The sequence below is a fragment of the Colossoma macropomum genome, unplaced genomic scaffold (assembly GCF_904425465.1).
Source record: "Colossoma macropomum unplaced genomic scaffold, Colossoma_macropomum, whole genome shotgun sequence".
Lineage (NCBI taxonomy): Eukaryota > Metazoa > Chordata > Actinopteri > Characiformes > Serrasalmidae > Colossoma > Colossoma macropomum.
This window is the reverse complement of record NW_023494809.1, coordinates 31,358,519-31,430,607: the sequence shown is the minus strand read 5'-3', so window position 1 is coordinate 31,430,607 and position 72,089 is coordinate 31,358,519. Positions and strand designations below refer to the sequence as shown.

Sequence of the window (72,089 nt, the reverse complement as noted above, 5' to 3'; positions counted from 1 at the left end):
ATCATTACTTGGAATCAGCAGATCGTTGAGGATAAGATATTTAGGGGTGGGTAATATGGCTAACAGCAGAGAATGCCAGACGACCCTGTCCCCCGCAACTTCCTCCAGGTCATTGTGGGGGACCCCCAGCTTCTCCCAGGCCAACTTGGAGATGTAATCTGTCCAGCAGGTCCTAGGACGACCCCGGGGTCTCATCCCAGTAGGCCGTGCCTGGTAAACCCCACAGGGAGGCGTCCAGGGGGCATCCGGATCAGATGCCCGAACAACCTTAACCAGCTCCTCTCAGTGCAGTGGAGTAGTATCTGTACTCCGAGCTCCTCCCAGATGTCTGAGCTCCTCACTCTATCATGTAGAGTGTAGCCACCACCCTGTGAAGAGGCTCATTTCTGCCATTTGTATCCTCGATATCATTCTTTCGGTCATTACCCACAGCTCATGACCACAGGTGAGGGTGGGTATGTAGACTGACCAGTAAACAGAGAGCTCTGCCTTACGGCTCAGCTCCCTCTTCACCACTACAGTCTGGTACTGTGACCGCATTACTGCTGCCACTTGTCCCAGCCTGGGGCTGATCTCACCATCCCTCTTCCCGTCACTCGTCAACAAGACCCCCAAGATACTTAAACTCCTCCACCTGGGGCAGGTCCTGTCACCTTACCTGGAGTGGGCATGCCATCCTTTTCTGGGCTAAGACCTTGGACTCAGGTGCTGAAGGTGCTGATCCATATACCAACTGCTTGCTGCAAACTGCCCCGGTGAGCGCTGGAGGCATCCCTGCGATGGAGCCAAAAGGCCAACATCATCCGCAAACAGAAGAGACGCCACCCCCAGGGATCCACACATAATGCCCTCCTGACCTCGGCTACGCCTTGACACCCTGTCCACGAATATCACGAACAGAAGTGGAGACAAGGCACAACCTTGGCGGAGTCCAACACTCACACTGAACAATCCAGACCTCCGTGACCCAATCTGGATTAAGCAGTTTAAGATGACGATTATGATGATGATTATGGCTAAAATATAATATCATGATACATAGAGACATTTTCACAATACATGATATGCATCACAATATTTCTTTTTTTTCTGAGTTTTCATAAGTTGGAACAGACAAAAATGGACTAGAAGGGCCACATTTAAAATTATTATCAAAAACTATCAATGATTTTTATTTTACATTTCACACTGTGCTGCACTAAATACAGTTAAACAGGACTGTTTTCTATTTGTAATAAAATATGCAGTTCAGTGCTCTTTAAGTACTGCTCAGAAAAGCGTATTCTGGCATAATTTATCACAATACCCATACAGTATGGTCATATTGCCCACCCCTAAATGTACAGTTATCAGGTGGGAATAAGTGCTATCAGTACATATTTAACCACTATGTGTGGGTGCACAAAGCAGCATTGTTTGCACTTTCGTCTGCTTAGATGTTGTCAATCTGGAAGCTTAAAAGCTTTGTTCAGTAGTGGGCAGATTAGAGCTGGAACATCCCTGACCGGCAGGGGATCACCTGCCTGGACTACTAATTCTGATTATGCATAATTAACGTGACAACAGCTGAGAAAATGACAGAACCAGATGGAAATCGTCACGGTTTGTTCAGTCCGCTGCTGATATCACATCGTAGCGTACTGCAGTTATCTCAAGGACGGATCACGTTCATTTATGAACAAGGAGGCAGTCATTTTATACAAACGTGTGTCTGTGCTAACATACCGGCAGAGTTCCTCCTACCTGTTTACTTTCTTTCTTTTAGGTTCTTATAGGCGCTGACTCCAGATATTCCAGAAAAGCTCCCAGAACCAGAGCAGGGCTGAGTGTAACACAAGGCTGACAGAGAGTCATTGTGCTCTTGCCTGTTGCTGTGACAGCTCATTTCCTCAGACCAGGGAACACTTCAGTCCAGGAGCAGACCGGCGTTCAGGGCCATTAAGAGAGTGGAAGAAGAGTTAAACCATCAGGAAACTCTAGCTAAAGCGCCAAAAGCTCACTCCTCGATGTGCTACGACCACACATGTCCAGGAAATCCTCATGAGGTTCTAGAAAGCAAAGGATTAATAGACGTTTGATGTCATCATTATTTTGCAAATGTAAATATGACACAGTAGTCTAGTCTGAGTAGTGAGTAAACTGTGACTCGCTACTGGCAAGATTAGCCTAGTTAGCAGTAGGGCTGCTCAGACTAGTTTACTGGCTGATTTTACTACTTTACTGATGCTTTAATCTTGAGCTGCGTTCCAAAGCTGAGGCTGCAGCCGAGGTAGTGATGGTCCTCGGTAGGGCTGTCCTATGAAGACTCCTCCTTAGTAGCCTATTGGTCACACAGATGGATCAGTTCTAACAAGGCTGTGTGGTGACGACACCAGAGCGGCGCAAAACTCGTGAGGGAACTGGAGAGAGAAAATGGAGCCTGATTGAGTTTGTTGCTTTGGAAATGGAGGAGACGTTCTTATCTAATATGATAAACTACATACATACACAAATACTTCTAAATAAAATACGATACACGGACGATATACGGACGATATACGTTACACGGACGATATACGATAAACGGACGATATACGATATACGGACGATATACGTCACACGGACAATATACGATAAACGGACGATATATACGATATACGGACGATATACGTCACACGGACAATATACGATAAACGGACGATATATACGATATACGGACGATATACGATATACGGACGATATACGTCACACGGACAATATACGATAAACGGACGATATATACGATATACGGACGATATACGATATACGGACGATATACGACACACGGACGATATACGATACATGGACGATATACGATAAACGGACGATATACGATATACGGACGATATACGATACATGGACGATATACGATAAACGGACGATATACGGACGATATACGGACGATATACGATATACGGACGATATACGGACGATATACGATATACGGACGATATACGACACACGGACGATATACGATACACGGACGATATACGATACACGGACGATATACGATATACGGACGATATACGGACGATATACGATACACAGACGATATACGACACACGGACGATATACGGACGATATACGATACATGGACGATATACGATACGGACAATATACGATACACAGACAATATACGATATAAGGACGATATACGATACACGGACGATATACGACACACTCTATACTCTATATAGAACCTTTTGAACCCTTGAAGAACCATCTTTTGTAAGAGTGTACATAGAACCAGTTCCAAAAAAATTCTATATACAACCATATGCAACATAATGATGTTCAACATCTGATATTTGAAGCACTGTAGATCAGAGAAATGTTAGAACAAACACAGGTCAGTGGAGCGTGACGCGTCCTTCCTGATGCGCCCTGGATCGCATCGCTAGCCTTCAGGGAACCGGAGATACCAGAGATAGACCCTGAAATCTCCAGGCTCCTCACCTGCCGTCTTCTCGGAGGCGTCCGTGTCATAATCACATGAGCTGTGTTCCAAAGTCTGGGCTGCATTTCTCGGCCACTACGTCATAGAAAGCCACTCCAGAGTGAAGGACCCTTCATATACAGCCTGGAAGTGCAGCCTACGTTCTGAGTGATTTCGAGGACACAGATGTATCATTCCAGGCCTTCGGTTACCCACAGTTCTCTGCGCATGAATGAATAACCCTGTTATAAAACTCTCTGAATACATATTGAATATTTTGCCAAGGACAGATGGAGACGCAAGCAAACCAGACACTGACTGTCATGTGTTCTGTTTAATAAATACATTCATTTGACCTTTTTTTCACACGGTACAGGAACAACAATAGCAACTTGGCAGAAGACAAGACAGCCACACAAGCCCTGCTATATATGTAACCTCACATATCAGAAAGGGTTATGCAATATTTGACTGTTCCTTAATAAAGCTTACTGCAATAGTTCACCCAGACTTATGGCCTTCGTTAGTGCTACACTGGAGCTGTGAGGCCAGTATAAAATGGACAAAAGTGGAAAAATTAGGCAAAATGATTTTCACATCGTCGGAAACGTTTGTTGCATTCTAAGCCTTCGTTCAGACTGCAGGCAAATCGGATTTGTTTCTCAAATCAGATCTTTTGAGGCCACTGATCGCTCTGTTATTTCACAAGTGATCAGACTCGTGTCTCCAGACATCACCTGCATGGGTTGTCGTGGTAACGACATAGGCGTCAGTAACTACGTAGCTGCGCTGGTGACGCGGATTTCAAACACGGATGCAGGAGAGGTGGAGGAGCATCATCTCGCCCTCCAAACTCTTCAGGATTCTCTTCATCATCATGAATCTTTGGCTGCATGCAGAAACTTTTGCTACTGCTCCTGTCCTCCTCCTCCATTCCTCCTCCTCTTCTCCTACCCTGGAAGACCATAGGGGAACTGAGGAGAAGAGAGGAGCAGGAGGAACAGAGAGAACTAGCAGAAACTGGAGAAATGGGACAGCTGACGCTTTTCGTCCTTGCAGTCCCATATATATATATATATATATATATATATATATATATATATATATATATATATATATATATATATATATTTACAACATTTCCAAAAAAGTTGTGATGCTGTGGAAAATGTAAATAAAAACAAAATGCAATGATGTGCAAACATAGAAAATAGTACAAAAACAACATATCAAATATTGAAACTGAGAAATTTTAGTGTTTTTTGAAAAATATTTGCCCATTTTGAATTTGATGCCAACAACACGTTCCAGAAATGTTGGGACGGGGAAACAAAAGGCTGGTAAAGTTGTGTAATGCTAAAAAACACCTGGTGGTTAATTGGCAACAGGTCAGTAACATGATTGAGTATAAAGAGCATCTCTGAGAGGTGGAGTCTTTCAGAAGTAAAGATGAGGAGGGGTTCACCACTCTGTGAAAGACTGCACCATCAAATAGTGCAACAATTCAAGAAGAACGTTTGTCAACATAAAATAGCAAAGAACTTCTGCTTTTCATCATCTACAGTACAAAATAACATTAAAAGATTCAGAGAATCTGGAGAAACCTCTGTATGTGAGGAACAAGGCCAAAAACCAGTATTTACTGGCCGTGATCTTTGGGCCCTCAGACAGCACTGCATTAAAAACAGACATGATTCTGTAGAGGAAATCACTGCATGGGCTCAGAAACACTTCTGAAAACCACTGTCTGTGAAAACAATTCATCAATGCATCCACAAATGAAAGTTAAGACTCTAAAATGCAAAGAAGAAACCAGATATAAACAGGATCCAGAAACACTGCCACCTTCTCTGGGCCTGAGCTCATTTAAAATGGACCGAGGGGAAGTGGAAAAGTGTCCTGTGGTCCGACGAATCAACATTTGAATTTCTTTTTGTAAATCATGAACACTGTGTTGTTATCAGTGCACAGTTCAAAAGCCAGTATTAATGATGGTATAGGGGGGCATTAGTGCACATGGCATGGGTGACGTGCACATCTGTGAAGGCACCATTAATGCTGAACGATATATACATGTTTTGTCATATGCTGCCATCCAGACGACGTCTTTTTCAGGGAAGGCCTTGATTATTTCAGCAAGACAATGTAAAACCACATTCTGCATGTATTACAGCAGCATTGCTCTGTATTAAAAGAGTCCGGGTGCTAAACTGACCTGCCTGCAGTCCAGACCTGTCACCACTGACAACATTTAGAGGGTTGTGAAATGAAAAGTATGACAAATGAGCCCCAGAACTGTTGAGCAGCTGAAATCCTGTATCAAACAAGAATGAGGAAACATTTCACTTTCAGAACTACAGCAGCGTCTCCTCAGTTCCCAAACGCTTACAGAGTGTTGATAAAAGAAGAGGTGATGAAACACAGTGGTTGTTGTTGGCATCAAATTCAAAATGGGCTTTTTTTTTTTTTAACAATAAAATTTCTCAGTTTTAACATTTGATTTGTTGTCTTTGTAGTATTTTCCTTTAAAAAAATATGGTTTACATGATTTGCACATCATTACATCCTATTTTTATTTACATTCTGCACAGCATCCCAACATTTTCTTTACTAAAGAACACTTGAGGAACCATCTTTTTTAAACCAGCAGTAGCCTGAAATAGCCTAAAGACAGATTTTTGGATTTGACCAATATTTCAGTCCAATATTTGAAGTCTTTAGAAAGTTCTCCTCTATTCTCATTGGTTCATTTGGCTTGTCACTTATTTGTTTTGAAGCTGACCGCCAGCACGAGATCGCCACTGTGTTTTTTGGTGAACGCTGTGACCGTGCGCTCTAGGCCTAATAGATTTATCCCTCTCAGACTCACAAACAGCATCACCACATCCAGGATCAAATAAACACCAAAATAAAACAAAGTAGGATTCTTCAGGCTTTTTACTGCTGTTTCAAGAAGAGCAAAAATATTTGACTTCTCATCAAATAAACACAGCTGTGCTCTCAGACAGGAACGAGAAGTCGGGCAGTAAGTGAAGCGTCCACTATACTTACAGAGAGAGAGAGGTCAGCGTGGAGAGTGTGCTGACCGCTCAGAGACGGGCGAAGTATTTACACTCATTCCCAGCGCCAAAACCACTCAATAACAAACCCTCAACAGCTGCCCGCTACTCTCCACTGCACCCAGACATACAGAACCAGGACAGAGGGAAGGAAAATAAGCCTCACACTGAAGCCTAAGAAAGTGGTAAAGGCCCTATAAACGGCTCTGAAGAGACAAACTACATCTTTGGGTTTAGGGATGTAAAAGCGTTGGACGAAAACAAGACTTGTTTGGTTTCGCAAGTTTTCTTCTTTAGTTAAGCACTGGCGCCATGAGGCTAATGTAGCTAACAAATAATGCTTATGCAGACCGCTAAATTAGACTTTAGAACCATTGACCAACTGTGCTTAAACACAGAGGAACTAGACCTCCGCATTTCACCCACCCGCGCAGGGAAACACCCACATACATGCACACACACTAGGGGGCAGTGAGCAGCCCTATCCACAGTGCCCGGGGTGAAGGGCACTTCAGTCACATGCTGTCGGCTCAGGGGATTGAACCGGCGATCTTCCGGTCACAAGGCTGGTTCCCTAACCTCCAGCCCACGACTGCCCCCAAACCATCACACACTGGTTTATAACACTATATGACACACTGTTAACTACAATCTTAAAAAAGATGGTTCTTCAAGGGTTCTTTAGTAAGAACAATGGTTCTAAATAGAACCATGAACACTCAAAGAATCATTTGCAAGCATAAAGGGTTTCTTGCACAGTGAAACAGTTCTTCAGTGTGATGGAGAACGTGTACACTCTTAAAAAAGACGGTTCTTCCAGGGTTCTTTAGTAAAGACAGTGGTTCTATATAGAATCATGAACGCTCAGAGAACCCTTTGCACGATTAAAGCGTTCTTTGCATTGTGAAAGCATTCGTCAAATTGACGAAGACTGTGCTGTATATGGTTCTATACATATTCTTGACATCATAAAAACAAAAGAATTCTTTTAAAAAAAGGTTACAGCAAATTTTCAATCAATCTGAGGAACCCTATCATGATGCAAAGAACCCTTCAATCATGTAAAAGGTCCTTTGAGTGTTCATGGTTCTGTTTAGAACCATTTTTATTACTAAAGACCCTCGGAGAGCCATCTTTTTAAGCGTGTGTTGTTCTGTAGAACCCTTTTGAAAAGGGCTGTATATATCTCCAAAAGGGTTCTTCTATTGTTACAAGCATGACATTGTAATAATAGAAGAACCATTTTTGGTGCTATATAGAAACCTTTTCAAAGCAGTTCTATATAGAACCATACACAGCACATTTTCTGACAATCTGAAGAACCCTTTTACAATGCAAAGAACCCTTTAATCATGCAAATGGTTCTTTGGGTGTCCATGGTTCTATACAGGACCATTTTCATTACTAAAGAACCCTTGGAGAACCATCTTTTTTTAGATTGTTATATATAGAACCTTTTTGAAAAGGGTTCTGCTATTGTTATAAGCTTAACATCGTAATAATAGCAGAACTCTTTTTGGTGCTATACTGAACCATATACAACACATTCTCCATCAGTCTGAAGAACCATTTCACCATGTAAAGAACAATTTAAGTATGCAAACGGTTCTTTGAGTGTTCATGGTTCTATATAGAACCATTGTCTTTACTAAAGAACCATTCGTTATTCTGTGCCGGGTTTGGGGGTGAGTTTCTCTTGTTAAAGAGAGAGAACAGGGCTGGAGGTGACCTGCCTCTGTTTTCAGTGGCCTTTCTGTCCTGTTCATTCAATAAAGAGCATTTTCAGGGCTCAGACTGTGGCCTCGCCTCACTCCCCTTCTGATCGACACCACCATATTATTTCCCCCACCTGTTAGTGCATGATGACATCATCAAAAACCTAAAGATGTTGCAGAGGGGGCAAAAGTCATTCCATTTCAATAAAAAGGTTGTGGAAAAAATAAGAATTTTGTTGTTTAAATGATAAAATGAATCCTTCTTAATATGACAGGGACATGTTACAAGGAGCAAAGGTCAGTTTTGATGTCAGATTGACTGAAGCTTGGCTCTGAACTGCTGCGCCCAGTGCAAAACAGCCACTAGGCACACAGAATGGATTTTTATGGCCGATTCAAATTTCTTTACTGCCAAATTGGCCAATGGCTGCTTTGTTGTGGCTGATTTTTATCAGCCTTTGTTTTTGAGGAATATTTTTAGTACTTCTAAGCTGCAACATAAATAACACTCCCTCCTTAACAGGCCAAACTGGCATTTAAAAAGCCAAAAAGTGCCTAATTGAATAACACAAATATCTAAAGCAGGGTTATTTAATTACAATTCAATAAGTTCGAGGAAATTTCCTCAAGCAAAGGTCCGGAACATCATAATGTCTGACTTGCATCATGATTCAGTGCCATAGACTGTTTACTGAAGTAGCCTAGTAGGTATATCAACATCTTATACAGTCAACAACTGAATATCAAACCAAATAAAGTACAATTCAGTCATATTTCAACAACATCTATGGTCTGATTTCTCTTTTTAGAGCACAACATGTAAAATAGTCCGGCTCACTTTCTTTTCTGACTGCTGTGTCTTGCATCGCGTAATGCACAGATCTGATTGGCTGAGTCGCGTCACGTGTGATATCTACAACGCGTGCGATTAGTCCGTGAGTCTCCCGGCCGCTAAACCGGTATGGTAATGACTAGAAATGATACGCTGATTTAAACAGGACCACCCCATCCAAATTAAATAATTCTCCATAGTTTATCGGTTATAGGTCCAGGTCCGCATAGGACAGCGTCTGGGTCCAGACTCAGACCGCGGTCCACCTATTAGTGACCTCTGATCTAAAGTGAGAGGCAACTGCCTATTTAGCACAATGAATCATACACAGATATGCAACCACATTTTGGTGCAGGTGTAGCAGCAGCATTCAAATACAGCACGAGTGGACTTACCTGGCTCATGACTTCATAGAACTGCAACACAAATCAGCCACCTGACCAAAAATCTGTCAATACCGATCTTAGCTGATTCTTATCGTCCATCCCGAACAGCCACGGCACATGGTGGCCATCTAAGGCTGTCTGAGTAAAGGTCTTGCCGTTCTATTGCTGGACATATCGCTATGGCTTTACTCGTCTGAGCTGCCAAACATCTCCATCATTTTCTTAATTTTGTTGCTCCATCCTAAGTGGCACTGCTGTCATGGCAACGGAAGGCAGGAGGAGGATGAACAGGGAAAAATGTCTCTGCAAAGGTATGCGGCTGTCTGCCTCTCTCTCTCTCTCTCTCTCACACACACACACACACACACACACACACACACACACACACACACATACATACATACATACACACACATGCCTAATTGAACCAGTTGTGTCTCGTTTTTGACCGCTATGCCAAAGCTGCAGAGAACAGATCAATGGTATTTCGGTTTGCTATGAATCATGGAGAGCTCTAGACGGGCCTCAGAGACAGGAGAGAAGCTGAGAGCCTGAGATTGCCTGCAGCAGCAAAAGGCCTTCCTGCTGATTCACTGTCTGACCTTCTCTCATCTCTCTCTCTGTCTGTCTCTCTCTCTCTCCACAGCAGCCATCTGTTCCTGTATCTTGCTCATTCCTCAGACATTTAAACTCTCCCTTGCTTCCGTCTCCCACACTCGCAAAAGCTCTTTCCCCACCAAACTTTCTCATTCTTACTTTTATTCATGTGTTTCTGGACTAGACCTACTGAAAACCCTCTCTCCTCAAAACATTCTCGCCAGCAAATATTGATAGAGGGTCTAGAGCTGGTTTAAGATGGTCTACGCTGGTATTTGATGGGTATTAGCTAAAGTCTTGCTGGTCAAAGCTGTACATCTGGCTAGACTAGGCTGATAAGCCAACATAGTCAAGCTGGTGGAGCAGCTAAACTGTAAAACTGCTGATAAAAAAAGAATTAAAAAGTCTAAATAACTCTGGAACTCTGAGGACAGCAAAACGTCTTTTCTTTGGTTGCTCTGAAAACTGAATTCCACAGTGTAGTGGACATTTGGCCTTTACGCCACAATATCTTTGCGTTTCAAGATGTTTTCTTCAAATTCAAAACTCAGAGTGGGGTTGCCGAGTGCCGAAGCGCACAGAGCCTATCATCTGTTAAATCTCTCACTAAAGTGTTCCAAATTACCTCTAGAGGCAACATCAGCAAAGGAACTGCACATTAGGAGCTTCATGAAATGGCTTCCCATGGCTGAGCAGCTGCACACAGGCCTAAGATCAGAATGCACAATCAGAGTGTCGGATGGAGTGGAGTAAAGCGCCGCTGTGGACTCTGGATCAGTGGAAACGTATTCTGTGGAGTGACCAATCACGCTTCTCTATCTGTCAGTCTGATGGACGAGTCTGGGTTTGGCGAATGCGAGGAGAACGTTACCTGCCTGACTGCACTGTGCCAGCTGTAGAGTTTGGTGGAGGAGGGATGATGATATGGGGCTGTTTTTCAGGGGTTGGTCTAGAACCCTTAGTTCCAGTGAAGGGAAATCTTAATGACTCAGCACCAAGACATTCTGGACAATTGTACACTTCCAACTTTGTGGAACAGTTTGGGGAAGAACCTTTCCTGTTCCAGCATGACTGAGCCCCAGAGCACAAAGCAGCTCCATAAAGGCCTGACTGGGTGAGTTTGGTGTGGAAGAACTTGACTGGCCCTCACAGAGCCCTGACCTCAACCCCATCCAACACCTTTGGGATGAACTAGAATGGAGATTGTGAGCCAGACCCTCTCGTCCAGCATCAGTGTCTGACCTCACAAATGCTCTTCTGGATGAATGGACAGAAATTCCCACAGACTCTCCAACATCCTGTAGAAGCTTCCCAGAAGAGTGGAAGCTGTTAGAGCTGCAAAGGGGTCCAACTCCATATTAATGCCTATGGATTTAGAATGGGAGTCCTGTGGGAGTCCAAGCTCCTGTGGGTGTAATGTGCCCCAATACTTTTGCCCATATAGTGTGTGTGTAGTTTTACATACAAAAGACCAAAATACAAAGTTTAGGAACAGAAATTTGCATTTATTTATTTACTTATGTACTTTTTCCATTGACAGTGTTCATAACCGACGTAGTGATAATACAGAGCACTGATTTGATAGTACAAACATGCATATTGCCCATACTGCCCAAGGCAAATGGGCAGTCTGTCAACAGCTTGGCATCATAATCGACAATCTATAGGTAAACCAGTCATGGGCTATTTATTTAAAAACCCCAAAACTACGGTGGAGCTCTTATTGCCTATGAGCAAAACAAAAGCTGGCCACTGCATGCAGGCAACAGCGGGTCAATGTGGTGGACCGACAACAGCCCAGTAACGTGTTGTTATTGTGGGCAACATCAGCATTGAAAAAGTGTTTGATTTTGATAATGACTGCAATTGTTTTATTGGACTTAAAGCTGGTCCCCACAATGTAAATCATTACATTTTAAGGTGAGAGTAAGGTTAAGTGTAGCTTTAGGGTTGGGTTAGGGGTAGGCTAGTAGAAGTTCAGCTTAAAGTTTGAGTAGATCTCCAGGAAATGAATGGAAGTCTATGTAATGGCCCAACGATTCACAGAAACAAGATTGTGTGTGTGTGTGTGTGTGTGTGTGTGTGTGTGTGTGTGTGTGTGTGTGTGTGTGTGGGGGTGTGTGTGTGTGTGTGTGTGTATGAGGCAGTGGGGAGGAAACAAGATCAGGCCAGTGGATCATTTCTTAATCATCCAACTCAACCAAAAGGAAACACAGAGTGGAATTGCCTAACTTATGGTCTGTACAGTGATCAGTGTGATTGTGAAACACTGACATGAGCTCCTCGGCGGTTTTGCTGTTTTAACATGAACAAATCAGCTAAGCTTTGTGTTCTGCTCCCCTTATTTAGACGAGTTATCCTTTATTTAGACGAGTCATGATGAGATAATTACACGTATTGATTTTAATCAAGATTCTATTTTCAGTCCAAAGATCTCTTTACACTATTTCATTATAATTTCCATGAAATTATAATTAGCCCCATGTTGGATTTGAAGGATTTGAAAGCATGTCTGATTGTTTAGCCTCAAATATTTCTGTTCTATCCTGCAACCCTCTGTAGAAAAGTGCACTCTAATTATAAATTAAAGGTGTTTTTACAGTGTAGATGATTACAGTCTCTGAGTTTACACACACTTTCTACAGGACAGGTCGCCAGTCCATCACAGGTCAGACAGACAAACGTATACAACCACACACATTCACACCTAGGGGCAATTTAGCATGTCCTGCATGTCTTTGGACTGTGGGAGGAAACCCACACAGACACAGGGAGAACATGCAAACTCCACACAGAGAGGACCCTGGTCAGCTGGCCTGGGACTCGAACCCAGGCCCTTCTTGCTGTGAGGCGACAGCGCTAAGCACTGTGCCGGGCATACTATACTATACTATATATATATATATATAGAAGTGATGTAATCATGCTTGTGTACAATATAAGCATCCAGAAAAGGCTGAGTGCTTTATGGGCAAGGATGGGTCAAGACTCGCCACATTGCCAAAAATATCTCACAAATAATCCAACAATTTCCAACATTCCTCAGTGAATGAATGGAAGGATTTTAGGTATTTCACTGAATTGTTATTATCATGCACTCTACGCTGCATAATAGCATCAAAAGATGAATTAAATCCAGACAATCTCTGTGCGTAAAGGACAAGGCTGAAAGTCACAACGGAACGTCTGTGACCTTCAATCCCTGACATGGCATTGCATTAAAAATCAGCATGGGTCCAGGAATGATTTGACAAACTGTTGGGAATAAGCACAGTTTGGTCCTGCATCCACAAATGCAGGTTAAGTCTGTACTATGCAGAGTTTAAGTCATATATCAACAACATCCAGAAACACCACCGACTTCTCTGGGCTTACATACACCTTCTAGACCTTCTAGACACCATCTTTTTAGGGACGCCCATGCTTATTTCAACATGACAACACCAGACCACATTCGGGACATTTTCTGTGCATGTGCATAGGTTAGCCTGCCTGCAGTCTCAAACTGTCTCGCTTTGAAAATGCGAGGCACGTAATAAATTGCAAAGTACACCAGTGAAGGCCCCATACAGCTGCGCAGCGAAAGACTTGTATAGTGGAGGAAAAAACCCTGCTTTCAAAACTTTAGCGGTTTGTGTCTTCAGTCCCCAAATGATTACTCGGCGCCGTTAAATGGAGAGGTGATGTAGCCCAGTGGTAAACATGCTCCGGTGCCAGTTTCTTTACACACATTGCAGCCATCAAAATTAGAATTAGTCAATTTTACCACTTAAAACAAAAACAAAAATAAAGTTCAAGATCAAATGTTACAGTATTATTGTTCCATTTTGAATGTAATAAATGTCAAAAAGAATTTACTAATCACTATTTTTGTTTTTATTAGCATTTCACCCACTTTCCCAACTTTTCTGGATATGCGGTTTGTACAATGTTCAAAAAGACATTTATTTCTTTCCCACATGTTACAGAGAGTAATAGGAAAAGATCATAATGATGTAGAAAGAGTGTTGCCCACACACTGTCTAGCAAAAATGTAGCTTTCTTTATTCTAGTAAATAGAGTACAAAAAAAAACAGACCCAAACCCAGCAAACACTCCAGCTTCTCACTATCGTCAGTGCTCATAAAGCAAGTCTCTCAACCTGCTTACTTTTGAAGACTCAGATAAACTGCCCTCATCTGTAGGTTCTGCTAAGACCTTCTTAAAGCGTCAGGACACCAGCAAGAGGATATTCTCAGCTGCAAAAACAAAAATCAAATACATGAAAAACATCAGAAACCATTTCAGAATAATACATTAATCAAAAACTTTTTACAGAAAACACTTGAGATTGAGATCCTCATTCTTACCATTAGGAAACAAAGATAAAAGGGTCATTCTACAGAAACGTCCACTTTTCTATCTGTCCATAGGAGTCACTGGTGTTACTGATCCTCATTGGTGTCACACATAATAAAGGAACACCAGAGACGTTTTTAATGAAAAATACATTGTACAGAATGGCTGCTACAGAGCATCAAACCACATGTAGTCAATCATGGAACATCCACTAAAATATGGAATTTAATCCATTTGTGTTCTATTTTTTCACAGTTACCTCAGAATAAAGTCGGTCACACCAGTGACTTCAGCTAAAAGCTTCATATGAAATCATGAGCTGAATGAGAAAATCTCTGATAACTGAAAGACACAGTGGACTCACCATGAGCTTTTCTTCATAGATCCTCAGACAACAGGTAAAAGGAAGTCGAGTGATGTCATCGGTGTGACTTTTATTTCAAAATAAGAGATTTTGTTACTCAGTAACACCAGTGACACGACTCCTGGGGACAACTTTCATTATATAATTTATAATATTTATTTGCCATTTGTTTATGTCATTTAAATCATGTTTCATAGTCATGTATAGATTATTGTAGTTAAAATAGCAGAAAAACATGTTTTTTCCTCAAAATATGGCCTCAGCCTTCACACATGCCTGTGAGGACGAGCTCTTCTGTGGTGCTTAGAATTCTAGATAATCGATTTATAAACCAATATTGCTAATTTGAGGCTCATGAAGGTGTAATTGTTAAAATAACAGATTGTTTTATTTTAAATCATGAATAAATCGTAACCCTAACATGTTTTTTAAGTGTAATATATCTGTAAACTCTAGAGACACAAAAATGTATGTTTCTGTAAAATGACCCAAAAGTTCACAAATCAAAAAGGCCTCCCTCGGTAATAATCGTTTGTTTTGCTGTTTTAATATCAACAAATCAGCCAAGCTTTGTGTTCTGCTCCCCTTATTTAGACGAGTTATCCTTTATTTAGACGAGTCATGGTGAGATAATTGCACGCATTGATTTTAATCATGATTCTACCGCTCAGCCCTAGATCTCTACACTACTTCATTATCATTTCCATGGAATTATACCTACCACTAAGTTGGATTTGAAGGATTTGAAAGCATGTCTGATTGTTTAGCCTCAAATGTTTTTGTTTGATCCTGCACTCTAATTATAAAGTGTTTAAAGGTGTTTCTACAGTGTAGATAATTACAGTTATAATCTCTACATATATAGGAGGAATATTTTGACAAACTGCTGTCAATAAGCGCAGTTCGTTCCTGCATCCATAAATGCAGGTTAAGTCTGTACAAAGTGGAAGTTATATATCAATAACATCCAGAAACGCCGCCGATTTTTCTGGGCTTGAGCTCACATGAGATGAACTGATGCTCAGTGGAAATGTGTGAATTGAGATTGAGATCTTCATTCATACCATTAGGAAACAAATATAAGTTCACAGATCCAAAAGGCCTCCCTCTGTAATCATCTTTTTCCCAATTTCCCCTCTTCTTTGCATCAAAACCTCTCTAGATACCCAGGAAACATAAATCCACAAGAGAATGTTTAGCCGATTCAAAATGACAGAATACCAGACACGTCATCCTAGTTCATTCTAGTACGCATTTATTCTTATACTATATTTAATGGATTAAAAACATATATTTTTGCTTGTCTGGCTTTTTAACAGTGCGTGGGCAATACATACATACATACATCATCTAAACCGCTTATCCTTCTGGGTCACGGTGGGGTACTGGAGCCTATCCCAGCTGTCATTGGGCGGAAGGCAGGATACACCCTGGACAGGTCGCCAGTCCATCGCAGGGCTGCGTGGGCAATACTCTATTTAATTCAGATTTTTATTTACGCACCTGTAGTTATCCACTTTTTATACAACAACAACAGCACGACAACAAATTTTGTTCTTTCCAAAGATCATAATGTTGTCATTAATTTTTTGGAGGAATTCTATCTATCAGGTTTCATTTACCTGGTTCTGACTGAACAACTGCATGATATTAAAATAATGACCCTTATTTTTGGATTTTGTTTCAGGAGTCTAAAGAGTCTCTCCCACATAATATAATGTCATTTCTTCTCTCGAAGACCGTTTGAAAGAATGTAGTGAACCGGAAATTGAGCTGGCAGTAAAACGTCAGTCAAATCATGCAAGTCTCAATTTTCAGGCAATTTTGTCTGGAAATGTCTGGTACCTTTTTTATGATATGACGCATGAAACCAGCCAAATAATCAGGACTGTGTGTGGGAGAGTTTCTCTGACTGTCAGTTTTAAACTACCAACTCAACTCAGTGCTGAATTTAGGACACTGTTCAAATTCTCTGGCTTGGTTAGTTATTGTTAGTCTTCATTAGGGGTCAGTGCACAGTGGTAAACAGGCGTTAGGCATGGAAGCAGAAGCGTCAGGAAAGATGCTACTCGTCTGCCACTTGTGGGTTTGTGTGCTTGTGTGTGGATTCGTGTGCTTTCAGGTGATGTTTCTCATTTCTCAAATGTGCTTGACAACGTTAAACACACTCTGTCCCCAATACATCATGGTGATACCATAAATAAACACTTATCAGCAGTGTGTGAAACACCGCTTGGTATTCAGGGGGTCCCAAATTGGCTGGTTACTCCAGGACTGATGGGCTGCTAACTCACTCACCATAGCGGCGCTGATGCCACAATGGCATCAAAGTGTTTGTTTATCAGTTCCTCTTCTGTAGAGTCTCTGTTCTAGTGCGGTTCTGCGCTCTTCCTCACAGTAACTGAGATCTTCCTCGTCTCCTCTTCTGTAGAGTCTCTGTTCTAGTGCGGTTCTGCGCTCTTCCTCACAGTAACTGAGATCTTCCTCGTCTCCTCTTCTGTAGAGTCTCTGTTCTAGTGCGGTTCTGCGCTCTTCCTCACATTAGCTGAGATCTTCCTCGTCTCCTCTTCTGTCTTCAGTGTGAGAAATGAGGAACAGTCACTCTTCACTCCAAACTCTTGGGAAACTGGGCGAGTTTTCAGATTTACAGATCTGCTGCAGCTCATTGTAAAGCTTTTCAGAGGAATCCGGGCAGAGTTACAGTTTCTAGGCTATGAAGGACCAACTGGGTGAACCAGTCTGCTACAGCGCCACCCTGAGGCAGAGCAGCGCTGCAGCTCTAGTTAGTTAAGAACAACAAAGACAGAAGCTGATTGTGGGGGAAGCAGATAAACAATGACTTTTCTCTGAATTTGTCTATTTTTTCCCAATTATGTCATGATACGTTTTTGTAGGGACCCCCCAGAATTTTGATTTTGAGGCATTCAGGGGGTCCATGAAGTTAATTAGAGGTTCCAGACTCCCCACAACCACCTGTATTGTATCAGCCACCTTGTGAGGAACAACTGCCCAATCAGCCAATCATGTGGCAGCAGCACAGTGCACACCATCCATAAAATGGGTCAAAAGCTTCATTTTACGTTCACATCAAACATTAGAATGGACGAAAATGTGATCATCGACATGGTTGTTGGTACAAAACAGGGTTTGTTTGAGTATTTCTGCTGCTGATCTCTCTAAATTTTTATGTAAAGCAGCCCTTAAAGTTTACACAGAAGAACAAAAAGAACAAAATACATTCAATAAGCAGCGGTTCTGTGGGTGGAAATGCTTTGTTGAAGTGAGAGGTCAGCAAAGAATAGCCAGACTTGTTTGAGCTCAGTGGGGGCTACAGTAACTCCAGTAATCACTCTTCACCCGCCGTCTAAACCTTGGCCCTGTCATCAGGAGATCATCCAGCTCCTGGTCCTGATGCCGCAGCCCCCACAGTCCTCCCTCTACCCACTCAGTGCTATGTGAGCCAGCGAGGCTGTCTGTTAGCTAATGTAATAGAATTCAGTCAGCGTTCTCCAAGTCTGTCGAGCTGTCCAGTGACACTGGCTTCACGTGGCTTGAAGGATGCATGTGCTGGCCTGCACTCTTGTACAGTTGGTAGTACCATGTGACTGACCTGGCTAGCGGGCGGAGTTAGACATGATTACAGTGGAGAGAAAATTGGGAAAAAGTCCTACAAAAACCAGAGAAAAGCATCTCTGTACACCCAACACATCACACCTTGAGGTCAATTGGCTACAACAACAATAAGACACTGGGTTCCACTTCTGACAATGTGCTTGATTCACAGATAAGTCTTAAACAGTGCTGATAGAGAGGAGCTGGTTAGCATTAGCTTTGCTATGATAGTCATGATGTTTATGATCATATCATATGGCCCTTAAATTGGCTTTGGTTAGGCTCAATAAAGTTTGTTTTTTATGATGCTAATATTATCTTCCTATTCGCCAGCTTCGAATTTTCCCATTCCACCTTAAATGGAGTGACCAGCTAGCTCAGTCGGTAGAGCATGAGACTCATAATCTCAAGGTCGTGGGTTCGTGCCCCATGTTGGTTGTGATTTGCGGGGCAGTTGTGGGCTGGAGGTTAGGGAACCAGGCTTGCGTCCGGAAGGTCACCAGTTCGATCCCCTGAGCCGACGTGACTGCTCGCCCTTGAGCAAGACACCTAACCCCAACTGCTCCCCACTCCGGGCAAGTGTGCCCTACTGTGTGTCTTCACTAGTGTGTATGTGGTGTTTCACTGCACAGATAGGTTGGACTGCGGAGGTGAAATTTCCCAATTGTGGGACTAATAAGGGTCTCTTAGTCTTAAAACGGCGCAGCAGTTACATTCTGAAGTCTGATCCGCCATAAAGTAACTGCTGCACAATTTAAGGTGGAACGGAAAAATGAGTCGAGTACCTGGAGTTGGAGTGAAAGCTGAAACTGAACGTGTTCTGTAGTGTGTGCAGAAAATGTGTGGCTCTAATGTGCGAAGCTGTGGCTGAGCTGCTATCATATTCAGATTTTCTGAGGTTTTTCCTGGCTCTGATTTCCCTCCTCCTTCTGTTAGCGCCACCTACTGGTGAGCTCCCACACCACCAGTCAGAGAGCCCTCTAAAATATAAATGGGCAGAATGTGTTTATTTCATCTGTTCAGACGTAGAATAGAAATTTGACGCGTCATAATTTTGAAATACTGTCATCATTTTTAAATATCGTCATGGAACACCGTATTTCCGCCGTACTGCCCAAGCCTGGATATAATATAAATCAGTTCCAAAGTTCCAACCAATCAGTGTTTTCTCCTTTTTTACTATGTGACCAATCACAGTTTTTTGTGGATATTTTGAGAAATGAAGGTATGTCATTACTTTGGTCAAAACATTGCAGGCTAATCTTTACAGTGTCACATTACTGACACATTAATGAATTGTTATAATTGAAAAACATCACAATATATAGCTCTATAATCACAATACCAGTATATGCAGCTGCACCAAGCACTCAGACTGAAGCTTGAAATACTTTCTGATCTGGAAATAGCCATGAAGCTTTAGCGCTACCACCATCTGACCACTGCATTAGTGTAATATTTAGACTGGAGGGTGAGTAGCATGGGCGTGGATGAAAACCGCAAGAACACAAGTTATTTCTTAATACCTTTACACTGTCCAGACACCGTTAACTACAGCCTTCTGTTTTCTTCCTTGTTCTCTCGTATTTTTCTTTCCAAACTGAGACACAAGCGATCAATAAGGAGTTACGCTGACTAACAGGGCAGTGCAAACCCCAGTCACTCAAACCAAACCTCAAACAGTTTCATTAAAGTACATTATCATTCTGACAATCCAACGATATGTGTTTGTTATTCAAACTGCTCTGCCTTATTTTGTCTATTGATGAAAGCCTGATATTAAGATTGTGCTGTTAAAGTATAAAAGTAAAGAATACGTTATATATTATAACGTATATAATAATATATTTTACTGTAATGATGGATCATTTGTTTTAAAGAACTGAATTTGCTCCAGTAGGTTCTCAGCAAATCTTTTGCCCTGATGGTATTTAACACACCTAGTAATACTGATTTCCCCCCAGATACATCTGGTTTGTCTTCATTATGTTGAGCTGTTGCGAAAAGACAAAGAAAACATGTCATTTGTAGAGGGGAATATATTGGTTCATGAGGTATACCAGATGAAATTCTTCTTAAGGTTTTAGTTTTGTAATTACTGTTATACCGGTTTACAGATAAACACAGACAACATGACGTACAAGCAGTGCAAAACATGCTGATGCCCTCAGGTCTTGTGTAGTGAGCTGCAGCCTGAGGTCAGTCAGTCCAGACTGTAACGAGTTAATGAGTTAACGAGAAAAAGAGAGTGGAAGGAAAAGCCAGTCTCTTGGGGTTAGCCATTAGCCATTAGCCTAGCATGGAGATCTGCTGGCTATCCGTGCGTGCTGCCGACGGTGCTCCCTGCTCAGGCAGCTGCTTCAGGCGACACTGTGGTCTCGGCCTACAGGTCGAGAGGCTCCGCAGCTTCTCAGCTGAGTTTTAGGATTCTCAAACTTTCCCATTCCTCTTTCTATTTCAGTTTAAATGGGAAAATCTGAACAAGAAGCTGGCGAATAAGGATCTGGCTTTACACACCCTCACCTATATCTTGTTACGGTTATGTACGGTCAATACTTCGGTTGTTGAATAAGTGAACGGATGTCCAGAATAATATGCCATTGTTGATCTACAACAAAAGCATACTGAAGCATATAAAAATATACATAAATTCACTATACCGTGATTTATACCGAGACGGTCAGTAATCCTAATTATATCGTAATATTCATTTTTGCCCATACAGCCCTCTACTAATGTCCATTAATATTAAGAACATTTTGACAAGCAGAGAGGGTCAAATCGCATAAGGAAACCCCTTAACCCCTTAAAATCTCAGGCTTATTACATACTAAAGCTTATTATTCAGTAACAACAGGGACTTCAATGCAAACTGGCTGAACTATTCTTAGGTTATAGACGTGTGTATTAAAACTTTGGCCATATAAGTGGTTAAAAAAAAAAAAAAAACAGCTTAAGCCAGTGGTCACCATCCCTGGTCCTGGACATCTACCTTACTGTGAGGTCTATCTGCTCCAGCTAGGACCTGTGGTGAGTTGGGGGGGGGGTGTATTAAATACAGGTTGGAACTAAACTCTGCAGGAAAGTAAATCCCCAGGAAGAAGGGTTGGTGACCACCGACTTCAGCTAAACAGGCTTTTACTTAGTCTTACTGTAATAACTGCTCTCCGTCTCAGCATCCTCACCTCCTCTCACTCTCTTCCGGGAGCTGCTTTATAAAGTCCAACATAATCAGGAATTTCAGGACAGTTTCCAGTAACCAAGCTATGCTGAGCCTAGTCATTCTGTGGTGGCATGGAGGCATCAGGAGGTGGCATCCTGGAGGCCAAGAGTGGGCGACAATGGCAAAAACAGAACATCACGATATTGGAAAGAATTCCCAATGCAGTATATAATATATATATCAGGATATTTAGTATGTTGAGCTTTGCAAACAAGTTAGAACAGACAAACAAAACAGTGGCATCACATAAAAATGATGAGTACAAAATATTTCATGACAGATTTTTCAAGGTTACGGGAACATGCTTACTCCTACTGCAGGCATTAGCAGATGGCGGGTGGGTGTAAATTGGGTTCCATCCAGGTGTGAAAGAATTACCTGCAGAGCTAAAGGCGGCGTCCCATTTATCAGCTTTCCAAGTAGTAGATGGTCTCTGCCGTACTCTGTGATGGTTGGTGTGGCCTCTGTCTCTTGAAAGTCTGCTATTAAATATGTGCTATTAAAGTATAACAGTAAAGAATGTGTTGCTGTGAGTAAAGAATGTTTTACCTTAATGCATTTTCACATGTCGGGTCTGCTGAAATAAGTAGTATTGAACCCAGAGTGGGAACATGAAAACCCCTGCTAGCTTGGTGCTAACATAAATCCCATAGGAGTGCTAGCGGGAATTAGCAGTATCATTGTGCCGTGGCTCCAAAAGGCTCAGCTTAGCTTTCTGAGGTTTGAAAACAAGTTAGAATGGACAAACAAAACAGCAGTGTCACATAAAAAAAGATATTTTTTCAGGAATCCAGAAGATGCTTACTCCTACTGGAGGCATTAGCAGATGTAATCAAATGGTTGGGGTGGCCTCGGTCTAGTGGACATCCGGTCATTTAGTTGGGCAGTGCCCCCTCCAGTCTCCACGCCCCACCAAACCCATTACTTTTTAGCTGGCAAAAACAGTTAAACTGCTGCCTCTGCCTTCCGCGTGATATAAAGCCGCTTTCTGTCTCTAATACAAGGCGTCAAACTCTGTAAACATGCTGTGCACTCTCTTCATAGAATGACTCAGTCAGGGGCATAGAGGGCGCCAGTGAGCACTCCTTTAATCGCCAAAATGAGAAATGGTACAGCAGGGGTGTCCAGTTCTGAGCCTGAAGATCTATCACCCTTTAGAGTTCAGCTTCAACCTTAATCTAGGTAATGACCTTTAGGGGTGTCTGAATGTTACAGCCAGGTGTGTTTGGTTCGAAACTCTCCAGGACCAGGATTGTAGTAGTTGTAGTCCATCAAGTAACATGAACACAATATATAATATGAAAGAGAACAAGCTGTTTGTAAACAAAGGGCCTTGTGATGTACACAATGCTTGTTTAGTTATTTCGTTTGGAGCTGTATTGTCATACATAAAGCCAGCAATGATTCAATATGTTTGCCTGCTGGAAAAATAAGCTCTCCTTAAACACATCTCTACGTTTGGAAGCTGAGGCTCCCCCTGCTGGGCACACTGCCTTCGCTAACCTAAGCCTGTTTTGTTAAAATAACTGATTAACTATGTGTAAACTATTTTAACTCCAACCACAGGTGCAGTGTGGGTTTCCTCACACTCAGTAATGAAAAACGCTACTTGAGTCCTAATATAGCGCCCCCTTTTATTAATGTGGAGAAAATTAATCTGTGTATTTCTCATAATGAATGTTTATATACAAAACTTTTATATGCTGTTTATGTTTTTTATGTGCTAAAAAATAACCTGTGCTACAACACTTGCATCTTTCATAGCACCAGTGCTGCCTGCTCAAACAGTTTATACACAGCTCTGAGAAAAGAGGGGTAAAGACCATAAAGACCGCTACGCCCTACTTTAGATCTACACCCACCATGGGACACATAACCTGCAACAGCGCAAACTGACTGCACATTACAGTGGCTAACACACACACACACACACACACACACACACACACACACACACAAGGCTATTGCAAAGTAACTGATTTATATATTTTTTCCATCTATTCTCCCTGAAATTGCACTGTAAACCACATCCTGCCCGATTCAATCTGCACCAGACCACAGCTATTCATCTCTCAAATGCTTGTACACTAAATCGCTGCCAGTGCACTGAACGAGCGCTGCTTCGACCCATTTTACACCAAACATAGGTGTGACTGTATCCTGCATACTTCTGTTTCGCCTCGTCTTTTTCATGATCACATGATGAAGCACACGGCCTGGGAGGTTATTCCCAAACTGTTTTCCAGTGGATACTGTAGTCTAAACCGTAATGCATAAACCTTTTCCATTTAGACGTTAGACCCTGAGACAAGCAGACATACCAAAATATGTTATATTAATGTATATTAAGTGTTTGTATTAAGTCTTTTAAGTTACAAGAGCTTGAAGTTACAGTTATATTCATATTGATTTAAAAATACACACACACACACACACACACACACACACACACACACACACACACACATACTGGTGACCCAGGAGGATAAACGGCATAGATTTTGTGTGTTTATATGTGTGTGTGTGTATAGTTAACTGTATAACTATGATGGACAGTCATGTCCACTTTCAGTTTTCTAGTGTAAATTGCAATTTTCCTTCTTTTTTATCTCGATTGTTGTAATCTTATTATAAGATTATTAAACCTTTTAGACTGTTTTACTTGTTTTAGGTGATTGTCTTAAGTCAGATTGTCTTTATAAACTGACATATTTTTGCTTGTTGCAAGAAATGTGCTTGACACAAGTTGTCTACCCATCCTGAGATATATCCACTTACTAAAATAACTCAGAACAAGTAGAAATGTCTAGAAATAAATTAAATCATCTTCTAATAAACATACAACAATCTCAAATCAAGAAACATTAGACATATCGACTAATTTAACCCCTTAAAGGCCCGGGGTCGGCCCAAAGTTTATTACAAACTTCTATAACGTAATAATTGATCAGCCTGTTTGCACAGGTTGTTTGGAGTCAGTACAGCTTAGAACATATCATTTCAGTGGATTATGGTTCAGTTATGTTCCCTGACTGAAGGTACTGAGATGGAGCCTTGAGGGTTCCACGAGGGGCACTGACCCAGAGACAGTTTAGCACCTTTATTTCTGAGAGTGTAAACCAGCTTCCCAAAAATACACAAGCATATGTCTACAATTACAATATGAGACATGAACTAGTTAAAGGGTCATTCCACCTATTTTTCAAAATTTCTAAGCCATTCAGAGAGGTTTGATGTGAAATGGTTCAACACAGAGGATTTCTTTACAGTGGTGGTGATAGGAACCAGGTGTCATCATGTCTACACAGCAAATTTAGGCATTTTATTTATTACGCATTCGTCTGTCTTCTGCGATTTTAGATACAATGTTGACAATGATCAAATAGTGGTATTTAAAAAAAGCTTTTCTTTGGGGAAAATTTTGCTTTATAACGCCCCACACGCACCTCTCCTCTGTGAAAGTAGTACAAAAATGAGAGTTTAGGCCTTCGCCAACCCTAATAAAACAGCGTCTCAGTCATCAGGCAGTGAATTCATAACCATTTTAATGTGAGGGAGCTTTTAGAGGGGGACGTCTGGTTCCTATCACCACCACTGTGAACAAATCTGACTCTGTAAGTTAATCTAGAACAGAGCGTTTCACACCAAACCACTTTGAATGACTGTTTACATCTTAATAATTTAATAATGTAGAGATTTTGAAAAATTGTTGGGATCCTCCTTTTAGGATTCACACCATCTCAATGCAAATTATTCTGTTATCTCAACAGTGAACCTGCAGGGGCTACAAGATATAAAATGTTTTATATTTCTTCCTGGCTTTTCTCCCAACTGATTGAATTCAATGGCCTGGAAATCCAATACGGATTCAGCACAGCCCACAAATCCCTGTCATCCAGATTGATGGTGACTCTGCGGCCTCTTTACGACTTAAAATAAGCAAATTAAACAAAGGGAAATTGCATGCTGTGGGTCATCATATGACATGGAGCGTGTTTGCCTTTCTGTAGTAACAGTATGGCTAATTTATGGTTCACAGTCCAAGTAAAGCAAAGGCCACTGAAATGAGTCTCATTTTTCACTGACATGTTCTTTACAGCCGCCTTGTGCGTTCGCTAAAGAGGAAACCGATGGTGACCCACACGCAATAAATGTGCTATTGTTACATAAATCAGGACACATAAAGACTCAACTGTAGCTTTCAGACAAAACGAGGCCATTCTTTAATCACTCAGGACAAACAAGTAAACAAATAAATGAATAAATTCTATATTTCTGCATAAGACAAGTCAAGTAGAAGCTAATTAACACTTATAATAGGTAAAGAACATAAAAAGTGACTTTAATTGTATGTTTCTAACCAAAACACTGTAATTTGAGAAAAAGGCAGGGCTGCATTTTTGAAGAGCAAAATCCAAAACACACACATCCTCGGTCAACAGCTGGAAAACCATCCCGAATCCCAGTGAGTGTAAATTCACTTACAGTACGGTTCCGTCTGTGTGCTGCTGTTGCTCTTGCTATTTTGCGACCACGTGAATCACTCAGAGACCGACGCACTGCAGCCAAAGTGAAGAGGAAGGCACACCACAATTCACCCAAACAAGGATGCAAAACACGTACTCTACTCCACCGGAATTAGTTCAGGAAAGTTCAGGAAAGTTTTGCGTGGCGTGATTCACTCTGTCTCAGCAGGCGTATGGAACTGACCTGCATTTAGCCAGCACTGAGCCTCCGTTTCCAGGCAATTATGGACAGATAGACATCTGGGGAAGGGGGGGCATAAAATATAATTCACATATAAGATGGTCATTTTCGAGCGAGTTACATATCAGCAGAAATATGACTCTCCCTTGTGGTGATCCAGAGAACCAATCAAAGTGGCTGCTTTTCAATTTACTGTGAAATTGTTCCAGATTAGGATGATGCTGCAGAGTTTATGAGGTTTTAGCGGCTACATGTCTCAAGCAGGGGTGGATGAGAATGCCCACCAAATGATGTCACAACATGTTGATGATAGCAATATTCATCACAACATACTGAAACATTATGGAACAAAAAATAATCTGTGTGGAAAACACTATCAAAACTATCAATCCAGGCACTTTTCATAGTATCTGCATAATTAAACCATTAAGATGTAGCCAAAGCCTTTCAGAGGGATTTTCTGCTGTTCCACAGAAATTTGCACAGTCAGAATTGTTCACAGTGGTGGTAAGAAAATTAATATGTCTGGAGCTTTAAATAGCTCAATAAGCTTCCACAGAGAAAGATACTACACTAAAGGCTTACAAACAGGATGCCTGATGTCAGAGATAAACTTTCAGGCTTAAAACATAGATTTTTGGATCTGTTGATGGTGGACAGGGACATGCAGGGTGCTGTAAGGCTAAATAGTCCCTAAAGAAAACATATATATTTATATAGAAGACGTGAAGATGCCAAAAACATCGCATGTACAGGCAATGGATCTTTACTGAAACAGGCACTTCAACAGTGAGTCTTTACAATGACTAGAAATGCCCAGCCCAGCGCTACTCTAACACGAAACACATGGAGGAGATACCACAGAAGGACACGACACATAAGGAGGGTGGGAACACACACATAAGCCCACCCTCATCGGACACAATTCACTACAAATAAAACAACTAAGCTAACAACACAACATCAACAACAACAAATGTCAATGTTTCTTTTTACGCCAGGAGTGCAGCGCCTCCCGAGAGCCACTTTGCATGGCCACATTCACTAAGCTCCTCATGGCAGAGTGGCCCATGTATATATATATATATATATATACACATACTCATGCAAAAAAGCTGAAAAAAAAAAAATATATATATATATATATATATATATATATTTATATATATATATATATATATATATATACACTTGCAAAAAAACATGGCAAACATTATGCTTTTAATGGTCTTAACAATAAATCATTCAACAGATATAGTAAGTTAGTATGCGAGAGCTTTTCCCTTTAATTTCTTTATAGCTGGTGTAGGTGATTTTGTAAAAACCAGGAAGTGTAAGCTAATTTTTGAAAAAATCCAACCGAAAAATCCTACCCTTACTTTCAGCCTTCATTTCAAAGCCCCTCCCCCAAAACATATGAACGCACATGACCTACAAACATATACACACAAAGATAAACATAGCTAGCTAGCGTACACTTACACCGTAAAAAGCGTTTTGTCAGTTCAACCAGTTCAATTCAAACAATTGAACTACTTTTAAGAATCGTTCACTCAAACTATTTATTTAGGTTGAATAAAACTAGCTAATTTACTTGTTACCACATGATGTAATTTTTAGGCTAAACTGACAAAACGCTTTTTAAAGTCTACAACTCAGCTAATATTAGCACTAGGCTAATTCATAATGTAGCTATGTATTAATACTCTACATAGCAATCAATAAATCAAATGATCTGAAAAAAAGGCTACACATTTCAGGAAAATAACAAATTCCCCCATAAACAAAACAAGATAATTACCCATCCAACAGAAAAATAGCAAACTTGGTGTAACTTTACAGCCTTTGAGGTCCCTCTGGTTTCTCCACCGTTGGAAAGCTGCACTGGTTCACTGTGATCTGACCTCCAACCTCTTTTTGTTCTAAGCCTTTTCTGTTTCTGTCTTTTCTTTCTTTTTTAGCAGTGAGAGCTGCTGTAGGTACCTGCGTAACTTTTTCTGCCACTCTTGTGTTCCTAGTTCACTACCTTTCAGCTATGTGTGTGTGACGATCCACACGTGTAAATCAGTACGTGTGCAGAGTGTGTGCATGTGGGCAGATCGTGAGGGAGGTGGGTCAACAGGCAGGTAAACCATCTCATCATTTCATTTGGTCCGACTGGACGGGGTTTTTTCAGATCCATGGTTTCCACAGATAACGATTTTTTTCTTTTTATTGTCGGAGCATTTCATTTATTGATTGCTATTGGAACGTAAAGAGTATTTAAAGAACTATAACAAAAATGTTTCACCTACTCCCCCTGTAAATGTTGAAGTCTTGTGGGTGAGCCTGCAGACGGCCTTTACAGAAAGAAGAGTCAGTATTTTTCCACTCGGCACTGACGGCTTCGAACAGATAAAAACACTGCCAAGCTAGTTTGTGTTTAATGTGAGACCAAATATTCTCTACTGGGTTTAAATCTGGACTGAGCAGCCAGAACCCTCAGTAAAAGCCATTAGTATTTTGGGCTTGGCGTATTTTTTGGCACTAGCATGCCAAACCACATCATAACGGTAGTCTCTACACAAAGAGGTTGGAATTAAGTGAAGGTCTATTGAATGGCTGAGAAGTGTAAAGTCACGGCTGGACCAGGTCAAAACCCACCCACTCTCAGAGTCGATCAGGCCAGCAGACCAAGGATACAATCCAAGAGACAAAAACAAGGTCAAATTATCCCGGGTCACGGCCAAAACAAACCGGGAAGAATGCACAGAACCGCAGGGAAAGTAACCAAACAAGACCTCGCAGTCAGTCACTGTGTGCTCAGAGTTTACATACATTACTAAGGCTTTGTTCACACAGCAGGTAAAAGTGGCCCAAATCCGATCTTTTTCTCGGTATGTGACACAGATGTGTGTCGGTGGGTCAGTGTGAACAGATGAACATACTGAATCTGACATTTTCAATTCAATTCATCGATATGTGGCGATGTGACTCTGAACAGTCTGAACAGCCGGATCAGAATTCATGCGACTTTTACTGATTTTGCGCTGCTGAGACTCACAAACATTTGGGCTGATGATTCTGTCTAAAACATTAGAAGGCGCTTTTCGCAGCTGCTCTGTGTTCGAAGAGATTTTGAAAGACATGGCCGAACGCGGCCGCAGGAGAACGAGGCTGCAGCATCAAAGAAAAGTCTGAAAGCAAAGTTTAAAGAATCCGAGGACGCGAACCAAAGAAGTGACCGCGCCTTTTTACGGCTCGAACACATTCTGGGTGATGAGCCCAGCTGTCTGTCAGTGGAGCTTCATGATGGCTCCTGTGATGCTGGTGAAGATGAAGCTGATCCTCTGGGAGCGACTGGCGTTCACTGGCGGTCGTGATTGTTTACCTCTGGATGAGCCGTGAAGCAGCGTGACGCTCTGATCTTTTGCTCATGTGGTCAGTTTAGGAGCTGATCTGTTCAGACTGATGATACAGATCACATTTAAAAGATAATCTGAACAGACAAAGAAAAAAAATCAGATTTGGGCCACTTTTACCTGCTGTGTGAACGTAGCCAAAATGGTGTCTAATTAGGACCAGGTGTGGGTTTCAACCTAAAACTCTGGTGATAGTGACCTCTGCAGGACCTCTGAGAGGAGCTGGTGGCTGCAGATGCGACATATACATTATATATCATTTTGGATAGTAAATAAAATGTCTATATCTGTGTTGTAGTCATGGTGACCCCTGGTTCCTATCACCACCACTGTAAAGACATCTGAATATCTACCATCAAACCACTCTGAAAGACTTTGATTACATCTAAGTGACTGAATTATGCAGGAATTTCAAACTGGAATTTAATAATATATTGTTTCTGATGCAAAATAGCCAAAACAAAACCTCAAAGTAAAAAGGCTCTTCATACAGCTGTACAATGTCTACTGGACACCAAGTTTAATAACTACCTAAAGCAGCCTTCAAATTACCTCAGAATTATCTAATTATTAGAGTTATTTTCCCTATAATTATCTGTACCGTTAGAGACTGTGCCCCATCTGTTTTGTGTCAGCCATCCTCTAGTCCTTCACCAGCGGTCAGTTTCCGACCACACAGCCACTCTTGGCTGGATATTTTTGGGTAGTGGGCCATTCTCAGCCCAGCACTAACACTGATGTGTGTAAACACATCACCACTGTGTCTGATACACTCATACCAGCGCCACACACACTACCACTCCGCTACCAGGGCGGTGTCACTGCCGAGAATGGACCACAACCGAAATAATATCTGGTCGACAGCATTACTGTGGTCTAAAACTGACCAACGATGAATGATGTAGAGGCTGACTGACATACAGATGGACCCTAAAAGTGTTTCAAATAAAGTGGCCAGTAAGTGGAAGTACCGGATTTTGTAATGTAGTTCATTGCAAGTGTACAGACACTGATTGCCTACTTCATTAAGTCTGTCTCCTTGTTTTATAATCACTGTCCATCTTATCAGCTCCACTGACCACATAGTTTCCCTCTGTAGTTCTACAGTTACAGACTGTAGTCCATCTGTTTCTCTGCATACTTTGTTACCCTGTTCTTCAGTGGTCAGGACCCCCATGGACCCTCACAGAGCAGGTACTATTTGGGTGGTGGATCATTCTCAGCACTGCAGTAACACTGACGTGGTGGTGGTGTGTTAGTGTGTGTTGCGCTGGTCTGAGTGGATCAGACACAGCAGTGCTGCTGGTGTTTTTAAACACCTCAGTGTCACTGCTGGACTGAGAATAGTCCACCAACCAAAAATATCCAGTCCTGTGACCACTGATGAAGGACTAGAGGATGACCAACACAAACTGTGCAGCAGCAGATGAGCTATCGTCTCTGACTTTACATCTACAAGGTGGACTGACAAGGTAGGAGTGTCTAACAGAGTGGACAGTGAGTGGACACAGAGTTTAAAAACTCCAGCAGTACTGCTGTGTCTGATCCACTCGTACCAGTGCAAACAAAACACTGAATCATCTTGTGGGGGCCTCACAAACTCATGGCGACAACCTAACTATCAAAAATGAAATCTTATTCCCACATCTTAATAAGTTGTGGCCATGACTTAAAGTGGACCTATTATGCTCATTTTCAGTGTTCATAATTTTACTGTTTGCCTCCTGATGAGCCCAGTGTGCTCTGATTGGTCAGCTCGCCCACTCTGTTCTGATCGCTCTCCTCCAGAGTGGTTCCGCCCCTCCAGGTTCCGCCCCTGTCCTGCAGTCTGCAGACAGACCCTTCTCTCCTGAGCAGCTGTAAACTCCGCTGTGGCTGTTTCTCCAGCGGCGTCGGTTCTGCTGTATCAGTTTGATCCATAGTGGATCCTGAAAGTCCGGTCAGCGTCTCTCCACACACTACAGCACTGAACACACTCTTCCTCCTCCAGTAGCCACTGTGCGCTGTGTGAGGGGGCCGAGCTCGGCGGTAGGCGGGCAGTAAGGACTGTGTTATGAGATGATGTCATCCTGTAACAAAGTAAAAGGGCTGGACAAGTGGGTTCTGTGGGAGAGAGTTTCTCCCTCTGGAGGGAACGCTGAGCTTTGGGACTTTGCAGAACGTTTACATGCACAAAAAGCTACAGCACAGTAAAGGAAAGAGGAAAGCCTATTCAGGAAAGCCTAATGTGTCACCTTTAACTATGAAAACGAGCCTAAACCTTGCCGTCTCCATAAAGGCAGCAAACGTTCAGATTGCCAGAATGCTGATTCCTCCAGAATAGGTGGCAGGAAATATGGCAGAAGTGAAGGTGTGAAGTGTGTGAGGGCTTTAACTGTGCAGTGTGACTCACGAAGTCAGCAGTTGGGAGATCAGCCTGATGCCAGTGCAGGGAAGTGCTGAGTGGACAGGTTTTAGATTAATGGTCTGCACTCAGGACACAGACACCCTCTTATGAGCGATGAAATGTCTTCTTGAACGCATCAATATTGCAACTCAGGCTCTTTCCACCCAGCCCTTCTCCGCACTGGAATTAACAGGACAGTGAATCTTTGTATTAGACTCCAACTCTGAACTCAAAATGCAAAGTGAGCGACAGACAAACAGAGAGAGAGGAAGGTCTGAGTGTTTGTGGCCTGCCCAGCTGGCACTGCGGCTGGAAGTTAGTTATGCCAGGGCTTATTCCAACAGGAGTTACACTTAGTGAGGTGAAGTTACAATGAAACTGAAAAAGGCATAAGTTGAGCAGATTTCTGAAGTGAAAACTGGGCACATGTCCAGTTCATCGGTCAAAAAAATCATTAAAATATCCAGTGTTTTTATCTGTGAAATAAAAAAGGGGGGTTAGTTTCATGTATTTTGTCCATACATAAAAAATCATACAGTAGCTACCAGGTGAGTCAAGCTGGTAAACTATGGAAGAAGAGACCTGTGGCTACAGAAAAGAGACCCAACAGCCAGAGCCTAAACAAGGGGTGTCCAAAGTCGGCCCATGGCTTCTGTTTTAGAGTGTGTTATAATATAAGCAGCTCTGTAAGATTACAGTGTAACGCTGCACTGCGGTAACAACGTTAGTTAGAGTTTAACAGCCTTTCTTCTCTGACTGACCAGTAGCTTCATTTACTGACCACATTTAGAGTGCAACCATAAAGCTCAGACTGACACTGAGAACCGCGGAGTTTGATGGACATTTAAACTTTTCCACTGAGAGCTGCAGAAAACGAGCCTCATATGTCAAAAGACTGTAATGAATTTAATACCAACAGACATGAAAAACAGCTGAACATCACAGTAAATATTCAGGAGAGACACTAAAGCAGCTGCAGCTCCGAGTCTCACAGCACCGACTTCATATCAGAGCAGATTCAGCAGATCAGGACATATTAACCCTTTAAGGAGGAACAATAACGGCTGATTATGATGATTAATCTGCTCTTCTCCTTTAATACAGTGATCTCTGAATGATGAAGTTGCTTTTATTTGACATGTAAAGAACATTAACTACAGTTAAAATGTATAGATTTTTGTTTAGTTTGTCTCACAAATTATATTTTTGAACAAGTAAACTTGAATAGGAATTACTACATTAGATGTTTTATTGTTGTTCTTAAATAATTTGATTATTTTTAATTGTGTTTACTGAACCAAATTAAGCAACAATAAAAAAAACGCCTTGTGCATCTTTTATACAGTGATAGGAAACACGATCGTTCACAGAAAGCTCATATTCTATGCGCTGATATTTTAAAAACTTCATATTTTGAATGATTTGTGAATAATATTTCAGCCCTCAGGTATTTGGACATAGTATAATCTGGCCTTCTTTGAGAAAAGTTTGGACACCCCTGATCTAAACACACCCCTGGCCAGCTCCAGGCTGGACAGACAGAGACGCTGCTATCAGCATATGCCGTACGTCAAATATGGAGGCTGAAAAAGTGACACAGTTTAGAAATTCCAGCCCTGCTTTAACCCCTGGGTCACCTTGTGTCCTGAAAAGGCGTTTGTGGTGATGTTGTGGACTCACGTGACACTTGCGAGCTTCTGGTGGGGTTTTGCACAGCTGTATCTTTTAGAACTAGGCGAGAAAGTGGTAGAAGTGGTTAGGAGATAGTAGTAGCCCCCTCTGCTGGCCAAAACAAGCACAACATGAAACGTCTGCCTATCTGCTCTGCTGCCAGCCTTTTTAAGGGCTTTCCGGTGTGTTTTTAATTCATAGCAAAAAACAAGGACATTTCTGGGGACAGGCCACCAAAAACAGGGACTGTCCCCAGAAAATGTCTGGTCACCCTACAAAAGCAGCCTTTATGACAGCCGATGCTTGGAATAGGCCTTAATAAACGTTTATGTAGGCTTATGTAGGTGTCATACAGCTTCATAAACACTGCCCCTCAGTAAAGTGTGACCACTTTAGCTGTATGTGCACAAGTTTTAACTCTCGGTTCTAGACGTCACATCTGCTTGGACGATTTTTCCGTAATTGTTTCAAACACGTCTTCCTACACGCCCTCGGAATTATAGCACAGTCGACTTCAAAGCGAAACCCTGCAATGTCTCCATAATGCTGGAATGTGACTATTATGTGGCTTCAGCATGCAGCTGGAGAGGAACTCCTCCAAACCCATACAAACCTTTCTGCCAGCCTTTCAGTGACATTCTGTGGGGAGGACATACGGGACAGAACAGCTATAATCACTGCTCTGTTCTGCACCACAACTCCTTTAATTGGGCCCGTTTTCTCCAGCGTGCATCTGCATCAGTAAAGAAAGTGTTTATGCGGCATTCTAGGCATGTGGCTATAGGACTTCTACGATGGACGAGAATATCAGAGGGCAGAGATGTTGTGGGGGCGTGTGAGAAAAAAACGGGGTCCGCTGTCCACTCTGAGCATGGCTGAGGATCTGTGTGTGTGTGTGTGTGTTTGTTTTTGTATGTTTCCAGGACAAAAAAAACAGAAAAAGGACAGACATTGTGAGGACCAACAAAATGGTTCTTATTTTTAAGGTTTTTTTTTAGCACTTCCCTTTGGTCACTGAGGTTAGGGTCAGATTTAGAGTTACGCTTAGATAATTTTTATTACATATACAATACTGTGCAAAAAATCAGACCTTCATTTATTTAATTTTCAGTCAAATTTGCTATTAAGTACAAGCTCTTCATTTTTTAAGGGAAATATTTCTGAGGAGATTAGAAACAAGATTATTCCTTTGTACAAGAGGAATATCAAAAAACTGAAGTTCAAAAAATGACAAGACAGAAAGACAATGAGACCCTAATGGCCGTGCAAGACCTGGCAGACCACCAAAACTGCCCCCATCAGATAAACAGCACTGACAGCTTTCATCTCTGAGAGAGAGGAGAAAATCAAGCTGATCAGATCTGAAAACATCCACAGGTGTTTCTGTCCATCCTTCCACTGTGAGAAGACGACTCAGCGCTGTGGGTCTGAAAGGATGTGTAGCTGATCAAGAAGAACCTCACTGAGAAAAGGAGACGGACACATCAAACAAAGAAGCTGGACGATGGACTGACCACCCCAGAGTCCAGACCTCAACACCACTGAATGTGTTTGATTACTTCAGAAAATCATCAACCAGCTTCTAACACTGAACTTTGGAGGTGTGTCTGCAGATTCTTTGAGGAGCTGAAAGTGAGGCTCCTGAGAAGAATGGAAGCTGGAATAAAGGGAGAGAGACTCACAGACTCACAGCTGAGAGTCGATTTGGCTGTTGAGGCTTCAATTAAATTTTCAGTTTAATATGTTCTCTGATTTGTTTGTAATGGCTGTTTTGCCTAGAATGTAAATAAATGAAGGGTTGTCTCTGAATTTGCACCCTAAATTACATTTTTCACTGTGATCTTATGAGAGGTCGACTAGAACTGGTCCAAATTCTCATTTCGGTAAAAGTTAAGAATGTTTTTCCTTCTCCTATAAAGTTGCTATTTTGGATATAAGAGGTTATTATTTGTTATAACTGTGACTTCTTTATTATTATTACTACTAAGTGCTTTCAAGTCATTTCCGACTCCTGGTGACCATCTGGACTCTGTTTCTCCAGAACATCCTGTCTTCTGTTTGGATTTCCAGGCTTGTCAATGGCTGCTACATCATTCCTCTGATTGTCCTCATCCATCTTGTAGCTGGTCGTCCTCTTTCTCTTTCTCCTTCAGCTCTTCCAGACATTATGGTCTTTTCCAATGAACTGGTGTCCAAAATAAAAGCTTCAGTTTGGTTATGTGGAGCTGTATTATAGAAACTTCTTATTTCTGAAATCTGATCTGTTTAGTCTCCATGACGACTTCAGTCTGGACTGAATTTCGGACAGTAGCTATTACAGAATAAGAGTCCCTACCTTCATAATCTCATCATGAACTCCAGATAAGAAAACAGCATCACACAAACATCCTAACTAGACTGAACCTCCTAAATCCTGTCCTAACTTTAGGATGAACCCCAACAGGGTCCTCACTTCTGTTTAAGGTCCGTTTCTATGGTTTTTAGGCAGCTGAGTCAGCAGCATAGTTCACTACCAGCATAATGAGCTCCATTTATTTCTACTGTAAAACGCTGCTTTCACTGTGAGATGATTTTCTTTTCTAACTCTGCGTTTTAAAGATCTCAGACGCTGCAGACTCGATCTCCACCGCCCCTCTGATCACCTTCGTGTGTTAATGTTGATGAGGAAATATTACAGTGATGGTGGTGAATAATGAGGAGGCGGAGCTGAACGTGTGTTTATTAGGAGGAGTAACGTTAGCGCGCTCAGCTAAAGCGTTTGGGAAATGGAGACTGAAACTGGGGAGCGGCGACGCTCTGATAAACAGCAGGGGGCGCTCTCACAGTATTCACAACTCACAGTTTATCACACTTTAGCTGTGTTTTAACCATTTTTACATCAATAATTGTAGCTGTCCGGATAACTAAGTTGATTATTTTGATGACGTGTTTACATTTCAGCGGTGTGTTTACGGTCGGTTGCTAGGAAACAGACATGACAGATGATTGTTGACTCTGATCAAGCAGGTTAAGGTTTCCTAACTGGAGATAAGATGCTGTAAGATAAGTAATACGAATTTGTGAAAAATCTTATCTGGACCCATCAGATCTTAACTTAAGACAAAAAGGCATGAAGTGTGTAGGGCTTCGAGTGAGAGGTGAGGATTATTTATAGGACATAATTGGACAAAATCAGCTCTCCTTGACATTGTGTGAAAATCTCATGATGAATGGACCAATAGAAATGCTTCAAAACTGCCTGAAATAAAATCTCTTTCCATTGACTTACATGAAAAGTCCACAAGGTTTTTCCTTCTCCTGTTAATTTGACAGTTTGGAGATACTTGCTTTTCTTCAGACGGCGATAATAGGACCCCATGTCCTTACTTTGTATAAAAACGAGTGCGTTTGAGTGTGTTTAGCATGGCCTCTCCTCCTCGTCTCCCATCTGGTCTCCATTAAGGCTGGAGTATAAAAGCACAGACAGAAAAGTGCCGATCTGACAGTCTCCCACACTCTCTGCCTGACTAACACACCCTCCGTCTCTCTCCGTCTCACAGCCATGAGTACAGCGCTGTGGCTCTGTCTGCTGTGCCTGCAGGGCTACCTGCTCACACAGGCTCTCGACTGCGCCGATGGAGGCAGGGACTGCGGCGGCGGGGAGGTCAGCGAGGTCGAGGTAAGGGCTTTGACGACCGTTTAAAAGCTTGCTTCATTAGTGCGGAGCTTTTTATCACACATCCTGTCACGACTCACTTTACATGCTTTTCTCAGGCTGAGCTGCGAGTCTGTCGATGCTCTTCATGTTAAACTGTAGTGGCAGATGATCTTTAACCCCTCAAACTCCTGTGATTCGGTTATTAAGCTTAAGCTGCATCTTCCAGTAACTACTTTCTGAAAGAAGACGGTTCTTCAAGGGTTCTTTAGTAAAGACAGTGAAAAGAACTATCTGCATGCTTAAATGGTTCTTTGAATGGTGAAATGGTTCTTCAGACTGATGGAGAACCAGTCTGGCAGTTCTATATACAAACTTTTTGAAAAGGGTTCTTCTATTGTTCTAACTGTCACCATAGAACGCTTTTTGGTGATGTTTATATTTAGAACTAACTGAGATTAGAGTTCAGCTGATGGGAAATGTGTTGTATATGAAAATGGTTCTATTAAGCACCAAAAGGGTTCTGCGATTGCTACAGTGTCAATTTTGCAACAGTAGAAGAACCCTTTCTGGTGCTTTATACACATTCAACACATTCTCCTTCAGTCTGAAGAACCGTTTCACCATGCAAAGAACCATTTAAGCCTGCAAATGGTTCTTTGAGTGTTCATGGTTCTATATAGAACCTATAGAACCATTTTACTAAAGAGCCCTTGAAAAAGCGTCTTTTTAAAGAGGGTACTATAAATCGTTCAGTAACACTATGAAACTAACGTAGGTTGTGTGGCTGTGAGAGTGAACTGATGGAAGTCTGGAGCTGCTGAGTGGTTCTAAGAGTTTAAGCGGTTCTGGAGGCACACTGAGGATCTGAAGTTCCAACACAGACAATGTTGCCAATGTAATGGAGAACAAAAACTCTGTTATTTTGGTGGTGTAGTGGCACAGCTGCATTTGGAACGACTCAAAGGCTTTATCTTTGAGAATCTGTCATGCGTATACTTACCATACATTACTTAAAAATGACAAAAATACAGCAGGGTTCTTTAACATAGTGGAGCAGCTTTGGCTCCCATAAATAACCTTTCAATAGATGGAACAAGACCCGTTTTTGTAAATGACATGAAGAACCTTTTTTACTACACACCTAAGAACAGCTCAGCCAGTTTGCATTGAAGTCCATGTAGTTACTGAATAATAAGCCTTAGTATGCAATAAAACCTAGATTTTAAGGGGTTAAAGCAGGTTCCACATCAGGTTCTTTAGTAAATGGTTCTATTTAGAAGCATGAGTTAGAATATTTCATGCTTGAATGGTTCTTTGCATGGTGGCATGGTTCTTCAGATTGATGGAGAATGTGTTGAATGTTTATAAAGCACCAAAAAGGGTTCTTCTGCTGCTGCAAAACTGACACTGTAGCAATAGCAGAACCCTTTTTGGTGCTATATAGAACCATTTTCATGTACAACACATTCCCCATGAGTTGAACTCATGGTTCTAAATAGAAACACCCCCTTTACTAAAGAACCGTCTTTTTTAAGAGTGAAGAATCATTTAGGAACCTCTATTTTTAAGAGCGTAGCTTTAAAAATGAGTGATTGTTGGTTTAAGACTACAGCAAAGAGTTGCACACGCCAACACAGATCACGGCGATATGAACGCAACATTTGGAACCGGCAATGATCCGTGGAGTAGGAGTTTGTGGTCTATAGTATCCGACGCTAAGTGCGCTGGAATGCTCAATCATTCCGTTCCTGTAAAAGTGCGTCAGAACGGGGCAGCGGAGTGGGCTGCTGTAGGGTGGTGTTAGACATATCCAGACATTAAAGGCAGTAGTGCAGGCATCAAACAGATGTGCAGTGGGGTTCCTTAACCACTTTGGCAGATGTGAATTAGCTCCTTGCTCTCAGTCCTGCTGTTGTGGCGTCTGAGCCTCTACCAGCCTGGTTACCAAAAATACCCCGAAGGGAGGAAAACGTCTCCAACTTTCCGTGGCATTGCCATGAGCCAGTGTCCTGTTTGACTTTCCACTCATGTGAAGGTCCCCCTCCCCGTCCTTCTGTTTTCTCATATCCAGAATTAACACAGCGACACAAACATGCACACGCAATGTCGAGAAAGCTTGGCGTGCCTCAAGGGTGACCCTTAGGGTCGAAGTAATTTCCTCCAGTCGAACAAGTGCTAATTTCTTGCTCCTTTTCTGTTTTTGCTAATCTGTTAAGAGGGCTGCTGCTTTTATGAAGAGGTCATGTTGGCTTACACACAGGGCAGAGTCTGTACAGCCCCGATGACATAACAAATTTATCTAAGCGGACTTAGACTGAAGGCAAGCGCTTCTGTTTCATTCTGTCCAAGAACAGCCTAACTAAAGATCACAGTCTCTGTGCTGCAGAAATGAGGTGGTAATAATGTTTCGTGGTTAAGTAATTGCATCTCTTTTAATTTAGCTTTAATGAGTGTGGAGGCCAGAGTCAATAGATTGCTTGTTAAAGAAAATTGTGGTGTTGCTTAATAAAGGAAAAGCATCACACATCATAGACTTGTTTGATGTTCAATTTAGCCAACAGAAAATGAGTGTTAGGGTGATGGGGGGGGGTGGGGTGGGAGGGTGGGGTGGGGGTGGGAGGGTGGGGTGGGGGTGGTGGGGTGAGTAAGAGAGTGAGAGCAAGAGCAAACTGATAAGAGAAAGAACAGCAGCTTCTTTAAACCCAAACTTCAGGACCCGTGAAACATATTTATTAATTTAAGTACAAAATGATCTATTTTAATAGTATTTATTATTTATGTTTACATTTATTCCTTCAATAATTCTGTGTTCAAGAAATTGCAACTTTGACTTCCTGAAGTCTGCTAAGTTTATTGTTGTGCTAATATGGGACCCCTAGATCAGCATAACCACATCAATTACCCATTTTTGGCAACACATTCATTGTAAGACAGTATTTATATGGAGTTTACATCTGTTATAAGACAGTGTACAGTATTTATATGGAGTTTACATCTGTTATAAGACAGTGTACAGTATTTATATGGAGTTTACATCTGTTATAAGACAGTGTACAGTATTTATATGGAGTTTACATCTGTTATAAGACTATATATCATATTTATATGGAGTTTACATCTGTTATAAGACAGTGTACAGTATTTATATGGAGTTTACATCTGGTATAAGACTATATATCATATTTATATGGAGTTTACATCTGTTATAAGACAGTGTACTGTATTTATATGGAGTCTACATCTGTTATAAGACTATATATCATATTTATATGGAGTTTACATCTGTTATAAGACAGTGTACAGTATTTATATGGAGTTTACATCTGGTATAAGACTATATATCATATTTATATGGAGTCTACATCTGTTATAAGACAGTGTACTGTATTTATATGGAGTTTACATCTGTTATAAGACAGTGTACAGTATTTATATGGAGTTTACATCTGTTATAAGACTATATATCATATTTATATGGAGTTTACATCTGTTATAAGACAGTGTACTGTATTTATATGGAGTCTACATCTGTTATAAGACAGTGTACAGTATTTATATGGAGTTTACATCTGGTATAAGACTATATATCATATTTATATGGAGTTTACATCTGTTATAAGACAGTAAACTGTATTTATATGGAGTCTACATCTGTTATAAGACAGTAAACTGTATTTATATGGAGTTTACATCTGTTATAAGACAGTAAACTGTATTTATATGGAGTTTACATCTGTTATAAGACAGTGTACAGTATTTATATGGAGTTTACATCTGTTATAAGACAGTGTACTGTATTTATATGGAGTCTACATCTGTTATAAGACAGTGTACTGTATTTATATGGAGTGTGTTTCAATTATTATTGTAAGATCGTGGCATATGTTTATAGTATCACCTGCATTGTGAAACAATAAATATGAATATGAATGAATTGGGATCTAATCTAAGGGACGTGTTTGTCTTTTGCATTCATTTCAGATGAGGGTCCGGCGACACACTGACCTAGACACTGAGAGAAGAGGTCACGTGGACCAAGCCAGCCTACCCGGAACATTTTCAGCCAAAGGCTTTCCCAACACCCTCATTCAGGTGTGTGAAATGAAGAGAAGACTACACACTGCTTCCAGCTGAAACCGCAAAATATCAGATCTAACAAGCTCAGAGACGGAAAATAAACAAAACAGATCAGACTTTTTCTGCTGAGATCAAATAATTTGAGTGGAATTATTTGCATGAGATTATTTCATTATTATTGTTTTTTTAATTTCACAAACTATTTTAGTCTGATTAGTCTGATTCTTGTTTACAAAAGTGAAACATAACATTTGACGCTCTCCACACTATAATTTTATGTCGAAATAATGTACATTATATACCTTTAAATCAAGCTCAACACATTGTTTTTGTTTGAAAGGAGATGTTTTATACTTAGTGGCGAACTGTGACGACTGGAGCCTTTATGATAAGGCTAATTTCTGGTAGCACCCCTATGGGATGCTAGTAGCATGTTAGCACTGTATTTATGTGGAGTTTACTTCTGCTATGATTGTGACGTCTTCAGTGAGGCGCTCTGGCTTAGAGCTGCTGCTGAAACACAGAGGTCAGGCATTTAAGGCCCCTGGTTCAGCTTCTGAAGGCCTATCCAATGGGATAGCTAGCCTGGCTGTGTCCACCTATATACCACAGAGAAAAATACATACTGAGTGGACAATTTTTCATTGGGCATTTCAAGATTTCCTTCAACCGAAATTCATCAGTAAAATAAGAGATTTATAGCAGTCCTTGCTGAGTTTAAGTACATCATCATCATCATCATCATCATCACTTTTATGCATATATTGCCTTTCCTCTGCTCAAGGATGCTTTACAATCAAAAAGTATCAAAGTACATAATGAACAATACATAACACAGAACACATACATACACATACACACACCCACGGTTCCCACAGCTGGGGGGTGGGGTGGGGGGGATTTACTTAAATGCTAAAAAATTACACAAACAAATTTGCATATATTTATATTTTTTAATTTAACAGAAATCATTAGGTCTCCTCTGAAGGTCTAAACGGCCCTGAAGCTCCTTCACTGTTTCAACATTAATATTGTGTTCTACTGTTTCAGGCTGACAGATCGAGGCGTCATTTGACCAGCAATAAGAAGAAACATGTGACTCGCAAATCACGAGTCGGCACTTACTCGCTGCTCAAACACAACCCATCGATCCCTTTGCAGGTGCGTATCCGTGGTAACGACCCCAGTCAAGACTGTCTTCTCTCACAATGAACCAATAAGCTCCACTGTATCCTTGAAAGCAAAAGTGATGCTTCCTTTTGTCCTTTTGGCTCTAAATGCTCAGCAGATGTTTCCTCGGCCTCTGTGCCTCAAAACTATGAGTGTTCATGTTATTTTCCATCACAAAACGCACTTTGAAGCACATTCAGAATGACTTATTTAACTGCTTTAACCGCTATAAAGCGTTTCTGTAAGCATTCTGCTGGATTTCTGTTACAGATAGTGCGAGCTCGGAGACACACTGGAGCTGCCACCCCACACATGCCTCCATTAAAGGTATACGAGAAACTAATGAGTCATCACACAGATTACTGTACTTACGAGGACTAATCATCATCCTCAGTGTTGGTGTAGCTAAATCTGTCTAATCCAAAAGCTAAACCTGCGACCGTAATTATGACATAAGCACAGCCATAGGTGTAACCTTTAACCATCAGCTTGAGCACAAAATCTAACCGTAACCAACTGTTAGACAATTTACAAAACATATCAGAAAAACTGCACACAGCACATACAGCGGCCCCCAAAAGTATTCGGACGTTTGTGCCATTATATTATGTTAGGAAACAAAATGTCACCCTAACCCCTTGGAACTGAGTTACAGGGTAGTGGTTGAGATCTTCCCTCAAATAAAAAGAGCATCACTTCATTAACAGCTACCAGCGCTGCTCTGTAGGCGACCCTGCCAGTCTGCAGTGACAGCAGATGAGGGTAAAGTTCAGCTCCTCACTGCTGGGCTTTAGTTACATTTAGGGAATCATACGATCTTCAAAGAGGGGGGCAATTATTTATTATCACCCACCCCTAATTCTTCAGTGATATGAAGCTGAAGTCAGATATTCACCAGATTCTTGATTTGTTACATGAAATGGACTTAATATGTTACGTCCATTAAGCAAAACCCAACCTTACCAAAAACCCAACCTTACCCAAAACCCAATCTTACCCAAAACCCAACCTTACCCAAAACCCAACCTTATCCAAAACCCAATCTTACCCAAAACCCAACCTTACCTTACCCAAAACCCAAATTTACCTTACCGAACCTTACCCAAAACCCAACCTTACTCAACCTTACTCAAAACCCAAACTTACTCAAAACCTAACCCTGACCCTGATCCTAACCTTACCCAACCTTACCCAAAACCCAACCTTACCTTACCCAAAACCAAACCTTACCTTGTCCAAAACCCAACCTTACCCAAAACCAAACCTTACCTTGTCCAAAACCCAACCTTACCCAAAACCAAACCTTACCTTGTCCAAAACCCAACCTTAACCACAACCCAAACTTACCCAACCTTACCCAAAACCTAACCTTACCCAAAACCCAGCCTTACCTAATCATACCCAAAAGCTAACCCTACCCAATCTTCCTCAAAACCCAAACTTACCCAAACCCTGGCCCTCATCCTAATCCTAAACTTATTTGACAGAAAAATTCCATTTGGTTGAATATATCAAAGTCCTAAGTTGTGTCTGTTTGTTTCAGACCGTGAAGCAGAGGTCCAGGAGAAGTGCGGCCAAAAAGAAGAAGAGCACAAAGGCCGTGGTCTGCTCGTGAGACGGGACGTCCGTAGAAGAAGTCAAAAAACAAGCACACCAACTATATTCACACTTAGAGGCTGCCGTCCTGTAGGCTTTTCATATTTAAAGGTGGTAAAATATAATCGTGAGTCAGTCAGGAGGGTTAACTGAGGGTCAGTATCTACTAACAGCCACTGTCACTCAGTTAGCACTTCAAAATTATAAAATTCATGCATCTGTCCTTCTTCTGGGCACAGCACGCCCACAGATCCACCATCAGGACAATAAAACACACAAAACATTTCTCTCTGTACTATCAACAGTAATGGCACTGGAATGGATCAATTATGCATTTTTCTTATATTCTTATATAGAGCAGCATTATATATGATGCAGAATTTGTGCAAAACAAGCTGATCTATGCATGTATAAGGCATTTCTAGTAGAACAGAACTCATATTTCAGCAAATCTGCACAAAACAGGTGCTATGCAAATGATTTCTATGAGAAAACAGGCCGAACTGAGAACATACCAAGAACATACAAAAGCATTCATAGTCATTTATATGTAACAAAGTTGATATTGTTTTTATATTACTCTTTTTATGAAGCTAATATAAACAGATGGATTGTTTTTCTAATATAATAATAAATAATATAGGTTTATATGCAGTGCTTTATCAGGCATATTTACAGGTACCATGTACATTTTTCAATAAAAAAAGCCTTCAAACTACATATTTGAATCATTTAAGGCCACTTACTGCTGATGTAAATGTATCTATATCGTGCTTTAAATGGTGACACGTCAGTGAAGATTTCTGGTATTAAAGTTGTCATTTACTGTTTTGCATTTCATTGTTCTACTTCTATTTGACTTAGGGACCATTTACCCTCTGGGGTCCATGAACTCACCCATGTGTTAAATTCTCTGTTTCTATATCTGTGTCTGTATCTTTGTGATGATCCAGCTCAGAAATCCAGATCAAACACTTCCTGAATCTGTAGAGTCGCCCTTTCCATTCCATCTTATCACGAGATCATACGAGACTCACATCCGGAGTTATGAGCCTATGAAGAGGGGCTGAGATACACGTCATCTGCCTCTCACCGTGTGGAACTGGTGGATTCGTGTGTCCGTCTACATTCTGTGTGAAACTGACCAATGGACACTCAGGAAATCACTAAGGACTGACCATCACGCCAGAAACCCTTCATTCTTCATTCAGTCCACATCGGAGACTCATGTGAAACGGCGTGCAGAGAGTTTACAGCTGCTGAAGCTGCTGCAGCGGTTTTGGAAAGTAGTGATGAAGATAACGGAGCATTTAGATATGAAACATATGAGGATCATGATATATGAAGAGACTTTAAAGGAGAGTTTAAGAAGAGATGAACAAATCAAATGACAAACAACATGACCTTTGTCACTGGGCTAACCTTCGTACCTGTGTCTGTTTCCCATCACACAGCAGATCTGTAGAAGTAGGTGGGGTTATCTGGAGGCTGCACATGCAATGTGTCCCAATTCAGGGGCTGCATCCTTTGAAGGACGTGGTCTACGAAGGCGTGTCCTTTAAAGGCTGTGTAGACCCGCGAAGGCTGAACTGAAATGAGACGCTCTGCTCTACGGCGGGTTTCCTGTTTGCGTCACAGCACTGCTGTTCCGCCCTCCGCCGCTCCTGTCAAGCTCTTTTAAGGTTCTTTAAAGATGGAGAAACTTTGATTTTAGTTTTTTTTTTCCACTTATAAGAGCTGGAGAGGCTTCAGCGCCGACGCGGTGTGATTTATCTTAGCCTGATTATTTTGGCTTTTTTAACATTTGTATCTTTAGCTATTCAACTCAGTTTAAACCCAATACTTACATTTAAAGTGTCTCCTCAGCCGCTGACGCCGCCATGTTCTCGAATCCTCGCCCATATGCAGTGAACCTCGGGATACGTTGGCTGGTGAAGGATCCACCCGTCGGATCCTTCATTGCCATGGAAAAGAAGGACACGTTTCTTGGCTGCATATAAAGAAGCCTTCGAAATGGGACGGCCTAGTCGCGCCGCTGTGACGCAATCAGCCTCTGAATTGGGACACAGTGATGGCTGACAGCATACAAACTGAACAGCAACAATGAAGGAGCTTCAAGCTTTGACTGACGTTTAGTCTTTGCTTGGTTTAACACAACATATCAAAAACTCTGCTGTAAAGTTGCCATTTTGGAGATAATGAGGTTTTGTTGCGACAGCAGCAAAACGTGAAGAACATTTGGAGATATTATTTTCAGTGACGATAAATCAGAAGATTTGTAAGTTATTAAATACAAACTCAAATCAATAAAAAAGCCCTTTGAGGTCAACATATCATGCGCACCACCGCCCTAGAGAGATAAAGGGACACATGGAGAAGGGGGACGTGGAACATGCTGAGCACAGCCAGACCACGTACCAGTGATGAGATCAGAAATGACAAATCAGAGAAGAACCACTCTGACCTTAAATGGTTCTGCAGCTACTCACGGCCTCATTCATCTGTCAACCACTGAGACAGCGAGTATTTGAAGCTCAGCCACACTGTCCTACTAATCCAGTCTTGCTTTGTAAATATATAAATATGCGCTTCCTGCTGTCTCGTTCACGCGCTTTCACCCCCATCCACACATCTGCTGAAGAGCTCTGCCTGCATCCATTCCTCATATGATTTAATGAAGGGCGAACGGAAGACGATGAGCCCAGAGGGAACCGAGCTTCCGAGAAACATACGTCCACTGACATACTAGAACTGATGAACAGTCTCAGTCTGTGTGCACATACAGCAGTGTGAGTCACACACACCACCCAGCATTCATTTAGTTTTGGTCAAAACAGCCACGAACTACAAGTGACTCATTATTTTCAACGAAAAAATACAATTAATATATAATTACACAATCCACTCTTCACCTTTATTCCAGCTTCCGTTCTTTACAAGAGACTCACTTTCAGCTCCTCAAAGAATCTGCAGACACACCTCCAAAGTTCAGTCTTAGAAGCTGGTTGATGATTTTCTGAAGTAATCAAACACATTCAGTGGTGTTGAGGTCTGGACTCTGGGGTGGTCAGTCCATCGTTCAGCTTCTTTGTTTGATGTGTCCGTCTCCTTTTCTCAGTGAGGTTCTTCCTGATCAGCTACACATCCTTTCAGACCCACAGCGCTGAGTCGTCTTCTCACAGTGGAAGGATGGACAGAAACACCTGTGGATGTTTTCAGATCTGATCAGCTTGATTTTCTCCTCTCTCTCAGAGACAAAAGCTTTCAGTGCTGTTTATCTGATGGGGGCAGTTTTGGGGTCGACCAGGTCTTCCAGGTGGTTGTTAGGAGCCCTATTTCCTCCAGGTCTTCTGACTTTGCTCCTCCTTAAAGCAAGTGAATTCTCTCATACTGAATCATTGGGTGATGGGGCCATCCTGCCCACCCAGAGAGAGCGAGGCCAATTGTGCTCTCTCGGACCCCATGGCTGTAGCATCACCAGGGTTTGAACTCGCGATCTCCTGATGACAAGGCACAGTACTTTTATATAATAAGAAGTATCTGAGCGTCTCACTAAACCTGACCCTAAACATCACCTCAGTAACCAAAAAGAAATGCTTTTGCCTTTCAGAGTCCAAAAGACACTGTAAAGTAAGTACCATTTCGTTGGTCAGACAATGTAGGTCGTTTTTCTGTTGTTTGTCCTGAAAACAAAAACTTATGAAAGCAGATTTCTTATGCAAGTGGTTGTCTAATATCTAATCTCCTCAAAAATATCTCCTGAAAAATAAATAACTTGTTCTTATTGGCAGTTTTGTCTGTAAATTAAATAAACAAAGGCTGCTCTCTGACTTTAGCCCAGAATTATATGTGTACGTGTGTTTATATGTGTGTGAGTGAAAAAAAGTAGTTCATCAAATTGATTGAATCAAATTTTATTGACATTGTTTTTTCATAAGTAATCAGAGAAGTGAAAAGCAGTAAGAATTAAGTTCATATAAAAATCTATTTATCATTCAGTTACATTTTCCTTCTACAAGCAAAACCTGAACACTTTATTTTAAGGAACACACTGAGGCTTAATTAGGGTTTTGTTTTTTTGTCCAGAAAAGTCCAAATAAGACGCATCCATGGTTTATTCATTAGGACCTGCATAATCAGAGGTCTGTTATGTGAAAATCACAAATAATTGCCCTATTAGTTGTAATAATGCACTATAAACACAAAAGATCTTGTTATGCAAAATACTGAGTATGAACTATTTCTTAAATTTGAGGTGTGAAATTGGCATCATTTGATCCCCATGGGTTCCAGGTAGTGTCAGGTTTATTGCTTTATTTATGAGCAATAAGATCAATAATAATTTAGAGCTAATAAGAATTTTATAAGCCAATAATACTTCAAGATTTGTTCCATATTCTAAAGTGCAGTTTTAGTCACTAATTTTTTGCCAAAAACATGTTTTCAGTAAATCAATGTGAAAATTTAGTACATATTCATAATTCTGTGACTGCAAAACCATAGAAAAATGTAGTTTTATTATTTGGTTGTTAAAATAGGTTGAAATTGAAACTATTCTGTAAACAATACAGCTGTATGCAAAAGTTTAGGCGCCCCTGGTGAAAAAAAGGGTTAACACTATAGAGAACAAACTTCTGTAAATTTTAATGCACTTCTTCTGTTTATTTGCTGAATTTTACGTATAAGGGAAAAAATAAAACATAAAATGTGGCCTCTGCGAAAGTTATGGCACAATATTTTTTGTTTAATGTTTTGTTCCCTGTGGAGAACTTATTTTTAGTGGGAAAACCAATGAAAGATGCAGTTTTTCCACTCAGTGTGTTCCTTAAAATACAGCATCACTGAAAACCTCTACAGTTGCTGTGTACTGTTGTACAATCAGCCAAGAATCTGCTCACAGATCTGCTACAACAGAGCGACTGATGGGAAACTGAACACACCGCTGAAGGTTCAGCATAACCAGATTAAACGCTGCAGTCTTCGTATTGGTTGAGTCAATACTGTAGTTTTCACTACAGGCTGATTTAGTGTTTGAGGTATTTCCTGATTATACAGATTGCTGCATTGACCCGACCATTAATTCTAGGTTAGTGACCGTTTGTCAAATTGAGGTGAAGTGTATTGTGAGCACTCAGAGCTCATGAAGAAATCAATGTAAAGGCAGAGTTTCAGTGTAAGACAGATGATACATAAAGGACAGGAATATTGCCTAATCAGTCATTGTTTGAGGACGATGTTCAATCAACGATGTTCGAGTCAAATATTTGAATTATTTGAGTCGATGACAGTAAGAGCTGATTGTATCTGTTACCTGGCTAATTACACACTACTATGTTTCTGAGAGGCTGTTAGACGGTCTCCGGCGTCCATGAGGAAACACTGCGGTCAGGTTGTTCACAGCTTGGCAGCCATTCGTCTGAGCTGATCCCTGAGCTCCATTTGGGCGATGGAGGACAGATGAACCTCGTCAGGGCCGTCAGCTAAACGCAGCGTCCGGGCATAAGCATACCTGGACACAGTTACACACATTATTAGTAGTCTTAAAAAACAAAGGTAATTAAGGTTCCAGAGAACCTAAACCTGTGTTTTCTTTCTAATCACGGTCCTTCCGTAAGCGTTCCCCTGACCATTCTCTTGCTTGGACAAATGTATTGGGACACCTACACGTTACACCTTTCAGGAGCTTTTATGACTCCCATTCTAAACCCATAGGCATTAATATGGAGTTGGTCCCCTTTACAGCTCTAACAGCTTCCACTCTTCTGGGAAGCTTCTACAAGATGTTGGAGAGAGTCTGTGGGAATTTCTGCCCATTCATCCAGAAGAGCATTTGTGAGGTCAGACACTGATGATGGACGAGAGGGTCTGGCTCACAATCTCCGTTCTAGTTCATCCCAAAGGTGTGTGATGGGGTTGAGGTCAGGACTCTGTGAGGGCCAGTCGAGTTCTTCCACACCAAACTCCCCCAGTCAGGCCTTTATGGAGCTGCTTTGTGCTCTGGGGCTCAGTCATGCTGGAACAGGAAAGGCTCTTCTTTTTCGTGCTAAATAAGGATTTACAAAATTGCAAAATGCTGTAACGTTCAGGGTTCCCGGGAGCAACTTAGACGACTCCACGTTACGATCCGAAATGCAGCTTTATTTTTAATTTGCTGAAAACACAGCGAGAAGAAACACAGCTCTCTGCTTCTCTACTTCAGAAAACCCACCAGTCCCCCCCAAATTCAGGCTCTTCAACACAAAAGTCGTTGTACGAATGAACCTAAAACAGCCCAATATAAACATTTATTCTCTTTAAAAAATGTAACTATTTACAGTGTGTACATTTTGTGTGTATACTTTTTAATCACACTGTTATAATGTGGAAATGAATCCTATCTCTGCTTGGGCGCCTGCCGACCCGCTCACTCACAGCAGTGAATGTCACGCTAACGAGGCGCTGGACAGCATGTATTCCCAGCATGGCTGCTAACAGCTCCTCCCGTACTGGATCCTCACTCGGGCTGCGGGGTGAAGCTCTGCAACTGATTACTGCTGAAGTTCAGGAGCCCAAAACATGGTACACTGCTATACGTCACAGAGCATGGAAGGAGGTTAACTGCTTAACTGTATCACACCTAGTACACCTGTCTGCACTCATCCAGGTTTTATCTTTATATATATATATATATATATATACACATATATACACACAAATCAATGACCAAGACGTCTAATAAAGATACCGATAAAATTACATCCTCAACTACGAACAGAAATCATGTGAAGGAAATGTTTAGACTGTCCGACTCTGTTGGTTGGTGTAGTGTAGTGGGTAACACCTCTGCCTTCTACACTGTAGACTGGGGTTCAATCCCCACCTGGGCAAGACTCCTAACACTACCTTCACCTACCTGGGTAAAACGATCAAACTGTAAGTCGCTCTGGATAAGAGCATCTGATAAATGTAAATGTACTCACATTTGAGCGAGGGGGAAGTCATCAGACACTCCTGCACCCCCGTGGACCTGAATGGCACAGTCCACCACCTTAATCGCCATCCTACCGGCCGCCACCTTTATCATCCCGATCTGGAAGAGAATGAGAGAAACGTACGATACTCAGATACTCATTCTGCCTGGACGATGAAAAAAGCTTCATTTTACACCAGTTTTAGTAGCACACTTTTGTTTACTTAATATTCAGTCAACCGTTAAGTACAAGACGCCACCAAAGTGGCTGAACATCAAGGTTTTAATGGTCTCAACAACAAATCAGTAAACAAACAGATGAAGTTAATATGGAGAGCTTTTCCCTTTGATGTCTTTCAGTGTTGTAGTTTAGTTTGTGAATGTTCAGACAGTCTTTCATAGAAAGAAGAGTCAGTATTGATCCACTCAGCACTGACGGCTTCACACAGCTGGAAAACACTGCTGAGCTGGTTTGAGTTTAATATGAGACCAAATATTCACTACAGGGTTTAAATCTGGACTCTGACCAGCCAGAACCCTCAGTAAACACTGTTATATTTTGGGCTCGGCCCATTTTTTTGCCCAGGTGTGTACAAGTTATTCTTTTTTTAGCATCAGATAAAAGTAGAAAACATATATATAACAGAAAATTTACACAGAAGCCTCAACAAATAATGCCATTTTTTCAGTGTTTTGTTTGTCCACTTATTACCTTTACTTCAGATTCCATTCTTTTTGGGATACTCACTTTCAGATCAGTGCAGTTGGATTTGAAAGAATTTTTCTTTTGTTTTGAAGTGCAAAAGATGAGTTAGATTCTTGGGATAAGAAGCCCAGAAATGAGTCAAAAGGCCCTCTTTAGCACAGTGACCCAGTTATATTATCGAGTCAGATTTCCATCGTAAGGACTCAAAGTTGTTCCTTGGAGTTTCATGACTTGTTAGCATTAGCATGTCATGCTACCTTTACTGATCGTTATCAAGACATAGGCAAGGAGTTACATCCACACCTGATCCGTCAAATAATTATGTACACTAATCAATTATATGTAGAACGCTATGACTTTATTTAAATGGTCAGGGTTATTGTTCATCTGGAGTTTTAAACACTGTGTCCACTCACTGTCCACTCTATTAGACAGTCCTACCTTGTCGGTCCACCTTGTAGATGTAAAGTCAGAGACGATAGCTCATCTGCTGCTGCACAGTTTGTGTTGGTCATCCTCTAGTCCTTCATCAGTGGTCACAGGACGCTGCCCACAGGACGCTGTTGGCTGGATATTTTTGGTTGGTGGACTATTCTCAGTCCAGCAGCGACACTGAGGTGTTTAAAAACTCCAGCAGCACTGCTGTGTCTGATCCACTCAGACCAGCACAACACACACTAACACACCACCACCACGTCAGTGTCACTGCAGTGCTGAGAATGATCCACCACCCAAATAGTACCTGCTCTGTGAGGGTCCATGGGGGTCCTGACCACTGAAGAACAGGGTATCAAAGTATGCAGAGAAACAGATGGACTACAGTCTGTAACTGTAGAACTACAGAGTGGAACTATACGGTCAGTGGAGCTGATAAAGTGGACAGTGAGTGTAGAAACAAGGAGGCGGACTTAAAAATAAATATTCTCATTTTGGACCATTTCTGTTGGTCATTTTGTTTGTGTCATGTTAAAGATGCAGTGTGATTTAGTGGCATCTAGTGGTGAGACTGCAGACTGCAACCAGCTGAATCCCCCTCCCTCACCCCTCCCTTTCCAAGCATGTAGTAGAACCTAAGGTTGCCATCAGGTTTTCCACCATCGCCTGTCCTGATTTAGTTTAGCTTCATGTTTTCTCTTCTTTGTCGGTGAGGATCCTCCCTCTCTCACTTTTTTGTGCTAAATAATACGTCCGATCCTCTAATCGTCTAAATTTGGGTTCTCAAACTTCTCACAACACAAAATGCTCAGCCAGCACCGGCAGAAGCCACTGACTCTTCCGTTTTCTACGTCTTCCAACCGGAGCTACAGCGGCACCAAATTCAAGCAGCCGCTTCAGCGCGAAGACACAAAAGGCGCCCTCTAGAGTCAGTGTTTGGTTTGTCCATTCTGGGCTACTGTAGAAACCCTATGTAGATATGAAGGGCTCATTCTGAGCAAATGAAAACACAATGACTCATCGTTACAGGTGATTATACACTAATGAAAACATGGTTTTGTATAATATCCATTTCTGCTAATAGATCCCATCAAACACAGTGTAACACTGTAAAGGGCAGAGTGCATAAAAATGTAAAAAAAAGTGTTAGTGTGAGTCAGAGTGTGTGTGTGTGTGTGTGTGTGTGTGTGTGTGTGTGTGTGTGTATATGTGTGTGTGTGTGTGTGTGTCTGTGTGTGTGTGTGTGTGTGTATATGTGTGTGTGTGTGTGTGTGTATATGTGTGTGTGTGTGTGTGTGTGTATATGTGTGTGTGTGTGTGTGTGTGTGTGTGTATATGTGTGTGTGTGAGCAGCGTGGCTTTTGTGTGAAGCAGCAGGGCTTCAGTAAGGAGCTCTGAGCTGCAGGTTCAGTGCAGGAACACAGCATGCAGGCAGTGTTAATGGGATCAGCGCTCACACCCTCTACCGAGCAAGCCGGATGCTGCGTTGCCGTGACTACAGCCAGCAGGATAACACGGCCAAACATAATCACTGCCCCTGGGAGATGGCATTGTGGGTAAATGCCCCCTGCTGGACCGGTAATAGAACTCAGTGAGGGAGGCGAGGAGTGCGTGTGTGTTTGTGAGGATAAGAAATGGAGGTACGAGGGTCTGAAACACTGCCTTTCTATTGTAAGATGTGTTCGGTCACAGTAGTCCAAATGAGTGTCCTCACATCAGGTCAGTCAGACTGCCGGAACTGATTTTTTTTTTAGGAAATATTAGTTCACTCTCTGGATAGCAGTTCAAATCCACTGACCTCAACCTCACATCCAACTCTGTATGTGTGTTTGTGTGTGTGCATATTAGTGGTAAATATATGACCTCACAAGAACTCAGTGATTCTTAAGGAATTTATTCAATGTAGAGAGTTAAATATCACAATATTTAAAAACATAAGTACAACCCCATTTCCAAAAGAGTTGGGACACTGTGGAAAATGTAAATAAAAACAAAATGCAATGATGTGCAGATCATTTAAACCATATATTTCATTGAAAATAGTACAAAGGCAACATATCAAATGTTCAAACTGAGAAATTTAATTGTTTTTTTGAAAAATATTTGCCCATTTTGAATTTGACACCAACAACACGTTCCAAAAAAGTTGGACAGGGGCAACAAAAGGCTGGTAAAGTTGTGTAATGCTAAAAAAAACACCTGGTGGTTGATTGACAACAGGTCAGTAACATGATTGGGTATAAACAGCATCTCAGAGAGGCGGAGTCTTTCAGAAGTAAAGATGAGGAGGGGTTCACCACTCTGTGAAAGACTGCACCATCAAATAGTGCAACAATTCAAGAATAACGTTTCTCAACATAAATAGCAAAGAACTTTTGCTTTTCATCATCTACAGTACAAAATAACATTAAAAGAGTCACAATACAGAGAATCTGGAGAAATCTCTGTATGTAAGGGACGAGGCCAAAAACCAGTATTTGCTGGCCGTGATCTTTGGGCCCTCAGGCAGCACTGCATTAAAAACAGACATGATTCTGTAGAGGAAATCACTGCATGGGCTCAGAAACACTTCTGAAAACCACTGTCTGTGAAAACAGTTCATCACTGCATCCACAGATGCAAGTTCTAAAAAAAAACTCTAAAACGCAAAGAAGAAACCAAATGTACACAGGATCCAGAAATGCTGCCACCTTCTCTGGGCCTGAGCTCATTTAAAATGGACTGAATGGAAGTGGAAAAGTATCCTGTGGTCAAATTCAAAATGGCAATACATTTTTCAAAAAAAACAATACAATTTCTCAGTTTCAACACTTGCTATGTTGTCTTTGTAGTATTTTCCTTTGAAAATATAGTTAACATGATTTGCATATCACTGCATTCTATTTTTATTTACATTCTGCACAGCATCCCAACCTTTTTGGAAATGAGGTTGTAGATAAAGTAACTTAATATGGGAGAGGTTTTTACTTTTCTTTCAGTGTTGTAGTTTATTGTGTGAATGTTCAGACAGTCTTTTACAGAAAGAAGAGTCAGTATTGATCGACTCAGCACTGACGGCTTCACACAGCTGGAAAACACTGCTGAGCTGGTTTGAGTTTAATGTGAGACCAAATATTCACTGTAGGGTTTAAATCTGGACTCTGACCAGCCAGAACCCTCAGTAAACACTGTTATATTTTGGGCTCCTTAAGGAATTACTCAACATAGCAGTGGGTGATCTGGCAAAAAAATATCACAATATTTACAGACATTTTCACGATACATGATACATATCACGATATTTCGACAGACACAATGTAATAGCAGCTCCATAATTAAAAACTGATCGTTACTAAACATTTCACACTCTGTACTGCACTGAAACCAATTAAACAGGACTAATTAGCTCCCTCTGCAAAAAGCATGCAGGTGGTCAGTGTCCTTAATATGCTCAGAGAAGCATATAATGTATCACAATGATTAAAATTATTATGATAGCAAAATATTCTCAGATTGCCCACTGCTAATTTAATTTAATATGAAATCAAGTTCCATCATGAAGTGGTTTGATTATGATTCTTTAGTAAAATGAAAATCTAATGAAATCTCACATTTTACCAAGAATTGGTGCGATTTGATTACTTTGGTATGATTCAGAATCATTTCCAAAAATACGCTAAATACACAAATGTGAGGAATTATTAAAGCTGGGGTTACGCCGGGCCTTCTGATCGCGTTTCAGACCAGTCAGAGTTTATCAAACATTATCAAACAACCCAACTCTGAGTGAAATCTAGTGTAAACTGATCAACGACTCAATCTGAACAGATTCCTCCAACAGCCAATGAAAACTGAGAGCATGAAAGAAGAAAATACAGCAAGAAAACAAAGAAAAATGATGAGAAGTCACTCATGTGTGGAGCAAAGCTTTATAATGAGCTGAGTTTAAGGCACAATCGAGTTTATATGCATTTATAACTCTAAAAAACTACACACTGATTACATTTTTAAATCCATGATCCTCATTAAACACGTTTACCTGCTGCTTCTTTACTGTTTCAGCGCAAACAGCAGAGAAAACAGCAGCAGCTGCTACACCTTTGCTTTTTTGCATCGCCTCGTAACGGGAAAACACGAGTGTTCACACAAGTTCTCATGAGTTCAGTGAGTTCCGTTCGGTTCAGCAACAGCTAAAAAGTTGAGTAGCATGTGATCCCTAATCTTTTAGTGCGGTTCCCAAACAGTTTAGTCACCCAAAAAAATATGCGCAAAAAACAGTCTGGTAGTGTGAGACGCCCAGTCTTTTATGATCTGTTAAGACTCTAAAAGTCGTGTAGTGAACCCAAGGCTTTACACAGTAGTGGAAAACAGACTATTCAAATAATACAACGCAAGTTTTTTGACTCGAACCCACAGACCTTTCGAGACCGCTTTCGGGCCAGTTTAGAGCTGATTCTTCACATACAGCATCAGGCTCAGGCTGGGCTTGGGGTTATGAAGAGTCATTTTGTATGCAGTATATTTGTTTTTGTTTGAAGGATTGTGCCAACATCCTCGCTCTCGCAACGTTATTGCTTATAGCTGTGCTCGGAATAACTCCGGAGTTTGGAAAGTGGAAATGAAACCGGGCAGGAGGTTTCAGAGTGCAGCAGTATCAGGCACACTATGGCTGAAGAGAGGGATGTGTTGGGCTGCTGAAAAGGTCGCAGAAGCTGATTTTTAGGCCCAATGGCTACGTTCACATCACAAGCCTCATTGCTCGAATCTGATTTTTTGCTCAGATCTGATCTCTCTAATGTAATGGTGATGTGCTAAGGCAAACAATCTACATATGGAGACAATTTGGGGCTGTGGCTACTCTGCCAAGAAGTGGGCGCCCAGTCAAAATGACCCCAAGAGCACAACGGAGACGCAATGAGGTAAAGAAACAACCCTGAGTGACAGCCAAAGATTTGAAGGCGTCACTGGTTCAGGCTAACATCTGTGTTCATGAGTCTACAGTCCGTAAAGCCTTGAACAAGCAGGGTGTCTATGGCAGGACACCACGAAGGAAGCTGCTGCTTACTAAAAAGAACATTGGCAAAATGTTTTGTGGACAGATGAAACTAAGATTGAACTATTTGGAAAGAATACATAGCGCTGCATCTGGCGTAAAAAAGGCACTGCACATCACCATGAAAATATCATCCCAACCGTAAAGTATAGTGGAGGGAGCCTCATGATTCGGACCTGCTTTGCTGCATCAGGGCCTGGCCAGTTTACAGGGGAAGATGAATTCCCAAGTGTATCAAAAAATTCTACAGGATAATGTGAGAGTGTCCATACGTCAGCTGAGACTCTGTAGAAGTTGGGTGATGCAAAAGGACAATGACCCAAAACACTGGAGCGAGTCCACAACAGAACGGCTTATGAAAAACAAAACCCGCCTTTCGGAGCGGCCAAGTCAGAGCCCAGATCTCAACCCTATAGAAACGCTATGGATTGACTTGAAGAGAGCCGTACACATGAGGCGTCCAGGGAACACGACGGAGCTAAAGCAGTTCTGCCAGGAAGAACGGGCTAAAACTCCTCCTGGACGACGTGCAGGTCTGATCCACAGCTGCAGGAAGCGCCTGGTTGAGGTAATTGCTGCCAAGGGGGGCTCAACCAGCTATTCATTCCAAGGGTTCACTTACTTTTTCCACTACCACTGTGAATGCTGAATGAGTGTGTGCAGTAAAGACCTGCAAGATCATATTTTTTTGTGTTATTATTTTAGGCACATTATATTTGTCAATACACTTGACTTGGATGGGGATCAGATCACATTTTATGACAAATTAATGCAGAAAACCATAAAATTCAAAAAGGTTCACATAATTTTTCTTGCCACTGTACATGTGTGTGTGTGTGTGTGTGTGGGTGTGTGTGTGTGTGTGTGGGTGTGTGTGTGAGAGAGTGAGTGTGTGGGTGTGTGTGTTGTGTGTGTGTGTGTGTGTGTGTGTGTGTGTGTGGGTGTGTGTGGGTGTGTGGGTGTATGTGTTTGTGTGTGTGTGTGAGTGTGTGTGTGTGTGTGTGTGGTGTGTGTGTGTGTGTGTGAGAGAGTGAGTGTGTGTGTGTGTGTGGGTGTGTGTGTGAGAGAGTGAGTGTGTGTGTGTGTGTGGGTGTGTGTGTGGGTGTGTGTGAGAGAGTGAGTGTGTGGGTGTGTGTGGGTGTGTGTGTGTGTGTGTGTGAGAGAGAGTGTGTGTGTGTGTGTGAGTGTGTGTGTGTGTGTGAGAGAGTGTGTGTGTGTGTGTGTGTGTGTGTGGGTGTGTGTGTGGGTGTGTGTGAGAGTGAGTGTGTGTGTGTGTGTGGGTGTGTGTGGGTGTGTGTGTGTGTGTGTGTGTGTGTGTGTGTGTGTGAGAGAGTGTGTGTGTGTGTGTGAGTGTGTGTGAGTGTGTGTGAGAGAGTGTGTGTGTGTGTGTGGGTGTGTGTGTGGTGTGTGTGTGGGTGTGTGTGTGTGTGTGTGTGTGTGTGAGTGTGTGTGAGAGAGTGTGTGTGTGTGTGTGAGTGTGTGTGAGAGAGTGTGTGTGTGTGTGTGAGTGTGTGTGAGTGTGTGTGAGAGAGAGTGTGTGTGTGTGTGTGTGTGTGTGTGGGTGGGTGTGTGTGTGGGTGGTGTGGGGTGTGTGGTGTGTGTGTGTGGTGAGTGTGTGTGAGAGAGTGTGTGTGTGTGTGTGTGGGTGTGTGTGTGGGTGTGTGTGTGGGTGTGTGTGTGTGAGAGGGTGTGTGGTGTGGGGGTGTGTGTGTGTGTGGAGAGTGAGTGTGTGTGTGTGTGTGTGTGTGTGTGTGTGTGGGTGTGTGGTGTGGTGTGTGTGTGAGTGTGTGTGAGAGAGTGTGTGTGTGTGTGAGTGTGTGTGAGCGGTGTGTGTGTGTGTGAGTGTGTGTGAGTGTGTGTGTGAGTGTGTGTGAGAGAGTGTGTGTGTGTGGGTGTGTGTGTTACTTGTTTCCTTGCAGCCTTGTTCCCCTTCGTGTCCAGTGTGTGAGCTGCATGTAGAGCCAGCAGGCGTGTCTGTTCAATAGCGATGCGAGACTCCGCTATCCAATGGGCCACCACCTCCTGTAACCCAAATATAAACACAAACATCATTTACATATGCAAAAACAACAACACAAATAAAAAAAATACATTGGAATGAGATGACATTTTTCGTTTGACACTATTTTGCACAACCTTTTACATTAAAAAGCCAAACTGTGCTTTATTTACATTTCAGTGACCCCTTTATTTAATATATGGCATAATATTTTACAAAAAAGATACTGGTTTTCACTGTCACAGTTACTGGTTTTCACTGTCACAGATACTGGTTTTCACTGTGACAGATACTGTGTTTCACTGTCACAGATACTGGTTTCACTGTCACAGTTACTGTGTTTCACTGTCACAGATACTGGTTTCACTGTCACAGTTACTGTGTTTCACTGTCACAGTTACTGGTTTCACTGTCACAGTTACTGGTTTTCACTGTCACAGATACTGGTTTTCACTGTGACAGATACTGTGTTTCACTGTCACAGATACTGGTTTTCACTGTCACAGATACTGTGTTTCACTGTCACAGATACTGGTTTTCACTGTCACAGATACTGGTTTTCACTGTGTTTCACCGTCACAGATACTGGTTTTCACTGTCACAGATACTGGTTTTCACTGTCACAGATACTGTGTTTCACTGTCACAGATACTGGTTTTCACTGTCACAGATACTGGTTTTCACTGTGTTTCACCGTCACAGATACTGGTTTTCACTGTCACAGATACTGGTTTTCACTGTCACAGATACTGTTTTCACTGGTTTCATCGTCAGATACTGGTTTTCACTGTCACAGTTACTGGTTTTCACTGTCACAGATACTGTGTTTCACTGTCACAGATACTGGTTTTCACTGTCACAGATACTGTGTTTCACTGTCACAGATACTGGTTTTCACTGTCACAGATACTGGTTTTCACTGTGTTTCACCGTCACAGATACTGGTTTTCACTGTCACAGATACTGGTTTTCACTGTCACAGATACTGGTTTTCACTGTGTTTCACCGTCACAGATACTGGTTTTCACTGTCACAGTTACTGTGTTTCACTGTCACAGATACTGGTTTTCACTGTCACAGATACTGGTTTCACTGTCACAGATACTGTGTTTCACTGTCACAGATACTGGTTTTCACTGTCACAGATACTGTGTTTCACTGTCACAGATACTGGTTTTCACTGTCACAGATACTGTGTTTCACTGTCACAGATACTGGTTTTCACTGTCACAGATACTGGTTTTCACTGTCACAGATACTGTGTTTCACTGTCACAGATACTGGTTTTCACTGTCACAGATACTGGTTTTCACTGTCACAGATACTGGTTTTCACTGTCACAGATACTGGTTTTCACTGTCACAGATACTGTGTTTCACTGTCACAGATACTGGTTTTCACTGTCACAGATACTGGTTTTCACTGTCACAGATACTGGTTTTCACTGTCACAGATACTGGTTTTTCTTGCACGTGTTGAATTCATGCCTTGTTTAATTACTTCTTTCCGAGTTAAAGTTACCATTTACTCTTTTCTTTATCCATCAGAGAAGTTAGACCGGTCAGCCACAACAAGGATTACTGACTGAAACTCTACATTATTCAAGTAAGGCAAATAAAAGCACTTAAACATTAGTGGGACAAACACTTTCTTTATGTAGGTATTTAGTATTTATATAGGTTCTTATTTTGTGTTACACTGTCACAGATACTGTGTTACACTGTCACAGATACTGTGTTTCACTGTCACAGATACTGGTTTTCACTGTCACAGATACTGTGTTTCACTGTCACAGATACTGTGTTTCACTGTCACAGATACTGGTTTTCACTGTCACAGATACTGGTTTTCACTGTCACAGATACTGGTTTTCACTGTCACAGATACTGGTTTTCACTGTCACAGATACTGTGTTTCACTGTCACAGATACTGGTTTTCACTGTGTTTCACCGTCACAGATACTGGTTTTCACTGTCACAGTTACTGGTTTTCACTGTCACAGATACTGTGTTTCACTGTCACAGATACTGGTTTTCACTGTCACAGATACTGGTTTTCACTGTCACAGATACTGGTTTTTCTTGCACGGGTTGAATTCATGCCTTGTTTAATTACTTCTTTCCGAGTTAAAGTTACCATTTACTCTTTTCTTTATCCATCAGAGAAGTTAGACCGGTCAGCCACAACAAGGATTACTGACTGAAACTCTACATTATTCAAGTAAGGCAAATAAAAGCACTTAAACATTAGTGGGACAAACACTTTCTTTATGTAGGTATTTAGTATTTATATAGGTTCTTATTTTGTGTTACACTGTCACAGATACTGTGTTTCACTGTCACAGATACTGGTTTTCACTGTCACAGATACTGTGTTTTCACTGTCACAGATACTGTGTTTCACTGTCACAGATACTGGTTTTCACTGTCACAGATACTGTGTTTCACTGTCACAGATACTGGTTTTCACTGTCACAGATACTGTGTTTCACTGTCACAGATACTGGTTTTCACTGTCACAGTTACTGGTTTCACTGTCACAGATACTGGTTTTCACTGTCACAGATACTGTGTTTAACTGTCACAGATACTGGTTTTCACTGTCACAGTTACTGGTTTTCACTGTCACAGATACTGGTTTTCACTGTCACAGATACTGTGTTTCACTGTCACAGATACTGGTTTTCACCGTCACAGATACTGGTTTTCACTGTCACAGATACTGTGTTTCACTGTCACAGATACTGTGTTTCACTGTCACAGATACTGGTTTTCACTGTCACAGATACTGGTTTTCACTGTGTTTCACCGTCACAGATACTGGTTTTCACTGTCACAGATACTGGTTTTCACTGTGTTTCACCATCACAGATACTGGTTTTCACTGTCACAGTTACTGGTTTTCACTGTCACAGATACTGTGTTTCACTGTCACAGATACTGGTTTTCACTGTCACAGATACTGGTTTTCACTGTCACAGATACTGGTTTTTCTTGCACGGGTTGAATTCATGCCTTGTTTAATTACTTCTTTCCGAGTTAAAGTTACCATTTACTCTTTTCTTTATCCATCAGAGAAGTTAGACCGGTCAGCCACAACAAGGATTCCTGACTGAAACTCTACATTATTCAAGTAAGGCAAATAAAAGCACTTAAACATTAGTGGGACAAACACTTTCTTTATGTAGGTATTTAGTATTTATATAGGTTCTTATTTTGTGTTACACTGTCACAGATACTGTGTTTCACTGTCACAGATACTGGTTTTCACTGTCACAGATACTGTGTTTCACTGTCACAGATACTGTGTTTCACTGTCACAGATACTGGTTTTCACTGTCACAGATACTGTGTTTCACTGTCACAGATACTGGTTTTCACTGTCACAGATACTGTGTTTCACTGTCACAGATACTGGTTTTCACTGTCACAGATACTGGTTTTCACTGTCACAGATACTGGTTTTCACTGTCACAGATACTGTGTTTCACTGTCACAGATACTGGTTTTCACTGTCACAGATACTGTGTTTCACTGTCACAGATACTGGTTTTCACTGTCACAGATACTGTGTTTCACTGTCACAGATACTGGTTTTCACCGTCACAGATACTGGTTTTCACTGTCACAGATACTGTGTTTCACTGTCACAGATACTGTGTTTCACTGTCACAGATACTGGTTTTCACTGTCACAGATACTGGTTTTCACTGTGTTTCACCGTCACAGATACTGGTTTTCACTGTCACAGATACTGGTTTTCACTGTGTTTCACCATCACAGATACTGGTTTTCACTGTCACAGTTACTGGTTTTCACTGTCACAGATACTGTGTTTCACTGTCACAGATACTGGTTTTCACTGTCACAGATACTGGTTTTCACTGTCACAGATACTGTGTTTCACTGTCACAGATACTGGTTTTCACTGTCACAGATACTGGTTTTCACTGTGTTTCACTGTCACAGATACTGGTTTTCACTGTCACAGATACTGGTTTTCACTGTCACAGATACTGGTTTTCACTGTGTTTCACCGTCACAGATACTGGTTTTCACTGTCACAGTTACTGGTTTTCACTGTCACAGATACTGTGTTTCACTGTCACAGATACTGGTTTTCACTGTCACAGATACTGGTTTTCACTGTCACAGTTACTGGTTTTCACTGTCACAGATACTGTGTTTCACTGTCACAGATACTGGTTTTCACTGTCACAGATACTGGTTTTCACTGTCACAGATACTGTGTTTCACTGTCACAGATACTGGTTTTCACTGTGTTTCACCGTCACAGATACTGGTTTTCACTGTCACAGTTACTGGTTTTCACTGTCACAGTTACTGGTTTTCACTGTCACAGATACTGTGTTTCACTGTCACAGATACTGTTTTTCACTGTCACAGATACTGGTTTTCACTGTCACAGATACTGGTTTTTCTTGCACGGGTTGAATTCATGCCTTGTTTAATTACTTCTTTCCGAGTTAAAGTTACCATTTACTCTTTTCTTTATCCATCAGAGAAGTTAGACCGGTCAGCCACAACAAGGATTACTGACTGAAACTCTACATTATTCAAGTAAGGCAAATAAAAGCACTTAAACATTAGTGGGACAAACACTTTCTTTATGTAGGTATTTAGTATTTATATAGGTTCTTATTTTGTGTTACACTGTCACAGATACTGTGTTTCACTGTCACAGATACTGGTTTTCACTGTCACAGTTACTGTGTTTCACTGTCACAGATACTGTGTTTCACTGTCACAGATACTGGTTTTCACTGTCACAGATACTGGTTTTCACTGTCACAGATACTGTGTTTCACTGTCACAGATACTGGTTTTCACTGTCACAGATACTGTGTTTCACTGTCACAGATACTGGTTTTCACTGTCACAGATACTGTGTTTCACTGTCACAGATACTGGTTTTCACCGTCACAGATACTGGTTTTCACTGTCACAGATACTGTGTTTCACTGTCACAGATACTGTGTTTCACTGTCACAGATACTGGTTTTCACTGTCACAGATACTGGTTTTCACTGTGTTTCACCGTCACAGATACTGGTTTTCACTGTCACAGATACTGGTTTTCACTGTCACAGATACTGGTTTTCACTGTGTTTCACCGTCACAGATACTGGTTTTCACTGTCACAGTTACTGGTTTTCACTGTCACAGATACTGTGTTTCACTGTCACAGATACTGGTTTTCACTGTCACAGATACTGTGTTTCACTGTCACAGATACTGTGTTTCACTGTCACAGATACTGGTTTTCACTGTCACAGATACTGTGTTTCACTGTCACAGATAAAGTGTTTCACTGTCACAGATACTGTTTCACTGTCGCAGATACTGGTTTTCACTGTCACAGATACTGGTTTTCACTGTCACAGATACTGGTTTTCACTGTCACAGATACTGGTTTTTCTTGCACGTGTTGAATTCATGCCTTGTTTAATTACTTCTTTCCGAGTTAAAGTTACCATTTACTCTTTTTTTAATCCATCAGAGAAGTTAGACCGGTCAGCCACAACAAGGATTACTGACTGAAACTCAAATAAAGGCAAATAAAAGCACTTAAACATTAGTGGGACAAACACTTTCTTTATGTAGGTATTTAGTATTTATATAGGTTCTTATTTTGTGTTACAGCTCTGCTTCTGGATGACTGTGTGACTTTTTTCCATTGCAGTACATGAGTTTGCACAACTGATGCTCATGTGTGAGGGAAGGTCCTGAACACGTCCACGTCCTTGAAGATGGTTCTTCAAGTAAAGTTCTATAGTAAAGAAAACGGCTCTATATAGAACCATGAACACTCAAAGAACCCTTTGCATGATTAAAGGACGGGAAAGATCAGGAAATGATTCTTCGGATTGATGGGAATGTGTTTTAGATGATTCTATATAGAACCTTTTTGAAAATGGTTCTATATAGCACCAAAAAGCGTTCTTCTATAGTTACAATATCAAGCTAGCTAGAGTTTTTTGGTGCTATATAGAACCCTTTTTAAAAAGGTTCTATATAGAATCATCTACAGCACATTCTCCATCAATCTGAAGGATCATTTCACCGTGCAAAGGGCCGTGTAATGAACCAAGTGTTCATGGTTCTGTGTAGAACCAGCCTTTCCTAAAGAACCCTTAAAGGAACCATCTTTTTTAAGACAGAATTTTTATGCTTTTTATGATTTGGGAATTTACTGTATCTGAACTCCTCATAAACATTTTGCAACCAAGATTCCGCTAAAATGACGCACTTTTCAGTCCAGCACAACTTGAATGAAGCACAATGTCTACAATACATTAACAGATGAAATAATTCTAAAAAATCAAATGATGCTGGGGGTGTCCCAAGACTGAAAACCACTCTGTAGTTACTGGAATACCTAAATGGGAAGTTAAAATCTAAGCAAAACGTTATCGTGGCTGTACTGTGACCTCAAAGTGGGTCAGACCATCACTGTTTGCTGACGTGTGTGTGTGTTTAAGCAAAACGCTTCCTCTCCTTTTTCTTTGCACATCATTCCGGCATCCTGCAGCGTGCTGTCAGTTCGTATTTATAGTCTGTGTCTGCAGAGACTCACTGCAAGACTGAGAACAGCAGCTCTCTTTAATCTCACAGTATAAACTTTCCTCAAACACTTTCCTCTCCCCACCCTGAAGGAGCTGAACGTCTGTCCAGCACTGCTCACTGCCACACCGCAGAGTACTGAGACAGACGTTCGCTATTATAACAAGAGATCTTGATTAATCATTACCATTAAAGTTAAAACTACGTCTTTTGAAATCATTTTGAGACACTTAATAACGTTGTGTAAAAGGAAAAAGCAGACAAATTTGCTTTAACGACCAGTTAAACCAGACCAGAGTTCATTCAGTTTACTGGTGTAGTGCTCTTTCCTTGATTTCTTTTGTTTTTGCATATTGATCAAACTTAACGGTTTCAGATCTTCAAACAAAACTAACAAAGATCTGAATAAATGCAAAATACAGCTTTTTTAAATGATCATTTCATTTATTGAAGGAGAAAGTTTTAAAAAAACTGGCCCTGTTTGAAAAAGTAACTGCTTCCTTAGTTAATTCACGAAATTTAGTAGTTAACTGGTGTCAATTAAGCTACATACATCCAGGTTTGACTGCTGCCCACATTGTTGAAACTAAACATCTCTTAAATAGACCCGTTTCCGTCAATGTGAAGATGGCTGAAAGGTCTCACTGTGCAATAAAAAGAAATTCTGGAGGAGACGAGAAAACGTTACTGAAATATATCAGTGTGGAAAAAAGGTTGCCGAGTCATTTCTGAGGATCTGAGACTCCAGAGAACCACAGTGAGAGCCGTTATCTCCAAATGGAGAAGATCTGGAACAGTGGTGAATCTGTCCAGAAGTAGCCAAAATTCCAAGATGACAGCAACGACTCATCCAGGAAGTCACAAAAGAACCCAGGCAAACATCTAAGGAGCTGCAGGCCTCGCTCACCTCAGACAAGGTCAGCATTCTGCCATTAGAAATAGAGAAGCTGTCTGATCCAATCCTACGTTGGTATCAGGTCCGATATTGACGTCATTTGCTCATCAGATATCAGACAGACAGGGCCGATCCACTTACCGATCCAGATTCCAGTCCGCAGCTTGTGCTGGACCATGAACCCATAACATGAGGCACGTCACCGATACAGATTCCATTCCACATCTTATCATGAACCTGTGGCTACTTCAGTCTGTAACTGAGTGAGCAAATAACAGTAGCTGTTGGTTTGACTAAAATGTGTTTGTTTGGAGATACTTTAGTGTGGAAACTAGAGTTGTCTGTGTTGCTATGGTGACCAGCAGTCTGCGCTGGTCTTCAGGGTTAAAGGGTGAATCAGCAGTTCTACATTAACTCCAGAGTTTAAGACCATTTATTGTTAAACTGTGTTGAACGATCAGCAGAGCTTTATTTTACTGTAAAGGAGGATTATTTTATTTTTACCTACTAATCTGATTCTGCTGTGGAGCCACAACAGGGCAGTAAAAGAGCCACATGTTGCTGACCGCTGGTCTAGAGGATGGCTGATACACACTGTGCCTACAAGGTGTCCCAAACAGGTAATGGTTTCTAATAAAGTGGCCAGTAACAGTACACTACATAAAAACTTAAGCAACACAGCTGTGTGTTCTGGCCACCACATACTGGACATGTCATGTAGCATCACGTAGTTGAGCGCTGCTATGCTAAACGGAATGTGTTGCAGTGACAGCAACGATAAGCAACAAGTTTAAGTACATTTTTTCACTCTATTCATACAGATTTAATGAAATCAAACTTTTAACATATTTTCCCGGTTTACTAACCCTTGTAGTAAGAAGTGATAGAAGGCTGTAATGTTAGCTGAGGTCTCAGATCATTAATGTTTGCCTGTTTGTCTAAAAGACTGGCTGCCGTCCTCTGTGTAAACTTCAAGCCAGATGGGATCTACTGTGGCTTTCTGTGCTTTAATTTAACGCAGTGGTCAGTTGCTGAGTGGCGCACTAGAAACTGAACACTGTTCAGAGTCACTCAGCCGCAGCACACTGGTGTACGTACTTTCATTAAAACCAATGGGCCTCATTTACCAACGGTTCTTCAGGAGAAATTTCTTCTTAAACCCACTTACGCAGTTTTGACGAAGACTCTCACATCAATGTTCTCTTATGTGGGGTTTGTTCTCAGGTAAGAACAGAATCTACACACTCAAGAGCACAAAGGTGAGAACAGTTCTGCGCTTTAAGAACACGTCATGAATCTGACGGAGACCTTTTCTTAGGACCTTCATCAAGAACACACTTAAGAACAGACTTAGGAAGATACTGGAGAACGAGGCCCAATGATTTAGATTTTTCGGTCACTGTGCAACTTGTGTGTTGGCTTTCAGTGTGTGTTACCTGATACACCCACATTAGCACATCACACACTGCCATGTCACGGCCATGTTGATATCACTGCTACGATGAACACTGTCCACCACCTAAGTAACATCTGGTCATTGCTGTTGGTAGAAGCTTTTGGTTGTATAAGTAGAGCAATAAAACACTAAATGCATAGAAAAAAGTTTCTTTCAAGGCATGAAAACATCTTCACAGTAAATCTCAAAAAAAAAATTTATGTGAGAATTCACAGATGAAATGGGATATGAGATGACATTAAGGAATATGAGACAACTAAAACCATGCTCTACTTAAATCTGTTTAACTACATAAAAAATACTTTACACTTCTCCTCGCATTAGCCTGTCCCCCATTCTTCACTTCTGTCTGATGTACAAAGTGCATATGGTAGGTGTTTCCAATAATATGGCCAATAAATGTAGATACGATATATGGATAAAAGTATTGGGACACATCTCCTAATTAGTGAGTTCAGGTGTTTCAGCCACACCATTACTAACAGGTGGATCAAATCAAGCACACAGCCTTGCAGTCTCCACAGACAAACACTGGCAGTAGAGAGTCGTACTGAAGAGCTCAGTGACTTTCAACATGGCTCTGTCATAGGATGCCACCTTTCCCACAAGTCAGGCTGTGAAATTTAGGTCCTGCTAGATCTGCCCCAGACAACTGTAAGTGCTATTACTGTGAAATGGAAGCGTCTGAGAGCAACAACAGCTCAGCCACGAAGCGGAAGACCACCAAACTCACAGAGTGGGAGCCACAGAGTGCTGAAGACGCACAGTGTCTATCCTCTGTTGAATCACTACAGAGCTCCAAACTGCCTCTGGAAGCAACACCAGCAAAAGAACTGCACATTAGGAGCTTCACGAAATGGGTTCCCACGGCTGAGCAGCTTCACACAAGCCTAAGATCAAAACGCACAAAGCCAAGCGTCGGATGGAGTGGAGTAAAGCGCCGCCTCTGGACTCTGGGTTTGATGAAGAACGTTACCTGCCTGACTGCACTGTGCCAGCTGTAGAGTTTGGTGGAGGAGGGATGATGATATGGGGCTGTTTTTCAGGGGTTGGTCTAGAACCCTTAGTTCCAGTGAAGGGGAATCTTAATGACTCAGCACCAAGACATTCTGGACAGCTGTACACTTCCAACTTTGTGGAACAGTTTGGGGAAGAACCTTTCCTGTTCCAGCATGACTGAGCCCCAGTGCACAAAGCAGCTCCATAAAGGCCTGACTGGGTGAGTTTGGTGTGGAAGAACTTGACTGGCCCTCACAGAGCCCTGACCTCAACCCCATCGAACACCTTTGGGATGAACTAGAACGGAGATTGTGAGCCAGACCCTCTCGTCCAACATCAGTGTCTGACCTCACAAATGCTCCTCTGGATGACACAAAAATTCCCACAGACTCTCCAACATCCTGTAGAAGCTTCCCAGAAGAGTGGAAGCTGTTAGAGCTGTAAAGGGGGACCAACTCCATATTAATGCCTCTGGATTTAGAATGGGAGTCATAAAGGCTTGAGTGGGTGAAATGTGTAGGTGTGCACATTTGTCCGTATAGTGCACAAGGTGCGTGTGCCTAATAAACTGATGACTCATCACCACCATCACCAACATCATCATTAATAAGAACAAAAGTAAATATTCTACCTATGATGTGAGGAAAAATAGCTATGCCAATGTTTTAATGAAGCAGAAAGCTTATTCAGAATAAAGGACCCCTAAAATAGATCTGTTTACATTCTCTCTTTAGAGAAGGGTGTTACTGTACTGGAACTGGGAGGCCAACTGAGGTCTTGGGAGTGAGGTACACTGCACACACAGCCAAAGCCTACAAGTGGAGAGAGTGTGTGGGTGTAAATGGGTGGCAGTGCTCAGAGATCTTGGCTATAGCTCAAGAGGTCAAGAGCTTGACCCCAACTGCTGTCGTTGGCTGATGCTGTTGCTGTATTTGGCTAATGCAAGTGGTATTTTTGTCCTTTCAGCTGAACGACCAAATGCATTATCGTTGTGCATGAGAGGTGTTTTATTTCAGGTAGAAAGAAATTCGAGTAGGTCGCTCTGGACATCAGCATATGCTAAACGATGGAATGCACTGCAGGTGTGACTGTTATTTATGTAAGATTATACAACAGTTAGTTCTGACCATCCATTCTGACTGATTTAAAAGCATTCTACCTATGTTTTTACTTTAATAGCACTTTTTCTGCTGACCACGGGTCGTTAATCAAACACAACTTTATTCTAAGTCTGTGGCAGAACTACTTTTCAGATTTGAAAACATTGAAAACTAGAATTGCGAGTGATAGAGTGATTGCGAAGCTGAAGCTTGTTGCTAGACGTTTGCTAAGGTGTTCCTAGGCAGTTGCTATGACACGAAGGGTGTGTACTGATGGGTTGTTATGGGGTTGCCAAGTGGTCGCTAGTTGTTGTTAAAAATAAATGGGACTCCATGGGAGTAACGAGGGATGAACAAACGACACATGCATGAGTGCAGATCAGTATGACTGCAGAGCTTGGGGACCTGCCCTGAGCGAGTTCACGCAGTTCGGTGGCTGTTGGGCAAACCAAAAGATAAACTTGTGTGCGTCAAAAAATGAATGGGAGTCTATGGGAGGAACAGGGGATGAAAAAACAACACAGAGAGGAGTGCGGGTCAGTATGGCTGTGGATTAGAGCTTGGGGACCAGACCTGAGTGAGAACATTCAGTTTGTTAGGGTTAGGATTAGTTTGGACTTGTATGGGGGCAAAAATGAATGGGAGTCTATGGGAGAAATGAGGGATGAGAAAAAATGACAAACAGATGAATACAGTCAGAACAACATTAGGTTCGTCCCTGGGGGCCTGTCCTGAGACAGTATATGCGAAAATGGTGTCTTGTGGTTGAGCAGAAGTGCAGAAGATGGACGTACAGTTTTTCACTTCATTCATGAATCAAATCATGAATGAAGTAATTTAAAAATTAGAAATTTGTAATTTAACGAAGATTGATCAAAAAGCTGCATAGAAGCCCACCATTTCTGATCAGACTGAACATTCTTGATTTGGAATGGTGTTGGTATCTCGAAAACTGCTGGGGGATTAGCAAACAAAAATCTGGCAGAAAAATAATAATATTAATAACAATGATAATAATAATAATAATAAGAAGAAGATAAAGAAGAATATAAACCGGATAACAACAGTGTTTTGCAATGCGCAATCACTAGCAAATCCAGATTTACATTACAGAAGTAGTCTGATCTCAGGCACAAGCTGAAGGCATAAAGAAGGTTTTTACCAATAACACTATTCTCTCATATTCTACTGCTTAAAGGACACACAGTGTCACTGATGTGAAGCACCACTCTTCCATAGCAGCTTTGGCGGTTTTTTCATTTGTGGTCATTTCCACTGCATAGATAAATTATTGTTATTCTGGTCAAATAAACGTATGCACTGCCATACTGCTGTAATGGCAGCAGCGCTGAATGTACCATAGGCTATGTTTAATATGGTTTTGGGCCTTTTATTACATAAATATGATATACGGCTGCAACCATGCATTCATGAGCTCCTGCTGGTGTGGGTTCAGTTTTTTCCATTTGAACAGCCAGGTTTCTATCTGTCAAATGACATTAACTGAACAACAGAAACATCACAAAAATGATACAAATTTATCTATTTCTATCTCCCAATGTAACGTCTTTGGTCTCACTTTATTTGGACAGTCCACTATAGATTATGTACAGATGCTCAAATTGTTAAACTATCTGTTGAAAGTCAGTTGATTCTAAACAGTGGTGGGGTTAGGGTTAGGACTTGGACCAGGGTTAGGGATAGGACC

The 72,089-nt window shown here is 41.4% G+C and overlaps 2 protein-coding genes and 1 non-coding gene across 3 annotated transcripts in view; 2 read left to right on the top strand and 1 right to left on the bottom strand.

Annotated features, from left to right (window-relative positions):
• The first annotated feature begins 18,723 nt into the window (after positions 1-18,723).
• trnam-cau lies at positions 18,724-18,796 on the top strand. Its single transcript has one exon. It is a non-coding gene; the product is annotated as a tRNA-Met (tRNA).
• Positions 18,797-37,212: 18,416 nt separating this feature from the next.
• Positions 37,213-44,945, top strand: si:dkey-12l12.1. The gene is made up of 5 exons (XM_036558814.1): positions 37,213-37,403; positions 41,364-41,474; positions 42,510-42,620; positions 42,900-42,956; positions 44,173-44,945. The coding sequence occupies exons 1-5, from the start codon at positions 37,287-37,289 to the stop codon at positions 44,242-44,244; spliced, it is 468 nt and encodes a 155-aa protein (XP_036414707.1). The 5' UTR covers positions 37,213-37,286; the 3' UTR covers positions 44,245-44,945.
• Positions 44,946-48,118: 3,173 nt separating this feature from the next.
• acad11 (acyl-CoA dehydrogenase family, member 11) overlaps positions 48,119-72,089 on the bottom strand; it is a 146,952-nt gene continuing 122,981 nt past the window's right edge. The window contains exons 18-20 of the mRNA XM_036558811.1: positions 59,253-59,369; positions 51,185-51,294; positions 48,119-49,734 (exon numbers count right to left, since the gene is read on the bottom strand). Coding sequence (XP_036414704.1) covers positions 49,620-49,734; positions 51,185-51,294; positions 59,253-59,369 — 342 coding nt within the window. The 3' untranslated portion in view covers positions 48,119-49,619. The remainder of the gene's footprint in view (positions 49,735-51,184; positions 51,295-59,252; positions 59,370-72,089) is intronic.

Excerpts from the sequence above, each read along its gene's own strand:
- si:dkey-12l12.1 (XM_036558814.1), top strand. The coding sequence starts at position 37,287 with ATGAGTACAGCGCTGTGGCTCTGTCTGCTGTGCCTGCAGGGCTACCTG. Across the intron at positions 37,404-41,363 it reads GGGAGGTCAGCGAGGTCGAG|ATGAGGGTCCGGCGACACAC; the intron begins GTAAGGGCTTTG and ends CATTCATTTCAG. Across the intron at positions 41,475-42,509 it reads TTCCCAACACCCTCATTCAG|GCTGACAGATCGAGGCGTCA; the intron begins GTGTGTGAAATG and ends CTACTGTTTCAG.